This window comes from Salvelinus sp. IW2-2015, linkage group LG27, assembly GCF_002910315.2.
Source record: "Salvelinus sp. IW2-2015 linkage group LG27, ASM291031v2, whole genome shotgun sequence".
NCBI classification, from domain to species: Eukaryota; Metazoa; Chordata; class Actinopteri; order Salmoniformes; family Salmonidae; genus Salvelinus; species Salvelinus sp. IW2-2015.
Window position 1 is genome coordinate 36,970,176 of NC_036867.1, and position 71,579 is coordinate 37,041,754.

General features: G+C 43.9%; 3 protein-coding genes and 2 pseudogenes across 5 annotated transcripts in view; 1 reads left to right on the top strand and 4 right to left on the bottom strand.

The window, feature by feature from the left end:
- Positions 1-778: 778 nt before the first annotated feature.
- LOC112067865 (claudin-10-like) lies at positions 779-3,130 on the bottom strand (annotated as a pseudogene).
- Positions 3,131-5,265: 2,135 nt separating this feature from the next.
- LOC112067864 (claudin-10-like) lies at positions 5,266-7,908 on the bottom strand. The gene is made up of 5 exons (XM_024134652.2): positions 7,210-7,908; positions 6,737-6,898; positions 6,550-6,631; positions 6,347-6,457; positions 5,266-6,241 (listed from the first exon to the last, which is right to left on the bottom strand). Exons 1-5 carry the CDS (start codon positions 7,439-7,441, stop codon positions 5,842-5,844), a joined length of 987 nt encoding a protein of 328 aa, XP_023990420.1. The 5' UTR covers positions 7,442-7,908; the 3' UTR covers positions 5,266-5,841.
- A 2,495-nt stretch (positions 7,909-10,403) lies between these two features.
- On the bottom strand, positions 10,404-12,354 carry LOC111953371 (claudin-10-like; annotated as a pseudogene).
- Positions 12,355-31,130: 18,776 nt separating this feature from the next.
- Positions 31,131-60,309, top strand: abcc4 (ATP binding cassette subfamily C member 4 (PEL blood group)). 3 transcript variants are annotated; one of them, XM_070435558.1, is made up of 31 exons: positions 31,278-31,363; positions 32,592-32,644; positions 33,116-33,226; positions 34,783-34,903; positions 35,053-35,277; positions 35,889-35,978; positions 36,855-37,018; positions 41,536-41,661; positions 46,582-46,831; positions 47,610-47,717; positions 48,389-48,478; positions 48,868-49,059; positions 49,598-49,692; positions 49,796-49,882; positions 50,816-50,912; positions 51,155-51,364; positions 52,049-52,186; positions 52,317-52,354; positions 52,470-52,576; positions 52,733-52,879; positions 53,052-53,131; positions 53,245-53,395; positions 53,518-53,637; positions 53,793-53,903; positions 54,052-54,152; positions 55,069-55,416; positions 55,556-55,645; positions 55,769-55,941; positions 56,542-56,647; positions 58,316-58,450; positions 58,638-60,309. In XM_070435558.1, the coding sequence occupies exons 3-31, from the start codon at positions 33,171-33,173 to the stop codon at positions 58,722-58,724; spliced, it is 3,843 nt and encodes a 1,280-aa protein (XP_070291659.1). In that variant the 5' UTR covers positions 31,278-31,363; positions 32,592-32,644; positions 33,116-33,170; the 3' UTR covers positions 58,725-60,309. The 3 variants fall into 3 exon arrangements, 2 of the variants coding, with proteins under 2 accessions (XP_023828822.1, XP_070291659.1); XM_023973054.3 differs by lacking the exon at positions 32,592-32,644 and having other exon boundaries at positions 31,140-31,363; XR_011474277.1 differs by lacking the exons at positions 32,592-32,644; positions 58,638-60,309 and having other exon boundaries at positions 31,131-31,363; positions 55,069-55,429.
- Positions 60,310-61,711: 1,402 nt separating this feature from the next.
- Positions 61,712-71,579, bottom strand: part of LOC111953637 (ATP-binding cassette sub-family C member 4-like) — a 46,401-nt gene continuing 36,533 nt past the window's right edge. Inside the window, exons 23-29 of the mRNA XM_023973040.1 lie at positions 67,826-67,926; positions 67,095-67,442; positions 63,819-63,908; positions 63,525-63,697; positions 63,256-63,361; positions 62,599-62,733; positions 61,712-62,352 (exon numbers count right to left, since the gene is read on the bottom strand). Coding sequence (XP_023828808.1) covers positions 62,290-62,352; positions 62,599-62,733; positions 63,256-63,361; positions 63,525-63,697; positions 63,819-63,908; positions 67,095-67,442; positions 67,826-67,926 — 1,016 coding nt within the window. The 3' untranslated portion in view covers positions 61,712-62,289. The remainder of the gene's footprint in view (positions 62,353-62,598; positions 62,734-63,255; positions 63,362-63,524; positions 63,698-63,818; positions 63,909-67,094; positions 67,443-67,825; positions 67,927-71,579) is intronic.

Genomic DNA, 71,579 nt, shown 5'->3' on the forward strand with positions numbered 1-71,579 from the left:
TCACGAGCACATGAGCACATGTGACAGAGTGGAGACGCCGTGGAGAACGTTCTGCTGCCTGCAACACCCTCCAGCATGACCGGTTTGGCGGTGGGTCTGTGGTGTGGGGTGGCATTTCTTTGTGGGGCCGCACAGCCCTCCATGTGCTCGCCAGAGGTAGCCTGACTGCCATTAGGTACCGAGATGAGATCCTCAGACCCCTTGTGAGACCATATGCTGACACATGCACATTTGTGGCCTGCTGGAGGTCATTTTGCAGGGCTCTTGCAGTGCTCCTCCTGCACAAAGGCGGAGGTAGCGGTCCTGCTGCTGGTTGTTGCCCTCCTACGACCGCCTCCACATCTCCTGATGTACTGGCCTGTCTCCTGTAGCGCCCCATGCTCTGGACACTACGCTGACAGACACAGCAAACCTTCTTGCCACAGCTCGCATTGATGTGTCCATCCTGGATGAGCTGCACTACCTGAGCCACTTGTGTGGGTTGTAGACTCCGTCTCATGCTACCACTAGAGTGAAAGCACCGCCAGCATTCAAAAGTGACCAAAACATCAGCCAGGAAGCATAGGAACTGAGAAGTGGTCTGTGGGCACCACCTGCAGAACCACTCCTTTATTGGGTGTCTTGCCTAATTTGCCTTTAATGTCCACCTTTTGTCTATTCCATTTGCACAACATCATGTGAAATTTATTGTCAATCAGTGTTGCTTCCTAAGTGGACAGTTTGATTTCACAGAAGTGTGATTGACTTGGAGTTACATTGTGTTGTTTAAGTGTTCCCTTTATTTTTTTGAGCAGTGTATATTCATTTGATGTAATCTATTGTCTTTCGGGTGAAGCAGGAATATTGTGGAAAGTATTACGTCAAGCGTAGACCCTCCTTTCCAGAGAAGAAACTGAGTACGAAACCACCGGTAATGAGCAAGAGCGAGCCTCCCCAGCCAATGAAAAACGCTGCTCCGATTTCAAATCTGAAGAGAAAAAATTTGAACGCATATACTGTATACTTAACTACTTGAAACCAATGTTGTTCTAGTGTGTTCCAGCAGTCTCATTGGGGGAAAAATCCACTCACTTTTGTGCCTTGAAATTGGGATCCARAAACTGATCTTACTTTGTTACCCCACCAGGAGTACACGATCAGGCCAGCAAATTCTAGGAGGAAAACAGCTATTATCATATTTAACTAGGCAAGTCAGTTAAYAACAAATTCTTATTTATAATGATGGCCTACCCCGGCCAAGCCCTAACCCCGATGACACTGGGCCAATTGTGCACCGCCCTATAGTATTCCCAATCACAGCCAGCTGGAATCAAACCAGGGTCTGTAGTCACGCTTCTAGCACTGAGATGCAGTGCCTTTGACCGTTGTGCCACTCGGGACTGCTGCGCCACTTCGGTTACTAATCAGGTACTCCATAAACATATCTTACCAGACGCCAGATAGGTGATTCCCCCGGCGAAGGTGACCCGTGCGTTGGCGAGCTCTGACCCTCCAATCTTGGTGCACTTCATCCCTATCAGTGTGAGGACTCCAGCGAAGAACCCAAGGATGACAGAACAGATGGACAGAGGCCTTACTGAGTGAAGGAACGCTGATGCAGAGAGTAGAACACTCAGTTAAACAGGAAGCCAAAGTACAGGACTACAATTATGTATTATACACTGAGGATACAAAACATTAGGAACAACTTCCTAATATTGAGTTGTACCAACCCCCTTTTGCCCTCAGAACAGCTACAATTCATCAGAGTATGGACTCTACAATGTACAACAAGTCTCGTGTTGCTCACTTGTTAGAGCATGGCACTTGCAAAGTCAGGCTTGTGGGTTTGAATCCCATGGAGGACCAGTATGAAAATGTATGCACTCACTACTGTAAGTTGCTCTGGATAAGAGTGTCTGCTAAATGACTGAAATGTTTTTAAAAAATGTGTCAAAAGCGTTTCACAGGGATGCTGGCCCATGTTGGCTCCAATGCTTCCCACAATTGTGTGAAGTTGGCTAGATGTCCKAAAAAAAGCCAGCAGCGTTGCAGTTCTTGACACAAACCGGTGTGCCTGGCAGCTACTACCATACCCCTTTCAAAGGTACTTAAGGCTTTTGCCTTGCCCATTCACACTCTGAATGGCACACACACACAGTCCACAGTCCTTTAAGCTTTCTCCTTCCCTTTGCACCGATTGAAGTGGCAAGTGACGTCAAGAAGGGATCATAGCTATCACCTGGATTCACCTGGTCAGTCTATGTCATGGAAAGATCGGGTGTTTTTAATGTGTTGTATACCCCGTGTATATTGGAGTTTGTGGATTTCACTCTATGGTATCGCTACTTCCGTCTGCAAAATGTTGATCATGATATTTATATTCATACTTCTGCCCTGCCCCATTATCTGCCTGTAATGTAGTACTGTATAAGAGCATCTGCTGAATGACAATCAACTGCACCGAACTGCACTGAAGWTCTTGATTACAACCCTCCCAAGTTGTAAGTCAATAGCCCATCATGTATCATCAGATGTTAGGTGTCCATATTAAGAGAGAATCACACATCCATGGAAGTTGTGACAAGCTGACCAGAACATACCTGGTAGTACCACCATGGAGGGGTACTCTTTGCAGTCGGACACCCCCGTTGAGTTTGAGACACAGTACTTCCAGAGGTTAGAGAAGTAGTTGCCGGTGGTGAGCACCACGCTGCCCACTTCAGACCAGGTCCAGTACTCTATAGCCAGGGTGGAGCTCACCAGAATCCAGCCAGACACGACACAAAGCAGCCTATCTCCATGTACATCATCACCGTCCTATGCTTCATGATGATGGTGATAAGGAGGATGCTCTCCTCGAGCTTGGCAGTGGTTACAGGGAAAAAAGCTGTGTTTATGAAGAGGATTAACCAGAGAAATGGATGTAGTGAACGAAGCTGGAGTGAAGTTCCAGAGTTGCTCAGGGATCTTCGGTCTGTGGAAGTCAAGGTGCAGCCAGGCACTTGCATTGTTATGCCACTGATGCCTCCCAGTCAAACCAGCATTGTGGACGTTTGGCTTATCTCACAGGGTTTTGCTCCGTAAGCAAACGTCTCTTTTCCCACGATCCAGGGGGAGATAGCGTCAGGGATGGGGATTCATGAAACTGGTTTCCTCCCTCCACTCGTATGGTGGTTTGACTAGGTCTCTCTCTCATAGCCCTTTATCTCAAATCACAGTGGGTGAACTGCTCCCTCCCAGCTAAGGTCACAAGACACTGGTGCATGTAACTGATTCATGTCAATATTCTCTGAACAAACTGATAATGATCTATGTAAAATAACCTATAGAGTAGAGCTGAGGACAGTATCCCAAAGTAGATCTTAATTGGACAATTTGTTTTGCCACAATAATTAAAATAGCATTTTAAAATGAAAAAGAACATTCTAATACACATGGAACAGCTACATAACAAAACAAACTTCAATCCCAGTGCAACATGCCACACGATAACAACCAATCACTGTAGAGGTGGGACTTGTTGGATCCCTTTGGCTCCTGTGACTGTTTTGATTGGCTGTTTTCTCTAGTTCAAAATTCTCTGGTGAGGGGCACCATGGGAGATCTGGAGGAGGGGGCCAATTCCACCCTGCTAGCGAATTAAGATATATTCAGAAAACATGCACTCAAGCTTTATGCAAATCGCATTGTAGACTGAAAATACACCATTCATTTAGAGAAGCATGCTTATGTGGTGTTGTATGTAAATCAGGCATGTATGCTTATACTGTACTGTACATTTAACCTGTTTGAATGGGCTACTGTGAATATAGTGTCAGAGAACAGTATGGGTCCTAATATGATGAGGAAGCATCCCACTAGGCCAAGCCAAAGAGCAGATCCAATGTCATACCTGAGTAGGGAAAAATGTAGAAAAAAACAGCTTGATATTCCCATACGGTTTGTTATTCCAACATCTTCCCTCAGATTGTTCTATTTGCGACATTGCCTTAGTTTTGATAGGTCTGCTTAGGCATGTAAAAATGGCTGCTGCAACTGTGTTTATTAGCAATAACTGCTGATGTCTGAGACGCCTGCATGATGATGCGTCAGGGATTAGGAACCAATGACGAAGAAGAAAAACATATAGTCGCGATGAGGAAGTTTAAACCTCTTAAGTTAAAGTGATTTGTACGGTATGTGTCCTGAGAGAGGCAGCTGTTAATAGCAGTTTGTCATTGGTTCTCTGGTTTCCTCCAATGTAAGGGCACTCCATTCCAACAAAGGAAAACACAGTTCTCACCAGCCCCAGGGCTAGACCAATCATCAGAAGCCCTCTCACTCCCTGGATGTACGCTGTGTTACACAGACGGGTCTCATTGCTTTGGAGGCTAGTCAATTACTGTAAKATTATGTACAAAATGAATTGAACCTAGCTTAGCCAAATAAAATATATCGCAAATATCATGTATTGTTGTATTAGTCACTKTGTATCATAGCTGTGTTAGCCTGCCAATATGCTTTAATGAATTAAGTTCAATTCAGAGAAAGATTCATATTAACAGACACTGCACCCGTAAGACTCCTGATTATTCCACACAGAGATACCAGATACGAGATGAGAGATTCTAGTACTCCAACCACGGTTCACCGTCCTCAGTACCCCAAAGTCCACACAGTTGACCACAGCGGTAGAGTCCTCAGAGCAGTCCTTCCACAGGTTGGACCAGAACCAGGTCACACTGACGATTGAGGACCCACCCTGTCCCCGACCTGGGCCACCCTCCAGTAGTCGATAGCCAGGGTGCAGGCTACAAACACCCAGTCCAGCATGGACACCACGAGGCCCAGGATCTGAACCAACTTCCTCCACATTCCTCTGTCTGGACAGGTGGAGAGGATCGCTCACAGGGACTACCGAGGGTAAGTTAATGGAGCTATTACAAGGTTACTGGTTTTATCCAATCTAGTCACGGAATTCACAAAAATGCATCCATTAAAAAGGATTCCATATTAGTTTAGAAGAGCACAAGATAGGAGCATCGGTCTGTCAGCTGGGCGGCATATCACTCTTGGTTTAAATAGGAAACAGTGTCCGGGCAGAATTGAGTGGCAACACCAAAAACAGACTGTTTACAGGCAACCTCCCTGACTGCTTTGGCAGGTATGACTGCTGACAATATTAGGAAAGTAACATCTAAAAGAGTTGGTGATTATTTATAGACCTATAAAATATCTTGATTTTGATTGGACTACAGTTGAATCATTTGAAAAGGGAGAACAACAACAACACGGAGTCAGAGAGAGCTTGGTCGAAAGGCAGAAAAGTCCTGCTTTAATGACATTATCAATAGCAATACATGAAACAATGAATGTGATGAAGCAGTTTATTTGATGATAGTGAAACACTCCCAGGACAAAAGGCCGTTAGATACAGAGACTTTCCCCCACATACAGATTCACTATTGGATCATCGTTGGGCTGGCATACGATTCAAACATTTAATCGAGTTAATCAAAGGATTTGTTGTGATTCATCGCGATTCATCGCAAATTCAGTTTTTGCTCACATTGAGTTGTCCAAAGTAACGGTTAGCAAATCAGGTAAATTGATAAAGCACACTTAATTTAACATTGTTAACGTGTTTTGACATCGAATTGTTTTTTTTAGCTGTGTAAATGATGTATTTTGGATATTCTCACTGTATTTTGAAAGCTTTCAGACAATGCGATCAATCCCGATTTAAAAAAACAGTAGTTCACTAAAATTCCAAAAAGTTAACGGATTAACTCTGACAGCCCTAATCATCATATACAGTATAGACAATTGTTACTTCAGTTCGATCCAGTCAAAATCACACATACTATGGACAGAACCAGGTCATATGTAGGAGTTTTTGATAAACGGTTCTCTCTCGCTCCTCCTTGACCCACTGGATAAAGAGGACACTGTACTACTGCTGCCGCTGCTCACCTCAGAGTGCACTGACCCATGAGACCTCGACCTCGATGGACGACCAGACGTCAAAGACCCACCGCCAGATTTCAAGGACTGCCCGGAGTTTGAGGACCGCCCAGACCGCTCTGATTTGGACGCGCGACCAGACTGACCAGACTTTGAGGAGATGGCAGACACATCTGAGTGTGCAGCTTTGGAAGAAATCTTAGATGCAGATGAAACCTTGATCTTTGAGGTGATCTGGGATACTGGGGACTGTGCTGTGGTGGACTTGGCCTGGTCGCTCTCAACCTCGGGAAGTTCAGGGATGACTAGAGTTTTGCTGGGAGAGATAACATACAAAATGAGAAAGAACAAATCAATGACAAGTGTATTATGAGTAAATGAATAACTATTCCATGATGAGCATGGCTATGCTTGTACTCACCTCGCGTCCCCACAGAGCAGTTTGCACACAGAGACCAAGTAGAACCAACCCCCTGTCATATGGAAAGCTGATCCCACCCAGCCAAGAAACAGAGGAGTCCCCAGGTCAAACCTGTGTGTGTGTGTGTGAGAGAGAGAGAGAGAGAGAGAGAATTAATATTATCTTGTAACTGAATGGAAAAACCTGCATCCAAGTCAACTTACTTTAAACCTTCAAAATAGGGGTTGAAGTATTCCCCGGAGACGTATTTTGCGTAGACAGCATATCCCGACGCAGCCAGAAAGCCTGCATAAGACGAAGTGAGTCAGTCATCTACTCTCAATCTGCTACAGTGTGCATCTACCAGGTTGCTTTCACAGAGGGAAAAGTCAACTGAAAGAATATGTTTACCGCTGATGATGTGACAGACTCCTCCAGTGAAGAGCTTCCTGTACTTCGCCTTGTCCTTGCCCCCGAGGAAGGTGCACTCCATCCCAATGAGACTGAGTACGAACCCCAGCATCCCCACAGACAGAGCACCCATCAGCAGGCCCCTCACAATCTGGATGTGGTCTGGTTGATTAGAACACAACCGAACGCAAGGTCACATTTTACACTACAGTAGGCTTTATAACTTCAGTGGAATAACCAATGTCACTGTACTGAAACAGTCTAAACTCACAGAAGTTTGTCTGCATTGCTTAAAAGATAGAGCTCAGTAATACTCACATATTAACATAATTTGTTTTAAGCCCTATTTGTGGGGCTTAAATTAACTTAACAGGCTGTCTTCAGATGTGTCCCTCTTGTTAATATACAATTCATACCCACCATAGAAATAGAATTAGAACACAATATATTATGCATATCTCTATGGTACTTACTGTCCACGGACCAGAGCACAGGGAAGTCTTGGCAGTTGGTGACAGAAGTGGAGTCGGTGAAGCAGGCCTTCCACAGGTTAGACCAGTACCAGGCCACCTTGATGATAGCCGAGCCGCCCATGCCCCCGATAGACGTGACCTTCCAGCCCTCCATGGCCATGGTGCATGCCACAAAGATCCAGCCCAGCACTGTCATCAGGAAGCCCCAGATCTGCATCACGCGGATTTTCATCCTGATACTCCGGTGTGTGGAGTCAGTCTATGTGCTCTATATCTAGATAACCCTCAAGTTYTCTTATTATGACCGTCTCTGTTGRGTTTCTTTTCTCYAGATCTGACTTATTGGCGATTCCTTTTTCTCTCGTCTATACAATGGTGTGTCTCCTTGGTGGAGCCACCGTCCAGTGGAGCCTGAGTCTCCTGCTGTGCTGTGATGTAGAAGAAACCTGCTCATCCCAGTCATGCTTGGTAGCAGGGCTCAGTATGACTAAGGAGACAGTCATTTTGTGGCTCTAACTGGTTGTCACTTTTCCCATACTGCATGAGGGTGGATATGGGTCTGTTGCTGTTCAGGTTCCCAGGACCTTGTTTGGGTCCAAAAAAATTTGACCTAGGTGTTTATCTCACGTTTCAAAAACCTCCATCTCTATTTCCCAAGCTGATCCTTTTTGATTTACTTGACTAATTCTGATTCAAATGTATTCGAAGGACATTAACATGACCTAGTATGGCCCAAAGGCTATGGGAAAAACTTGACCTCATCTCAAGATTATCATTATTTAAATACAGTTGCTGTCTGACCTTAACTAGGTTCAATAGAACTCATTACCTGAGGAATTACAACTTCAGAGTCTGTTGAAGCGCTTCCATTGTCCGTTTGACATTGCCTCGGGCTGCGATAGTGTTATTAGCTGGTTGTGCTGCCTGCTTCACTTATATAATTAAAACATAACGTCTTTGACCTCATATAATTATGCTTAAACCACGGCTCTCTCGATGGTATTAGTTGCATGGGGAATGATGGATTTTCTTGTGGTGAGTGAAGATGAGAAGGCTTCTTTGTACCGATCCCTCGGCTTATTGGCAAAGTGATGGGACATTGGAATGGACCCACTGTTGTGATGCATGGACCTATATGGTGGTAATTCATGCTTTTCATTAATCAAGGGCTAATAAGAGAGAACGAACAAAAAGAGGTTGTGTTCGCTGCAGAGCCTCACGTAATCATGGTTATAAAGCACAAATAAACCTGCTGCATAATAACCTACCATGATAATTGAAGCAAATATTAAGTAAGATTCCATACAAAGATGCATGCACAGAACATTGTTTGAATTCCTATCTGTCAATTAGTTTGATCTATGGTCCTCCTAAATAAAAGTATAAGAGGTCGTGTGGTCTTGTTTGGAAAAGCAACCAAACTGTGGCTCAACCACAGTCACCGAAATCACGACTCAACTTGTGATTTTGTACGGAAAGTATTTGCAGTAAATTTGCGGCAGAAATAAAGCTTGTTGAGGGCAAGGATTCTGTTGGTGGCCTTCATGTTTGAATTAGAGATCTGATGTGAACAAAATAAACATGAATTATGGATCTTGCTGGAATCATGAATCTTGGCCATTCTGATGCCTTCAATCTATACAAATTAGGAATCATAGACTTATTGCAGACAATGAAAACTGTTTTTTAATGCGATTCATCTCTGATTCATTCTGAAAAATATGGACATCCAAATTGGGAAATCACTCACCATTATTGATTTTGTCTAGATGGTCTGGCTATCATCCAAACATAGTAGCGTAGTCAGAGGAGTGTCCCTCTGACCAACCAGAGCCTGCGGGACACCGACACTTTGTTACGGATACACAGGACTGGAGCAGGGAGCACGGCGGCTGCCAGCTGTAGCTCCATGCCAACTGGTGAGAGTCCCCCGGCTCGGAGGGCCAAGAGATTCGCGTAACAGGTTAAGGTTTCCATTGATCAGAAGGTGGAGATAGATGGCAGGCGGCGGGGGGAAACTTCCGATCCCATATCCGAGTCCGACAAAAGAATCAACTGGGGCAGGACTGCTGTTGATTGGTAACTCTGTGATTCAGTCGCAGGCAACGGAAGCCCCTTCTGTCTGTGGTGGTTGGTAGGGGCCATCTTTCCAGTGTGAGGTATATGCAAAATACAGGAACTGACAGTTCTTGAAAGCACACAATGCTCTCTATTGACTCTTCCTTCATCTAGGCTTCGCTTGTGGTCTGCTAAAGAGTGACGAGGCATATGCAGACAGGCACTGGCTCCACAGTTATGTCAGAGGTAGGTGTCAGTGAGACACTCATACAAGGTCCATGTCAAAGTTATAAAACCCCCAAATTAAAAAAGTCCACTTAATCAATCGCCCTTTCTTTATCCTTAATTCGTTAATTTCGATCCGATCATTCAGAGAAAATGACATCACTGAATTCCTCTTGTATGCAAAAAAAACCAACATTTATTGACATTGCCACTGTTTACACATATTGGGAGATGTAACAGGAATGAACCAATCGAGTAATGTCTTTTAGATGACCTCAAACGGACACATATCCTGATATTTGTTCTTGAGCATAATCTAATGAACAACAATGGATTTGGAAGAGCCACAGTTCGTTTGTCCCTTCAAGGTGACCCAGAGCTCATTAGTTGTGATCCTAGCCAAACCGAATTTCCTGCCCTGTGAAGAAAACAAGCTTATCTGATTTATTTGTTTATCGCCCGTTGACAGAAGAGACCTATTACCTAATGTGGTTTTAGAGAGGAGCCAACAATCTATTTCCTCTTGCTTATTTCAAGGCAAGTTGTTATTTCTCTCCCCGCCATTGTTTTGTGCCACAAGGTGACATCGTTCGAATCAGTTATTATACAGCAGAGGCACAGGGACAGTAAGGAGTCTCCTTTGCAGAGAAAGACATCAAAAACACATTTCTATGTACAGTGCATTGAAAGAAGTGCGCGTTAAGGAAAATAAAAGCAGTAGCATGCCTCACACCCTTAGGTAATGTAATCACACAGGAATCCTTCTCAATAAGGAATTGGGTTCGGGTTGAAGAGGTATGAAAAAGGTTGACCTCAAACAAGCTCTAGCCAAGGTCACCTCATATGCAATAGTCCACGGTCACCTCATATGACCATATGCCAATGCCAGTGGTCCGTCCCGTTGTCACACATTAGGCGTTCTTTCCAAACTTCTGAGTTGTTCTGCTGGGTCTCGGGGGTCTGTGGGAAACTGGCGATTTGTAGAAACCGTTGGCAGACTTGCCGGGTTTGTGACGCTTGGTTACATTGACGTAGCACCACTGTAGGATACTCTGCTCGACTAGAGGAAAACCACTAAGGGTTACTCCTTTGAGATATACAGTGTCCTCATTCCATTTCCATGTCAAAAAAAAGTCAGAGTTCAGAAGACAGAGAAGTCTCCGATCTAAGCCAATTGTAGTGACAGTTATTGAAGTAGCCTGGGTACCTCACCCACCCCGTACACTAGTTCCCTAACCCCCCACCCAAGGTGACTTTCACATAAATACGTTGATTACTATACACCACAAGAAAAACATTCAGTCATCAACAACAGTGCATGTCCTTATACTGTATCACTATGAACAAAGATGTTGACAGTGATCCCTGGATATGCCAGTACTTAAACAACTTAATTACAGTTCATAATTAAACTGCTTCATTGACTTACTGAATTACAAGCTTTACGATCCGTCTACTCTATTACAGATAACTTTCGATTTCTGTATCCAGTCAACATGATGTTGAGATACGTACAGTACTTACAGATTACATAACACATTGAGTAAATGAAGGGGGGAAAAAACATGTCTATCAAGAGTAATACTTTTCGTGAATTGAATCATCGTTAATTAATTGCACAAACTCTGCCTGAAGCCCTCTGACAAGGAGAGGCAATATGAGTCCTCCTGAAAGCAGAGCACAGAGCCAGCCCAGCCGATGAAGAGCGCTGCGCCCAGTTCAAACCTGGCCACGAGAGGACAGGCATAGCCAGTAAAGCCAGTGACCAGTTAGTAATACATGTGCTCGCTGCATTTTTCATTTGTCGACATGCAGTGCAGTAGGACATTAAGTAGCACAGTTAAGCTGAACACTTACTTGAGCAAAAAAGAGTGGTCAAAGAACTCTGATGTGATCCTGTGTGCGACAGGGAGCATGCAGTCAAGGAGCAAAGCCCTGCAGAGAAAACGGAGAGGACTCAGCTCTGTCTAAATAGCAAGGAGTAGTTCAAATAGCATACAATATAATGAATATTCACCATTGAGTATGAAGTGAAGGCCTGCGAGGCCTGCTAGTCTGGCCTGTGCTCTCTGAGCCTCCGATCCTGGTACACTTCATTCCCATCAGGCCAGGTGGCTCCAAAGAACCCCAGGCACACAGACGCAACATCAGCCCGACACACCTGGATATATGCTGTTGGGTGTGTGGGTGTGGAGGGAAGAGAGAGAAGAGAGAGAGATAAAGAGACAAACACTGAGTTCTCACACTTGTAAAAGTGCTCTGACTTTCTCAGTTTTCCTCTCATTGCACTTTAAAGCATTGTATCCTCAAATGGCAGCTTGAACACCCGGTTCAAATGCTGCTCTTGGCCTCTGGTAGTGTATCTTTTAGAGGCTCGGGCTTAGGCCAACAAACCGATAGGGTTATCAAATTCCAAATACCACTTTTTTCAAAGCCAGCACATTCATCCCAGGAACGGATGCTAAAATGTAACACATCTGTGATTAGGTCAAAGAAATCACACACACACCACCACACACACACACACACACACACACACACACACACACACACACACACACACACACAAAAAAAAAACTACACATAATCACATACAATTACAATGACAATACAACATCACAGCTAAAATACAACCAGCTAAGTTTGAACTGACCGTCCAGAGCCAGCATGGAGGGGAAATCTTTACAGTTGGACACTCCGTAGAATCCGTGACGCAGGTCTTCCACAGGTTGGACCAGAAGGTCGCCGTGGTGATGACCGTCCCATCCACGGAGGACACCTTCCAGTAGTCAGTAGGCAATGTGGAGCAGACCAGGATCCATCCAAATATGTCACGATGAAGGCAACGATCTCCGTGGCCATGTTGCTCATCCTCCTCAGATAGTCCCTGTCCTGTCTGTTGTAGAGCTGGGTCAGGTAAGCTGGTTAACGCAATGAGCAGAGAGACTGTATGCTGTGGAGAGATAGTGGATGAGAGAGCAGAGAGGCAGTCCAGGTGAATGGTTAGGAGGTGAAAGTGTTCAGTGGTTAAGATGTCGTAGCCTGGTTTATGCTCAACAGGGAGGGCTCTGTGTTCAAGCCTCTGCACATTACTACCTGTGCGACCAATCCCCAAGCACACACACACACACAGCACACACACACACACACACACACACACACACACACACACACACACACACACACACACACACACACACACACACCACTCCACAGTAGTCATTTGAGTGAGAGGAGGGGGGTGAGTGAGTGGATCAGTAGGAGATGAGGCTAATTGAAAGGATCTTAAATGTTTGTTGGTGGACAGGAAACAGCGCTAAGACACTGACATGTGAATGACAGAAAAATGGACAATAAGCAACTGTTCAGCATATAGATAGACAGAGGAAGACCGTTGTTCACTCGTTGCAAAGGTTAGTGTCACGTAGTTTCCTTACGATTATGCTGGTTGAAATTATACAATTCATTGATTTGATTATAAAATGTCCTGCAATAAATGTTTCATATAAGTGTTTAAATGTTGCACTGGGTGGGGCAATGTAGCCCCACCCAGTGGTGAGAAAATATATAATATTCATGCGACCACATGAGGGTGTTCTGAGTCATGATGCAAACACTTCAATAGGGGCGTTTCCTAGTCTGTTTTATCTGAAAATATCCAGKTCAAACAAACACAGGATTGGTGAAAGCCATGGGCAAGTATTCACTAGTTTATTTCCTTCACATCAGTGCAGATGGAAGGAAAGTAGAGGTTGTTTCTGTATGTTGAAAATGACGCGGAAGTTGATATTTCAGCAAAGGCCAACATGTCTTGTCATGTTTGTTTATTTTTGCTGCAGAAATGGTCTGCAGAAATGGGGGTGTTTGGCTGTTAGAAATGAAACGAGAGAGAGAGAGAGAGAGATTCCTGTTATTGTGGATGTGTCTTCCTGTGGCTAGTTACATATTGACCAGAAACTGTAAGTCCAGTTTTCCATCAAAGACCAAAGTATTTATTTTAGGGACCTGAAGGAATAGATACTGGGCAATTCCACGGTAACAGAATGACTCAGAATGAGAATGACTAATGCACAAGAACAACCAATCGGTCACATGTGCTGCCCCTCCGGCCTCTAGGTCACCAGGCTGCTCGTTATGGCGCACACCTGTCACCATCGTTACGCGCACCTGTGCGTCTTCAGACTCACCTAGACTCCATCACTTCCCTGATTACCTTCCCTATATATGTCATTCCCTTTGGTTCCTTCCCCAGGCGTTATTGTTTCTTTTCTAGTGTCATGTCTGTGCGTTGTTTGTGTTTTGTGTTACGTTTATTCATTAAAACACTCCCTCCCTGAACTTGCTTCCCGATTCTCAACGTTACACAATCATAGATGTCTATGATTTATTAATTTGGACATCACAGTAGAGCACAGTAAAGTACAGTGGAGTAGAATAGAGTTCAGTACAGTATAATTCTATATAAACTATATAAAAAAAGAAACGTCCTCTCACTGTCAACTGCGTTTATTTTMATTTTGTGTAAATATTTGTATGAATACAAGATTCAACAACTGAGACATAAACTGAACAAGTTCCACAGACATGTGACTAACAGAAATGGAATAATATGTCCCTGAACAAAGGGGGGGTCAAAATCAAAAGTAACAGTCAGTATCTGGTGTGGTCACCAGCTGCATTAAGTACTGCAGTGAATATGTATGAACTTTCCAATTTGTAAGTCGCTCTGGATAAGAGCGTCTGCTAAATGACTTAAATGTAAATGTAAATCTCCTCCTCATGGACTGCACCAGATTTGCCAGTTCTTTCTGTGAGATGTCACCCCCCTCTTCCACCAAGGCACCTGCAAGTTCCCAGACATTTCTGGGAGGAATGGCCCTAGCCCTCACCCTCCGATCCAACAGGTCCCAGACGTGCTCAATGGGATTGAGATCCGGGCTCTTCTCTAGCCATGGCAGAACACTGACATTCCTGTCTTGCAGGAAATCACGCTGGCTGGTGGCATTGTCATGCTGGGGGTTATGTCAGGATGAGCCTGCAGGAAGGGTACCACATGAGGGAGGAGGATGTCTTCCCTGTAACGCACAACGTTGAGATTGCCTGCAATGACAACAAGATCAGTCCGATGATGCTGTGACACACCGCCCCAGACCATGACGGACCCTGCACCTCCAAATCGATCCCGCTCCAGAGTACAGGCCTCGGTGTAAAGCTCATTCCTTCGATGATAAACGCAAATCCGACCATCACCCCTGGTGAGGCAAAACCGCGACTCGTCAGTGAAGAGCAGTTTTTGCCAGTCCTGTCTGTGTAACGGATGTGAAATGGCTAGCTAGTTAGCGGGTACGCGCTAGTAGCGTTTCAATCAGTTACGTCACTTGCTCTGAGACTTAAGTAGGGTTTCCCCTTGCTCTGCAAGGGCCGTGGCCTTTGTGGAGCGATGGGTAACGATGCTTCGTGGGTGACCGTTGTTGATGTGTGCAGAGGGTCCTTGTTCGCGCCCGTGTCGGGGCGAGGGACGCCATAAAGTTATACTGTTACATTGGTGCCGTGAACCCGATCACTGGTTGCTGCGGAAAAGGAGGAGGTTGAAAGGGGTGAGTGTAACGGATGTGAAATGGCTAGCTAGTTAGCGGGTACGCGCTAGTAGCGTTTCAATCAGTTACGTCACTTGCTCTGAAGTTAAGTAGGGTTTCCCCTTGCTCTGCAAGGGCCGCGGCTTTTGTGGAGCGATGGTAACGATGCTTCGTGGTGACTGTTGTTGATGTGTGCAGAGGGTCCTTGTTCGCGCCGCCTGTTGGGGCGAGGGACGCCATAAAGTTATACTGTTACATCTGGTCCAGCGACGGTGGGTTTGTGCCCATAGGCGACGTTGTTGCCGGTGATGTCTGGTGAGAACCTGCCTTACAACAGGCCTACAAGCCCTCAGTCCAGCCTCTCTCAACCTATTGCAGACAGTCTGAGCACTGATGGAGGATTGTGTGTTCCTGGTGTAACTCGGGCAGTTGTTGTTGCCATCCTGTACCTGTCCGCAATTGTGATGTTCGGATGTACGCGGTCCTGTGCAGGTGTTGTTACATGTGGTCTGCCACTGCGAGGACGATCAGCTGTCCATCTTGTCTCCCTGTAGCGCTGTCTTAGGCATCTCACAGTACGGGACATTGCAATTTGTTGCCCTGGCAACATCTGCAGTCCTCATGCCTCCTTGCATCATGCTTAAGGCACGTTCAGCGCGTGACAGATGACAGGCCGCTGGGCGTCTTTCTTTTGGTGTTTTTCAGAGTCAGTAGAAAGGCCTCTTTAGTGTCCTAAGTTTTCATAACTGTGACCTTAATTGCCTACCATCTGTAAGCTGTTAGTGTCTTAACGACCGTTCCACAGGTGCATGTTCATGAATTGTTTATGGTTCATTGAACAAGCATGGGAAACAGTGTTTAAACCCTTTACAATGAAGATCTGTGAAGTTATTTGGATTTTTACTAATTATCTTTGAAAGACAGGGTCCTGAAAAAGGGACGTTTCTTTTTTTGCTGAGTTTAGTAGGCCTACAGTAAAGTACAGTAGAGTAGATTATACTGTACTCTACTGCAGTGTGCGCTACTGTACTGTACTGTATTAAACTCTACTTTAATCCACTGTACTGCACTGTCCAAACTTGTGAAACTGACATATATGATTGGTTCAGATTTGGACTGTCCAAATTTCAACTATTTTCAACGTCCATGGACGTCCGGTGTCAGTCGGTGATCAGTTGGTGAAAGGGCTGGTTATAGTAAATGGAAAGAGAGGGGCCTCATGGGTAGGTGTGCGCTGAACATAACAGTATGCCAATGGAAAGGAGGACAGTAGCAGGTCACCCACCTGTGGTTTGTGACTACTATGAATTCCCATTGTAGACAATTCAGTTGCAGTCATTCTGTAACAGAATGTTGGGGCATTCTGTTACCAATTTGGTAATAGATCACTTAATAAATCACTTAATAAATCATTATTAGTAAAAACATAACTAATTGGAACGTCTACCTTTCCTTGTTACTACTGTGAACTTTCATTTTCCTCCCTCCTCATGAGGGACAGAAATTTGAAAAGATATGTGGGTTTTTGGTAACAGAATGACAAGATACTAGACAATATTTATTAGACTTACAGAAGGCAAATAATCTCTGCAAAACTAAATATAAATGTTGATATTAGTTTTCTACGACCCCTTTTCCATCTATATGTTTGGCCAGAAATCAAAGCCTTTGCTTATTCCTAAATTATAGGATGGAAAATGTTTGAAAAAATATATGCCTTAATTTAATTTGATACCAACTTTGATGTGCTCCTGTGAACTTCACATGTTAGTGCTCATGGTGCTTTTTACATGGAAATGCCCTACTGTAAAAAAATGCCGTATCATACCACACAAAGATATGTACATTGTTACGTCATGCCAATAAAGCAAATTGAATTGAATTGAGTGAGAGATAGATACGTGTTCTGTTATTGTGGATGTGTCTTCCTGTGGCTGGTTACATATTGACCAGAAGCTGTAAATCCAGTTTTACATCAAAATGAACATCACAGAACAAAGTTATTTATTCTAGGACCTGATGGAATAGCTACTGTAGAAATTGCCATGTCATACCACTTTCAGCAACCTGTTTGAATGACTCATCCCACTGCTATTGCACTCTTGAACGGCAATTGTTATGTTGACTCAGTAAATAGGAGAAATGTTATTGGGGCAAATCAATTAAAGGCACTGCATTTTCCTCTGAACAGTCACTATTGTGGGCTAATTTCCCTCTTTGTGTCAGTAACTAGAGCCAGTCAAATAGAATAACGAATTAAAGCTGACATTTAGATGTGAGTAGAACCTGTGAAGAGTGAGTCCGTCTCTCAAGAAAACCATTTACAATAAACTATTACATTGACCATGTGCAGCTCTATTAACAAGGTGAGGTGAGAATGTGGTGTGCAGCTCATTAAAAAACCCTGATACTAGTATTTAGGCTAAACAAGGCGAACATAATCTGTTTTTTAATAGTGTGATCCTACGGTTGACAGAATGCCACTTCACTTTCCTACCATTAGTATACTGTGTTGTAGACATTACAAAGGTCAGTGAGGTCACACTGTCTGACCCCTAAATAGTGGGTCCAAAGGAACAGGTTATGGGTAGATTATCTTTGTGTGTGTGTGTGTGTGTGTGTGTGTGTGTGTGTGTGTGTGTGTGTGTGTGTGAGTGAGTGAGTGAGTGAGTGAGAGTATACCTCACCCAGAGTATGTGAGCAGAGTTGAGCAGTCAGAAAATCGCAAAAAATATATATAGAATCCAAATTCATTCCATTAATTAAAATCACAATTTAACCAGCACCTACCATTTAGGCTACATGTCATATTACACAGCATATAAACACTCTAATTAGGTCAGGAGACAGACAAGACAGAAGAAGGAACAAAAATGAATTATTTTTGTTACTACGTGGACCTACCATTAGGTTTTGAAGTATTGAAACCAAACCATATGATTTGAATGAAAAGTATTATAATAAACATGTAAAGGTGAATGTAAGAAGTTCTCATCATTTCAAATAGACTTCATGTCATATTAAACAGCATATAAACACTCTAAATAGGTCAGGAGACAGACAGGGAGTCTAAGATGGAACGGAAATGAATTATTTAGGCTAGATTATTTCAATTATTTCAAGTCTATAGCCTACAAAGAAACACATTGTGAAGCATTTGTGAGGGGGACACACTATTAGACTCAGTCTAAAGTGCCTTTGAATTGATATTTAGATACACCAGTTTGGCCAGAGTCTGTTGCTCATGCAATGGTGCCTAGAGAGCAGGCTAGCAGCAGAGAATATCTTCTCACCATGCTTGCAGAGCCACTGGGGATGCTAAACACCCTTTTGGCCACTCTTGCCACTCTTGAGTTTTTTTATTCTATAGGTAGGCCTAAAGGTTTTTAGGCAAAATAACACAATCAAACGGAGCCAAAATCAACRATGGCCTATTGTATAGATAATAGAAGAAACATTTAGGAAACTTTTAAGAGATCAGATTTTTTGTTTATAAATACTTCGCTAAAATGATACACTTAATTAGCTGTGTTGTTAAACCGTGACGGCTTTCTATCAGAAATTGCCACGTGACCCCACACCACTGTTCAGAGATGAGATTCACTGCAAGCTGAAGTCTCTTGTGGAAAGTGGAGACATTCTGCAAAAAGAATGTGAGTTCATGAAAGTAGACTATCTAATCAGGAGCGTTATTCGTTCCTACCCAAAAATCCACAAACGATTGGATAAGCCGCCAGGGAGACCTATTGTGGCCTCCATTGGTTCATTGACTGAAAATATTTCTGCTTTTGTAGATTCCTTTCTAAATCCCAGTGTTGTGTCACTCTGCATATGTACGCAATTCTATGGACATGATTAACACCCTTAAGACAATGCACAATATCAATGGGGAGACGCTTATGGCTTGCTTTGATGTTGAATCCCTGTATACTATTATCCCCCATCAGGGAGGCCTAGAATCCATGGCACACTGTCTTAGTCAACGACCCACTGGCACACTCCCTAGCACTGACCGTATTATTGAATTTGCTCGGTTGTAGGACTAAGAACTTTTTCATGTTTGACAATGACATGCTCATTCAACAGAAGGGAACTGCTATGGTTAGTAAAATGGCACCGAAATATTCCAATCTACATGTGGGGTTGTTTGAGAAGAATGTGATTTTCAGCCCCAACAATTCATTCTTGCGCCATATCAGACTCTGGAAACACTTAATTGATGACGTATTCCTTTAATTCCAGGGCACAGCAGAGGAACTTCATCGATTCCACTCCTTCATCAATACAAGCAGTCAACATTTGAAATTCACTCTAGCCTTTGATGCGCATGAAACAAGTTTTCTTGCCATTTTGTTTAAGAGGGAGGGGGTGGATTTAGCACGGGATCTATACAGGAAGCCGACGGACAGGAATTCACTGTTACGTGGAGACAGCTTCCACACCACACCCCTAAAAAAGAGCCTCCTCATTAGCCAATACAGTCGCACACACAGGATTGGTAGTACACAGAGTGACTACGAGAAACAAGCCGTCTATCTGGATGAGCGTTTCAGACTGCGGGGCTACCCAGAAGAATGGCTGCATGACGCAAGGGAACGTTATAAAAAAATATGACCCTTGATGACACCCTCACGCCCAAACCTCCCCGCGCACCTGACCAACGCGTTCAATGCTTCCTTCAATACTCCCCACTTGGTAAACAGTTCGACCACATCATTAAAAAACACTGGTACATCTTGAGCACTGATCCACAACTGGAAAATACGTTTAAAGAACCCCAAGCGGGTAGTCTTCAGACACGCCCCCAACATCAGTCACATGGTGGGGAGGTCTGATCTTCCACCAGTGCCATGTAGTACTTTTCTAGATAGACAATGTGCCGGACGGTAACTATAGATGTGGCGGATGTACCCAGTGTAATTTTACGAAAAAATGCACTATGTTCAATCACCCTATTACGGGCAAGGTCATTAATATTAAGGGCATCATTACATGTTCCACAAAAAAATTGATATACCTGATCAAGTGTATTTGGGGTCTATGCTATGTAGGAAAAATGAAACGAGCTCTGAAAACAAGGATAGCAGAACACATGAGTAATATCAGGACCCTTGACCAGAGAAACCCTGTGGCTACTCATTTCATGGAGGCTCGTCACAACATTAGCTCTTTGAAATACATTGGCATCGAACATGTTAAGACTCCTAGGTGGGAGGGATACTGATAAGCTGTTATTGAGAAGAGAATTGGATTCGATTCACCGTTTGTGCACCATGTCTCCTAGAGGTCTGAATCAACAGTTTGATATCAGACCATTTCTTACATAAATATGTCACTTTGATTTGTCTTGRCTTCTGTCATGGTTCCACCTGTCACCAGAGAGTGGCAGAGACCGTCSTAGAGGCATTAACGACACTCAGGTGTGTCCAATTTACTCATTATGATTTCCCTGTTAAAAGAGATGTGTTTTTTTGTTGTCCTTTGCAGAAGCTTGAATTGTTTACCATATGCGTTCGTTTCCTGAGTGAGTTTGAGATGTTTGTTGAGGTTTTTTTTTTTTTTTCAAGTGTACTGTTATCCTGTGGCAACCGTTTCTCAATAAAGTATTAAGTTCTTCCTTAAACACTGATTCCTCGTCTGTTCTCTTCTCTTCACCTGGGTCCAACCTTACCACGTCACAGCAAGCTTCTGCCCAAACATGGACCCAGCAGAGATCACCCAGATCAAGAAAGTTGTAACCCACCAAGGAGCACTGCTGTGGCAGCAGCAAGAAAAACTCTCCAAAATTTCAGAGACCCTCCGGGCACTTTCCAACTCCCTCCAACCACAGTCCAACCTCAACCCAGGAGGAGCCAATGTCCAAGTCTCATCGCCCAGTGCTACAGATGTCGCCGTAGTTCCTCCAGGGAACCTGCACCGGGAACCCAAGATCCCAGCCCCCGAGCGGTATGACGGCCACCTGGGAGGATGCAATGGGTCCTTCACTCAATGTGTTCTCTGGTGTTCTAGCTACAGTCCTCCTCATTCCACACCGATCGGGCCATGATCGCCTACATCATCTTTCTACTCTCGGGCAAGGCCCTGGCATGGGCAACGGCAGTGTGGGAACAGCAGCCACCATCCTGCAGCTCCATATTAGCCTTCATTGCCAAGCTACGATGAGTCTTCGACCACCCAGTTGGTGGACGAAAAAAGACAGTGCCTTTTTGACACCACCCCAGTATCCCGGTTTCCTGAGCACCCCAAGCCTCCCGAATCCAGCATTGAGGAGCCCATGCAGCTGGGACGCACACATTTCTTTAGCTCACAGGTGCGTGACAGGCGCATGCGCTAAGGCTGCTGCCTTTACTGCGGAGGTCTCTGCCTTCTCCATGCTACATGCCCAGAGCTGATGGGAAATGCTAGGACTCGCCAGGATAAGGGGGAGACCCTGATGAGCTGTGCAGTTACCTCCCGGCTACCCAGTCACCGTCTGTCACTACCCGTAACCCTCCACTGGGACAACCGTCAGCACCAGATTCAAGCCTTCGTGGACTCCGGGGCCGCAGATAATTTAATTGATCAGGACTTCACCAGAGAATTACAAATCCCCTGCGTGAAGTGTCCCATCCCTCTGCAGATTCAAACCCTCCATGAACGGCCTATCAGCTCCGGTCAAGTGGAATATCAGACCAAGCCCATTCTACTGGAGGTTGTGGTGAACCACTCAGAGACTCTTAGTTTTCTTTTGATCACTGTTCCCGAGAACCCCCTTATCCTAGGGTACCCCTGGCTAGCACTACTTAACCCACCATTCTCCTGGTCCACAAGACACCTACTAGACTGGGGTAAGGACTGCCAGACTAAATGTCTAAGACCCCCACCAAGAGCTTTGCCGTGTCCTCCTGCATCCATTGAAGACCAAGACTTCTCCTCTCTCCCTCCCGAATACTTCGACCTCCAGGTGGCCTTCAGTAAGAGGCAAGCCACCACCCTTCCACCCCATCGTCCATACAACTGCGCCATAGAACTCCTCCACGGCTCCACACCTCCCCGGGTCTGTACTCCCTCTCGACTCCTGAAGCAGCAGTCATGGACAATTACATCCGGGAGTCGCTGGAGGCAGGTTTCAATCGCCTCCAGCAATCTGGTGAGAATCAGGGAGGGAGATGAGTGGAAAACTGCCTTTAACAGCCCTAGTGGTCACTATGAGTATTTAGTCATGCCCTTCGGATTATCGAACTCACCGACAGTCTTTCAAGCATTGGTCAATGACACTCTTAGGGATATGTTGATATGTTGAACCTGGTTCCTCGGGTTTGGCAATTTTTACAGGCGTTTTATACGCAACTTTGGTGCGTTTGCAGCGCCTCCCACGGTCATAACGCACAAGCCCCAGATCCGTTTTTGCTTGACTCCTGAGTCTGACAYGCATTGCTCAAGGGACGTTTCACCTCTGTATGGATTTTTGTTCATCCTGATCCTACTTGTCCCTTTGTGGTAGAGGTGGACGACCCTGTACGCTCCAGCTCCACTCTGCTCACATACTCTGACCTCACCGAAGGAGAGCAGGAACCAAGAGAAACACACAAGGAATCTGATTCCCTTTTATAACCATCTGACCTATTTGAGTTGTTGGACAATAGKATACTCTAAAAGTGAACGTCCAATCAGATGACCAGACCTACAAAACGTGAACACAACACCTCTACTTCACAGAGGTGTGTGGGTGGATAAGAACAATACAGATAAGGCAGAATTCTTGAGAAAGACCATTAAGATAAGATTTTATCCCAACCCCTCTTGAAGAGATTGGAGCAAGGGGCTGCCACACTGGAGCAGTTGATTTTTCAGGGTTAAGTGCCTTGCTCAAGGGCACAACAGGAGGCAATGGCATTGATACAAGTAACCTTCTGGTTGCCAGCTCACTTCCCACCAGATTTTTACTGTCAGACCCAGGACTCAAACTTGCAACTTTCCAGTTGCTGGCTCACCTCTCTAGTCTAATCGCTTGGCCGCATGCCTCCCTAAAATAAATAAAAGCTCTTGAGTACAGTTGTTAAGAGTCATTTTGAGGGCTGGGCCAGCCTGCAGTTTCTGTTTTGAGAGTTACTAGCTCCTCTGAACAGTCACTATTGTGGGCTAATTTCCCTCTTTGTGTCAGTGACTAGAGCCAGTCAAATGGAATAATAAATGACATCTGAAATCTCAAGAAAACCATTTACACTAAACTATTACAGACGGCTATGCGTTGACCATGTGACCCTCTATAAACAAGGTGAGGTGAGGATGTGGTGTGCGGCCCATTAAAAACCCCTGACAATAGTATTTATGTCATCTGGATGTGTTGCCAGAGCAGCTGTTGCCAAAGAGATTTGATCTAGGGCTGCTCCAATGATAAAGCGGAATATGTGCTGTCATGACAATGGCACAGCATCATAGGATACTTAGACAAGACAACAATATGTCACCCTTCTCGTATGAACACAGTATGGCATCACAAAGGCATGGTTCTTCGCCTGGTGATTGACTTTCATGTAAAGGTCATATAGGGTTAGATTAAGCTACGTTCAGGACTAAAAATACATTCTTAAAGAGATTTCCCTTTTTTTGTGGCTGGGAAACCAGCACATAAGGTTCAGCTTCATTCAGAAAAGTGTCAAATAAAAACTAAGGTGAACATAATCTGTTTTTTAATAGTGTGATCCTACGGTTGAGAGAATGCCACTTCACTTTCCTACCATTAGTATACTGTGTTGTAGACATTAGCAATGTCAGTGGATTTCCATTGAGGTCACACTGTCTGACCCCTAAATAGTGGGTCCAAATTCTGGGGTCATGGGTAGGTTATCCAAGTGTTTCTGTTAGGAAGAAATTGTAACAACAAATGACAGAATGACTGAATGTGTAACTAGGCAGACAACGTGATTGAGCTGTGAAGCAAAGTCCATCCATGACTCCAAGAGTTCAAATGTGACAACCTCAGATAAATATATATTTTCCTTTACCATGTCATAACACAATGTATGTACAAGCTTGTATATGAGAGTTTGCTTATTCCATTCAAAATTCAATGGAATTTTTWAAGGTTCTTTGGGAAAGGTGATGGTTCTATGAGGAACCATAATAACCCAAAGAACCTTTTGAGCTATTCAATGGCCCTTTACAGTTCACAAAAGGGTTATTCGCTTTTTTTAGTGGTCATTAAAATGTAGGTTGCGAAAAAAAATTGGGGCGTGGTTTGCTCACAGCTCTTTTTGTGCAACCGTGAGTGAGAGTGTCATTCCAGTCTATGTAATCTGCTGTGTTACGCCATTACATTTTATACATGACCAATGCTGTGTCTTGTGAAAGACTCATGTAAGGCCTTATGTCAACTGAGAACTGTTGGCTAACTCAGTGGTTCTCAATTCTCTCCTCAGGGACCCCAGCCTTTCCAGAGAGAGCACACCTGATTCAACTTGTCAATTAACTCAACAATAAAGCCTATGGCAGAGATCATCAGCTGATTCAGCCATGGGGGCTGATTTGTTCTTGAGCGGATGGCTAGGGGTCCGGAACATAATTACAAATCATTTGGAGACTGCAAATTGACCAAAAGAAGCACAAACAGATATAATATTTGACGGCAGGTAGCCTAGCAGTTAAGAACGTTGGGCCACAGGTCACTGGTTCAAATACCCGAGCTGACTAGGTGATAAATCTGTTGGTGTGCTCTTGAGCAAGGAACTTTACCCTAGTCGCTCTGGATAAGAGCATTTGTTAAAACATCACACCTATTCTTTCCATGACATAGACTGACCAGGTGAAAGCTATGATCCCTTATTGATATCCACCTCAATCAGTGTAGATGAAGGGGAGGAGACAGGTTAAAGAAGGATTTTTAAGCCTTGAGACAATTGAGGRATGGATTGTGTGGGTGCCATTCAGAGGGTGAATGGGCAAGACAAAATATTTAAGTGCCTTTGAATGGGGTATGGTAGTAGGTGCCAGACGCACCCGTATGTGTCAAGAACTGTAACGCTGCTGGGTTTTTCATGCTCAACAGTTTCCTGTACGTACCAAAAATGGTTCACCACCCAAAGGACATCCAGCCAACTTGACACAACATAATTGAGGCTGTTCTAAGGGCACATGTCTCTCTATTATGCGTGGGAATACTTTGGAACATAAAAAAAGAACCATTAAAAAAGGTTCTATATAGCCCCAAAAAGGGTTGTAACCATAGAATAACCTTTTTTTGGTGCTATATAGAACCTTTTTTAATGGTTCTTTATAGAACTGTAGGAAAGGGTTCTTTATAGCACCATTCAGGTTCCATTTAGAACCATATGAGCATGGTTCTTTATAGAACCTTCAAACCAAAAAGGGGTCCACAATGGTTACAAGCCAAATAACTCTTATTTGGCACTATATAGAACCATTTGGTTTTAGTGTGTATTGCATCATGTTTTCTAGTCTTTTCCGTTTACATAATCCCAAGATTACCACACTTCGCACAGATCAATTTATGGTGACATACATTTCCTTTTTCCAGTCCTTTGACTATGGCCACTTGCCTTACAAGTAGGGAAAGAGAAAACGAAGAGGGGGAGAAAGGATAAGGAAAAACGCTGATGTAGAAGATTAATCGTATCACAAGGTTTCAATAAGGGAATAGCCTTGATCCTTTCTTGATGAATTTTACTGAGTTGGTTGAGCAGGGCAACAGTGTAATCCCTTGTTGGCTGTTCTCCCTGAGCTTTTGCCCCAGAGAGGAGCTAAAAAGCTACAGCAAGATAGCATGACTCTGCTGTTTTTAGTTTCAGCCAATGCACCACARCCAGAGGGTGTTATCTCTGTTATTTGCTGTAATGAAGATAATGAGAAAGAGAGAGTTAGAGAGATAGAGAAAGGCCGTAAGCAGAGCAACAGGCCCAACCCCCACTAATACACCCGCCCAAGCCCCATCCTGCAGCCTAAGAGGCATGCACCAGATACTCAGCTTACACCTAATGGTTCGAGCCTAAACCACACAAATAACAACACTGGACACTATGTAACACAAAGCTTTGACTATTTCATCCTGGATTATACAAGATCTGCATTTGGACTAAAGAGCAGGAACCCAGACTTTGTCATCCTACAAGAAACATGATATAGAGGAGATGGACCCACTGGTTTCCATCTAGGTTACAGAGAGCTGGTAGTCCCATCTGTCACGRCCTGACCATAGAGAGCTGTTTATTCTCTGTTGGTTGGGGCGTGATAGTGACTATGGTGAGTCATCTAGGGGATTAATGGTTTATGTTGGCCTGGTATGGTTTCCAATCAGAGACAGCTGTTTATCGTTGTCTCTGATTGGGGATCATATTTAGGCAGCCATTTCCCCTTTGTGTTTCGTGGGATCTTGTCTACATTTAGTTGCCTGAGTGCACAACAGTAGCCTCACGTGTCGGTCGGTCGGTCGGTCGGTCGGTCGGTCGGTCGGTTGGTTGTTTGTTTGTTGTTTTTGTTCAGTGAGTTTCGGTTTATTAAAATTATGTGGAACTCTACGCACGCTGCGCCTTGGTCTAATCATTTCAACGATCGTGACACCATCCACCAAATGACCTGGTGTGAAACAGGGAAGAGACTCAGGGGGTATGCTAATTTGGTATAGAGCAGACCTAACCCACTCAATTAAATAATAAAAACAGGAACATTTTACATCTGGTTAGAAATAAATAAGGAAATAATCTCAACAGAGAAAAATGTCCTATTGTGTGCTACTTACAGTGCCTTGAGTAAGTTTTCACACCCCTTGACTTTTTCCACATTTTGTACAACCCCAAGAACACCATCCCAACCGTGAAGCATGGAGGTGGAAACATCATTCTTTGGGGATGCTTTTCTGCAAAGGGGACAGGACGACTGCACCGTATTGAGGGGAGGATGGATGGGGCCATGTATCGCGAGATCTTGGCCAACAACCTCCTTCCCTCAGTAAGAGCATTGAAGATGGTTCGTGGCTGGGTCTTCCAGCATGACAACGACCCGAAACACACAGCCAGGGCAACTAAGGAGTGGCTCCGTAAGAAGCATCTCAAGGTCCTGGAGTGGCCTAGCCAGTCTCCAGACCTGAATCCAATAGAAAATCTTTGGAGGGAGCTGAGTCCGTATTGCCCAGCGACAGCCCCAAAACCTGAAGGATCTGGAGAAGGTCTGTATGGAGGAGAGGGCCAAAATCCCTGCTGCAGTGTGTGCAAACCTGGTCAAGAACTACAGGAAACATATGATCTCTGTAATTGCAWACAAAGGTTTCTGTACCAAATATTAAGTTCTGCTTTTCTGATGTATCAAATACTTATGTCATGCAATAAAATGCAAATGAATTACTTAAAAATCATACAATGTGATTTTCTGGATTTCTGTTTTAGATTCCGTCTCTCACAGTTGAAGTGTACCTATGATAAAAATTACAGACCTCTACATGCTTTGTAAGTAGGAAAACCTGCAAAATCGGCAGTGTATCAAATACTTGTTCTCCCCACTGTAACTTTTATTTCTTATCCGTATTTTTTTTTTAACTGCATTGTTGGTTAGGGGCTCGTAAGTAAGCATACCTGTTGTATTCGGCGCATGTGACTAATAAAAATTGATTTGATGAAACGCTAAAACAGTACAGAAATACATGAAGAAAAAATAACGAACAGCACGTCAGAGATCAGCTCAATGTAATTGAAGAATCCATAGAATCTAACCACTTCTGGGAAAATTGGAACACACTAAACAAACAACAACATGAAGAGTTATCTTTCCAAAATGGAGATGTATGGATAAACCACTTCTACAATCTTTTTGGCCCTATAACAAAGAACAAAGAGTGAAAACATATAGATGATCATTTAAAAATCTTAGACTCAGCTATTAAAGACTACCAGAGCCCACTAGATTGTACAATTAAGTTTAATGAAATGCAGAAAAAAAAKKWKKWAATAATGCATGCAGAGCAGAATTAGAACGATTCCCACTAATTATTAAAATCCAGAAAAAATATTATTAAATTGTACAATCACCTACAAAGAAGCAATTGTCAAATCTTCCTTAACAAATCCCTCACCCACAGAGAGGGGAACCTGGAGAAAAGTCCCCTCAGCCAGCTGGTACAGGGACTCTCTTCACAAACACAAACTGACCCCACATAGCCCCAAGACAGKAACACAATTAGGCCCAACCAAATTATTAGAAAACAAAAAGAGAATTATTTAAAACCTAGAACAGACTCAACAAAAAAACTGAGCAAACTGGAATGTTATTTGGCCCTAAACAGAGAGTACACAGTAGCAGAAGACCTGACCACTGTGACTGACCCAAAATTAAAGCTTTGATTATGTACAGACTCAGTGAGCATAGCCTTGCTATTGAGAAAGGCCGCCAAAGGCAGACCTGGCTCTCAGGAGATGACAGACTATGTGCCCACTGGCCACAAAATGAGCTGGAAACCGAACTGCACTTCCTAACCTCCTGACAGATGTATGACCATATTAGAGACACACATTTCACCTCAGATTACACAGAAACACAAATAATTTTTAAACAAATCCAATATTGATAAACTCCCATATCTATTATGTGAAATTCCATAGTATGCCACCATAGCAGCAAGATATGTGACCTGTTGCCACAAGAAAAGGGCAACCAGTGGAACACAAACACCACTGTAAATACAAACAATATTTATCTGTTTATTTATTTCCCCTTTCATACTTCAACTACTTTCYCATTATTACAACATAGCCTAAAACTTTTGTGAGTGTAATGTTTACTGATAATTTGTGATTGTTTATTTCCCTTCTTTATTTCCCTTTTGTTTATTTTCTATTCCACTTGCTTTGGCAATGTAAACACGTTTCCCCTCTTTGAATTTCATTGAAATTACGTAGAAACAACATTGATTCAACCAGTGTGTGCCCAATGGGACCATTGACTTATGGCATCAATATGTGTCTTAAATGTCAAATCATTTGCATACAGGGAGGGACCAGGAAATCTGGTCACAATGCGGACACAGTGGAAAGATATGAGCCACATTTGAATACAATGTGTAGACACATTTCTGAAAATGTGGGCACAATCAGAATGTGGACAAGATCAGGAAAAAGGATGCATGTTAGCGCCAGGTATATATGTGGCTATACAGAGAGAGGCGAGAGAGAAAAGAGAGAGCGATGCTTTAGTGAGCCTTACAGCAGGTCTACAGTAGCTTTTACTGTTGAAAATTACATTCAGAAATGCTTTGTGTCAAGAATAGTGTATGTGCATGCTGAAAAGTTGTTGCTCTCTGTGTGGTTACATGTGGTTCAAATGAATTGCTTGAAGGTTAGCTCCTCACTGAGTACATATTTGCCACAGCACTAATATATAACAGATGGTTGTTATGGTGTCACTGTTTACTACCCATTCTGCTAGAGAGAGAAACCAGATCACATCCCTGGAACCTGATAGGCTACGTATGTTCTAAGGATACGTTTTTGTTAGCCGGGATTCAGGAACATGAACACACAGTCAGGTTTACAGTTAGTTTTGTGTCACACCTATTTAGAGTTCTTAGCGCCGAAGATGCAGGATCCCTATTGTTTTTATTATTTGTTTGTAACCAAATAACAAATAGGTATGGTACATAACTGTTATAGGTGGCTTCACACACTTACACAGTGATATGTTTGATGTTGATGTGCTTAAACTCTCAAGACTGTAGGTCTCATTTATATTTGTTAGAGGGTCGTTCCACAAAAATATGACCTTTTCTTTGATATTTTAAGTAGAAATTATGCACCAATATTGAATTTTAAAAGCCTGTTATATTAAATGAAGTGCCCTTTAATATAGAACACATGGAGAATTCAATAAACCAGATTTCTTTCTATGAATACAGGCTTGCTAAAGTGCCAATATTTTAACCCACATAATCCCAAAATGTCTCCAAGTTTCACCATCATTGTAAAGCCCAAGTTATTTTGTTGCTTTGACAAAGTAATTTCTGAAGATTATTATTTATTTCATGTGATTAGTGATTGATGCCTGTCCCTCATTTTAAGGTCAACCCTGTTACTGGAACTGAACTCTCGTTTTAATATGGTGAAACTATTTATTTTTTTATTCAAAAGAATCATTGAACATCTAATTGTCAAATCGTAGAGTAAAAGCAGGTGAGCTGGTTCTACTGTTTTTGGCCATTTTCTGGTGTTTTGTGGTAGAAAACTGAGCAGGTCGAAACAATGAACACAAATTTGTGAAGCTTGCATTCAATTGCCACTCCCTGTTTCACACAAGGACCTTCCATTTCCCCTGTCACAAAGGGATTTATAGCTGATTGAAAAATAATTCGTCATCCCTGTTAAGGTCAACCWTGTTATTTTWTTTGGCACTAAATAGGCACTAAATAAGTGCCAAATATTTGTCCTTTTGAGATGGGAAAACTTGTTTTTTATTGAGTTGATGACAGAATGTTAAAATGAGGTGAAATCTAAAGTTTTTGGGGACTAAGTTACACTTCTCAAAAGGCACTGAATTTGTGGAATGACCTTACTAGTTTGCAGCAGTATCTTCGTAGAGTTCATGTTGTCAACAAACCAATGCCTTCAAGTGAACCAGGAGGTTCATGAACTCGAAGTTAGCTCCAGGTAGAACGAAGTTGCCCTTAGAGTCAACTTGGCTCTACCCCTAGAAAGGATGTAGCATGCAGTACTATGCATTTACATTTTGGACATTAATGAATGAGACCTCAGTCTCGGCTATTGATTGCCACCAATTACTATATTTCCACGGCTCTCTGGTTTCCCACTAGTTACCACAGCCACAAAGTCAAAATGGGCTTTTTCGTAAAAATTTATGAAAACCAAAATGTGCTTTTTGATCTTAATTTAAGGTTATACATAAGTTTAGCAGTGTGGTTAAGGTTAGGTGAAAACAAATGTTTTTAAGAAGATACATTTTAGAAATAGGCGGGGATTATGATTTTGGTAACTAGGGACGACCCAGTTTGGCGCTAGSTAGCGCGTGGCGTGCCACAGCACAATTCTGACTCGAGATCGGTGATTGGCTTGACATAATTCTCACATTTTCTATTGGCTGTCTGTCTTGTAATTTACTACCATGTGCGTGCAACCAAGTTACACAACAGGAAATAAAGTAACAGTTTTGAAGAGTGGAGGTAGCAGACTTTGTCGTACCGCACACATGGAAGTTGGCCAAGCCTTTGAATAGTGCCAGCAGGGAAATATGGAACCGGTAAAAAAAGATGCGAAGACGAATCCATCGGCAACAGCTAATCTTTTCTCCCAGGTYTTCTTCTGGTAAGTCAACAACCTTCGCCGCCGGGTTATTGAAAGGAAGCTGAGCTAGGCTCTACAGAAAGTCGTTATAGTTTTTACTGAAAGTGTTACTGTTAGGCTATTCGAAAAATCTTTGGTCAATTTTAATTTGAGAGGTTGAACGATTTGCTGTTTAATTAAATGAGGTATAACGTCATAATGAACACTTATAACTTAAAGCACTAGTCTGGTTTATAACACAAAGTGCGTTTTACCCATGTAATTCCATGGTTTCCCCCACTGTGAAATCACAATTTCCGGTTGATTCATACAGTCTTGGATTATGTATGGTGCCAAATAAGATTCCAGTAATTTATGAACCAAGAATATTGTTTGCGCAAACTAGGCTATTAATCCCCATCTCGTTTGTTTCGGATACACTCAGAGGTAAACCTCTGCGAGAAGGGAAAGGATGGATGCCTCGTTTTGAATTGAATGAGACCATCTGTGCCTTATATTTACATTAAAGACGCGCTCCAGCAATTTTTGTTGTTGACTTTTCCAGTTGAAAAACAGTACCCCACCCCACGTATAAATACAGTAATGTACAAACGGGTAAAACAATGTTATGAGCAAAATCGTAATTTTTTTTCAGTGCAAATGAGCTCAAAAGGAGACGAGTAGGTATTTAAAACAACGTRTGCTAAGGCATTTGCTGACAATTTGTACATTTTACATGCACAGTGCACACAGTTGGGTACTCAAGCATTTGCAATAAATGCTTTTTACAAAGACATGCTACCAGTAGGCCTATGTCACAAATAGAGTAGATCGTCTACTGCAGTGGTTCCCAAACTGGGGGCTGCGAGGGGTCTGCAGTGGGGGCTTGGAGAGGTAGTGGGAGATGAGGAATAACCAAAACTTAAAAAAAAAAAAAAAAAAAGTTGTAGTAGTATAATGCACAAGGTGCAATTTCGAAATTGGGTAGTGCATCATCAGTTTTCCCTCTTGTAGTTGCAGACCTTAGAGCTATGTATAACTTGTATAAAATGTCAGGTGATTATGAAAGTAGTGATCGGGGAAAACGATAGATCAAAAATAATATCCCGATTATGTAGCTATCGTTTTGACTATCCCAATATTATTTTTGTGCTAGTTTGCTGTAGCTGTACCAAATCTCCAGTATTTTTTTCCCCATCATAGCATGTTCTCTATCTTCTTTTTAAATAGGGAGCCAATTAATTTCACCACTTTTTTATTTCCATGACAGATCATAACTCGTTTTCTCATAGCTCTCTCTTGTCCCTCTGCAGCAGACATATGGTGAGCAATATGTTTGGAACATTGAATCACAATAAACTCACAGTATTGAATCACAATGCATATCATATCGGCACCTAAGAATCAGGATAATATCATATTGTGAGGTCCCTGGTAATTCCCAGCCCTAGATGAAATGAGTGAGTGAAAAAGTTTAGGACGCACTGGTCTACTGCAGCGTTTCCCAAACTCGGTCCTGGAGCCTCTCGGAGTGCACATTTAGTTTTTTTTCCCCTATCATTACACAGTGATTCAAATAACTAACTCATCATCAAGATTTTTTTATTTGAATCAGCTGTGTYGTGCTAGGAAGAAAAAAAACGTGCCCCGGGAACGAGTTTGGGAACCTCTGGTCTAGTGCATGCATTGCCCTGCTCGTCCTGAATGTAACACTACATGTATTAAACACTTCTCTTCATCTCTACCTCTGTTCTCTTCCCCTTTTCCATATATTCTCTCTTCCCTTTTCATTAGCTGGCTAAATCCTTTGTTCCGCATTGGATACAAACGAAGGCTAGAGGAAGATGACATGTACAAAGTGCTTCCGGAGGATGGATCTGAGAGTCTGGGAGAGGAACTACAGAGGTATGGCAAATGTATCATTTTGAACCAAGACAGAAGTGGCCTGTTGAATTGTGGTTAATTAAGCCCAAACATCACCTTAAATAAAACGTAATAGCGGAATCGCCTTCAAACCAGTTGCTTATCGCCCACCTGAGGATGTTTATCCTACCACTACTATACACCAAGCATATCATGAAAGCCATATCCTGTTGGCTGTTTACCCTTTGATAAATGAATGGAAAGGAGTTGCTGCATTTAACCTGTCCTTGTTAATATTTTACATGCTGCCTGTCCTGTCTGCTTTCAAGGACAGTTATAAAAGGAAGCATGCATACCCTCCTGTAAATGATGAGGGGAAAAAATAAACAGTCTTTCAGCATTTCACCAAGACATTGTCAATATTCACCTATCCAACCTGGCCTCAGGGAGATTTGGAATGTACATTTGTATCCCTCCATTTAGTATGATATGTTACCTTACAAATGGAATAACGGTCGTACCACATCATACAAATTGGATGACTGAATGTATCAAGCATCTTGGAGGACATATAGTATTATACATCTTTCTTTGAGACCAGGCTTCTTGTTGCGTTGTTAGCATTTGTGGCTAACGTTAGCGGCTAAAGCAGCAGGTTAGGAGTATTAACTTAAATTCTCCATACCTGCAAAGTAGAGGTTAGGGGAACGGTTAGCTAAAATGCTACAGTTGTCCCCGACATGACTAAAACATGTAACCTTTGCGTTGCTGGATGGACCCATGCTCCCCGACCTACTTTTGTTTCTGTCTTTAGTAACCGGACCATTATTCTATTCGCAACGTAGCGTATCATACTAAATGGAGGTACACACATTTAAATAACATATCCTATGTCTGTTTAAATGTGGTCATACTGACCAATCCATTGTCTTTATCTAAACAGGGGTGTCAAATATTGCAGTGGGTCCATTTCGGCCCGCAAGTGGTAGAGTAATATGAACTATTTTAAAATATTGTTTTTGCAGGGAAAACGACATCGATATATTTTAAAATGACAAATCAATGTAGTTACTTCAGAACTATTTAAAGGTGTTCCATGTGTGATCTGGTGACACATTGGTGTGTAATTAGGGCGTCATTCAAGACTGATCTGATGTTTATATTATGAACCTTCAGTGAGTTTATCTTTGAGTTACACATTAATACTCTAAAATTCAGACGGAGCAATGGATGCAAACACTGACCATCCATGAGGTCAGAATTATAGTTTTAACCATGTTTTGAAGATGTATAGTGTTTGCTTACAATAACATTGTTTAGACACAGTGGCGTATTTTGTGTTGTGATGGAGTAAGACAGTTCAACTAAGCTCACAAATCAATGGCTATATATCATTAATTGAAATGGATGTACCAATTGTAGATTGCCCCTTTAAGTACAATTGTATCACCACATGATGCAACGCAGAATTGAACGTCCAGGTACCTATAGGGATTCCTTGCGTCGTCGGTCCTCAAAAGTCATTGGAGAGGACGTAAGAAATCAAATCATTGCAATTGAGATTCTCCCAAAGTAAAATGAAGGCCATCTTTCCTCAGGCACTGGGACCATGAGGTGCAGAAGGCTGCCAAAGATCTCAGGCCTCCCAAACTCACCAAAGTCCTCATCAAGTGCTACTGGAAACCCTACGCAGTGCTGGGGATCTTTACTCTTGTTGAGGTACGTAGAAGAAGAGAAACACAGCCTGTGTAAGACTTACCGGTACCCTGCTAGGGAATTAATGATATCTTAGCCATATGTTTTATATATCAAGCTGTGGATTCACCTCATATCCTCTGTATTCTCTACCTCTCTTGTTCCCCCAATAGGAGGTGATTAAGGTGATCCAGCCAGTGTTCTTGGGAAAGCTGATCCAATACTTTGAGAAGTACGATCCTGATAATATGGACACACTGTATGAGGCCTTTGGCTACGCTGCTGGTGTCTGTCTGTCCACCCTGATCCTGGCCGTCACGCATCACCTCTACTTCTTCCACGTCCAGAGGACCGGCATGAAGATGCGCGTAGCCATGTGTCACATGATCTACAAGAAGGTCAGTATAAGAGACACATGTCTACAGACCTTTTTTTAAACAGTTTTTTTCAAGGTRGTATCTGATGTCCTGAACTTGAACTTGGCAGACTAAAGGATTGAGATTGCCCTCTAGGGCACATGTCAAACTCATTCCACAGAGGGCAGAGTATCTGTGGGTTTTTGCTCCACCCTTGTACTTGATTGATGAATTAAGGTCACTAAGTAGTAAGGAGCTCCCCTCAGCTGGTTGTCTAGGTCTTAATTGAAAGGAAAAACCAAAAACCCGCAGACACTTGGCCCTCCTTGGATTGAGTTTGACACCCCTGCTCTAGGGCAGTATTTCCCAACCCATACGTTTCACATTTTTAAACCTAAACTTGCACACCTGATTCAGTTAGTCAAGGGGTTGATGATTTATAGAGTAATTGAATCCGGTGTGCCAGTTTAGGGCTACAACAAAAATGTGAAGCGACTAGTGGTCCCTGAGGAGAGGGCTGGGAAACCCTGCTCTAGGGTATGACTGCCTTTCCAAACTGACATGTAGGTATTTTCTTCTTCGTATTGTGACAAATTACCTGGTTATTTATTGAGTTTTCAATAATTAACTTGGTAATGTATGTGTCKCCCCAGGCCCTGTGTCTCAGCAGCGCAGCGATGGGAAAAACAACCACAGGCCAAATAGTGAACCTGCTATCCAARGATGTCAACAAGTTTGATGAGGTATGAACCCTGTAATGCATTTATTTTTTTGTCACTTTGCATATTGCTGACTTAGCGCTTTCTACTGTTGCTAATACACTGTTGAAAATGAACCTATACTTTTAAGACCTTTTGATCCACTGTGCAGACACAGACCCAATCCAATATCAGCTCTGTTACTTCAACCCTGGAAGATTGCCTAAATCCCACAAGGCTGACTGAGTTGTTAACCTGCATGGTGCCAGGCAAAGTAACACTTGAGTTTTTAAAGTACAGTACTGTGCATTTTGATAAAGGTCAGAGTCACAGGCTTCTCCGGGCACCTGGCAGACAAATTAACATTTTGAGTTGTTACTCCAGTGTTTCCCAATCCTGGTCCTCCAGTACCCCCCAACAGTACACATTTTTATTGTAACCCTGCACAAGTGCACCTGATTAAACTTGTCAACTAATCATGAAGCCCTCAATGAGTTGAATGAGGTGCGTTTGTCAAGGGCTACAATGAAACTGTGTACTGTTAGGGGTACTCAAGGACCACAGTTGGGAAACACTGCCCTACTCCACCCTCCTGTTTTGTTGCATATTGTGGTCAATGATTCAAAGTCAAGGAAAGATGCTGCTACATATTACTGTTTAGAACATGGCTGAATGGAACGTGCACAGTTGAATTCAGTGACTGTAGCATCAAACTACAGTGTCGATGAAGCAGCCATGTTATAGATGTAACACACGGGTCTACAACTCATGGCTTGTGGGCCACATCAGGCCCATAAGTCACTGTGGTGGCACGCTGGAGGGAATTTGAGACAACTGATGTACCATAACCTCCCAAAATCCTGTTCTTGTTTAGAAACACTCCCCCTATGAGTTCCAACACGTGATCCCTCTTGGTTACAGGTGACCATTTTCCTGCACTTCCTGTGGGTAGGGCCTCTCCAGGCGGCGGCCGTCCTGGGGCTGCTGTGGGTGGAGATTGGACCATCATGCCTCGCAGGCATGGCCGTCCTCGTCATCCTTATGCCAACGCAGACCATGTTCGGAAGGCTCTTCTCCAAGTTCAGGTAACACACAATGTAGATAGGAGTCTGAGCTTAAGATTTTTCAAAACAAGCAGGGAGGTCAGTGAGTGCCTTTTCTTGCCCAATATGAAACCCAATGACCAGACCAATTGCTTTATAAACTGATCTTTGGCCTGCTTTTATGATGTGTAATGATTATCCCTAGCATAGACCATATGAGAACATAATCCTAACCCTAGCGTGGACCATAAKATTTTTTCCCCCCACCTTTATTTAACCAGGTAAGCGAGTTGAGAACAAGTTCTCATTTACAACTGCGACCTGGCCAAGATAAAGCAAAGCAGTGCGACAGAAACAACAACAGAGTTACACATGGAATAAACAAGCGTACAGTCAATAACACAATATTTAAAAAAAGAAAGTCTATATACAGTGTGTGCAAATGGCATGAGGAGGTAAGGCAATAAATAGGCCATAGTAGCAAAGTAATTACAATTTAGCAGATTAACACGAGTGGTAGATGAGCAGATGATGATGGTGTGTAAGTAGTGATACTGGTGTGCAAAAGAGCAGCAAAGTAAATAAAAATAATATGGGGGATGAGGTAGGTAGATTGGGTGGGCTATTTACAGATGAACTATGTATAGCTGCAGCGATCGGTTAGCTGCTCAGATAGCTGATGTTTAAAGTTAGTGAGGGAAATGTAAGTCTCCAGCTTCAGTGATTTTTTGCAATTTGTTTTAGTCACTGGCAGCAGAGAACTGGAAGGAAAGGCGGCCAAAGGGGGTGTTTGCTTTGGGGATGACCAGTGAGATATACCTGCTGGCGCGCGTGCTAGGTGGGTGTTGTTATCGTGACCGGTGAGCTGAGATAAGGCGGAGATTTACCTAGCCTAGACTTATAGATGACCTGGAGCCAGTGGGTCTGGCAACGAATATGTAGCGAGTGCCAGGCGACTAGAGCATACAAGTCACAGTGGTGGGTGGTATAAGGGGCTTTGGTGACAAAACGGATGGCACTGTGATAGACTACATCCAATTTGCTGAGTAGAGTATTGGAAGCTATTTTGTAGATGACATCGTCGAGGATCGGTAGGATAGTCAGTTTTACTAGGGTAAGTTTGGCGGCGTGAGTGTAGGAGGCTTTGTTGTGAAATAGAAAGCCGATTTCTAGATTTGATTTTGGATTGGAGATGTCTGGAAGGAGAGTTTACAGTCTAGCCAGACACCTAGGTATTCGTAGTTGTCCACGTATTCTAGGTCAGAACCGTCCAGAGTAGTGATGCTAGGCGGGCGGGCGGGTGCGGGCAGCGAACGGTTGAAAAGCATGCATTTGGTTTCACTAGCGTTTAAGAGCAGTTGGAGGCCACGGAAGGAGTGTTGTATGGCATTGAAGCTCGTTTGGAGGTTAATTAACACAGTGTCCAAAGAAGGGCCAGATGTATACAGAATGGTGTCGTCTGCGTAGAGGTGGATCAGGAAATCACCCGCAGCAAGAGCAACATCGTTGATATATACAGAGAAAAGAGTTGTCCTGAGAATTCAACCCTGTGGTACCCCCATAGACTGCCAGAGGTCCGGACAACAGGCCCTCCGATTTGACACACTGAACTCTGTCTGCGAAGTAGTTGGTGAACCAGGCGAGGCAGTCATTTGAGAAACCAAGGCTATTGAGTCTGCCGATAAGAATACGGTGATTGACAGAGTCGAAAGCCTTGGCCAGGTCGATGAAGATGGCTGCACAGTACTGTCTTTTATCGATGGTGGTTATGATATCGTTTAGTACCTTGAGTGTGGCTGAGGTGCACCCATGACCAGCTCGGAAAACAGATTGCACAGCGGAGAAGGTACGGTGGGATTCGAAATGGTCAGTGATCTGTTTTATTAACTTGGCTTTCGAAGACTTTAGAAAGGCAGGGCAGGATGGATATAGGTCTATAACAGTTTGGGTCTACAGTTTCACCCCCTTTGAAGAGGGGGATGACCGTGGCAGCTTTCCAATCTTTAGGGATCTCGGACGATACGAAAGAGCGGTTGAACAGACTGGTAATAGGGGTTGCAACAATGGCGGCGGATAATTTTAGAAAGAGAGGGTCCAGATTGTCTAGCCCAGCTGATTTGTACAGGTCCAGGTTTTGCAGCTCTTTCAGAACATCTGCTATCTGGATTTGGGTGAAGGAGAAGCTGGGGAGGCTCGGGCAAGCAGCTGCGGGGGGTGCGGAGCTGTTGGCCGAGGTTGGGGTAGCCAGGAGGAAAGCATGGCCAACCGTAGAGAAATGCTTATTGAAATTTTCGATTATCGTGGATTTATCGGTGGTGACCGTGTTACCTAGCCTCAGTGCAGTGGGCAGCTGGGAGGAGGTGCTCTTGTTCTCCATGGACTTTACAGTGTCCCAAAACTTTTGAGTCGGAGCTACAGGATGCAAATTTCTGTTTGAAAAAGCTAGCCTTTGCTTTCCTGACTGACTGTGTGTATTGGTTCCTGACTTCCCTGAACAGTTGCATATCGCGGGGACTATTCGACGCTACTGCAGTCCGCCACAGGATGTTTTGTGCTGGTCAAGGGCAGTCAGGTCTGTAGTGAACCAAGGGCTATATCTGTTCTTAGTTCTACATTTTTTTGAAAGGGGCATGCTTATTTAAGATGGTGAGGAAATTACTTTTAAAGAACGACCAGGCATCCTCAACTGACGGGATGAGGTCAATATCCTTCCAGGATACCCGGGCCAGGTCGATTAGAAAGGCCTGCTCGCAGAAGTGTTTTAGGGAGCGTTTGACAGTGATGAGGGGTGGTCATTTGACCGCGGACCCATAGCAGAAGCAGGCAATGAGGCAGTGATCGCTGAGATCCTGATTTAAAACAGCAGAGGTGTATTTGTAGGGCAAGTTGGTCAGGATAATATTTATAAGGGTGCCCATGTTTACGGATTTAGGGTTGTACCTGGTGTTTTCCTTGATAATGTGTGTGAGATTGAGGGCATCTAGCTTAGATTGTAGGACTGCTGGGGTGTTAAGCATATCCCAGTTTAGGTCGCCTAACAGAACGAACTCTGAAGATAGATGGGAGGCAATCAATTCACACATGGTGTCCAGGGCACAGCTGGGAGTTGAGGGGGGTCTATAACAGATGGCAACAGTGAGAGACTTATTTCTGGAGAGATTCATTTTTTAAATGAAATGCTTGAACTGTTTGGGCATAGACCTGGAAAGTATGACAGAACTTTGCAAGCTATCTCTGCAGTAGATTGCAACTCCTCCCCCTTTGGCAGTTCTAGCTTGACGGAAAATGTTGTAGTTTGGTATGGAAATTCATAGGCCAGGATTCAGACACGGCAAGGACATCAGGGTTGGCGGAGTGTGCTAAAGCCGTGAGTAAAACAAACTTCGGGAGGAGGCTTCTGATGTTAACATGCATGAAACCAAGGCTTTTTTGATTACAGAAGTCAACAAATGAGAGTGCCTGGGGACACGCAGGGCCTGGGTTGGCCTCCACATCACCCGAGGAACAAAGGAGGAGTAGGATGGTTAAAGGCTAGCAAAACTGGTCGTCTAGTGCGTTGGGGACAGAATAAAAGGAGCAGATTTCTGGGTGTGGTAGAATAGATTCAGGGCATAATGTGCAGATGGGTATTGTGGGGTGCGGGTACAGTGGAGGTAAGCCCAGGCACTGAGGGATGATAAGAGAGGTTGCATCTCTGGACATGCTGGTTATACTGGGTGAGGTCACCGCATGTGTGGGAGGTGGGACAAAGGAGGTATCTGAGGCATGTACAGTGGGACTAGGGGCTCCGCAGTAAACTAAAACAATAACTATCCTAAACAACAGTATCCAAGGCATATTGAAATCTTGAGAGAGACATAAAGCGAGGSATAAAGCAATCACAGGTGTTGATTGGGAGAGCTAGCTAAGACAACAGGTAAGACAACAGCTAATCAGCTAAGACAACAACAGAGAAAATGGCGATGAATGAGCAGAGAGGGTTGGTTAACTACACACAGGGCCTGAGTTCGGGGCTAGGGCCGACAGATAAACAAAGGTAAACAAAGTGGAGTACCGTGATAAATGAACATTCCAGCAGGCATCCGCTATGTAGCCATGTGATCATAGTGTACAGCAATAGACGGAACAGGGAAGCCGCGTAGTAGTTGTTGCTACGCTAGCACGCGGGACGCCTAACCCTAGCGTGGACCATGTGAGGGCACAATTGGCTGTCTTGTCAATAAACAAGGATTGTCTAAGAAATATATATATGTGGTCTTTTTTAACCTAATGCAGGGATCATCAACTAGATTCAGCTGCGGGATGATTTTTTATTTTTCTTGAGCAGATGTTCAGGGGGCTGGAAAACAATTACATTTGTAGACTGCAAATTGGCTGCAAGAAGCCGAAACAGATATATTTGACTAAATCATAGTAATTTCAAACCTTACTTACATTTGTATACAATCATATGTATCTCTCTATTATGCATGGGAATACTTTGGAACAGATTTCCAAAAATAAAATAGCTGGGGGGTTGAGGAACCCAGACCTAATATATGACTGTCCTTTCCTTGCAGGAGTAAAACAGCTGCCTTGACTGACAATAGGATACGCACAATGAATGAAGTGGTGTCTGGAATCAGGATCATCAAAATGTATGCCTGGGAGAAGCCCTTCTCAGCACTCGTCAATGAAGTCAGAAGGTAAAAAAAAAGTGTAACATTGAAGCTTTTGAACTGATCCCACTGCACAGAACAAACTCAATATTGAGATAGTGTTAGATTTGTAGATATTGTTACTGTAATAAGGCATAACAAGCACTATTGTCCAAAGCCCATTACAGATTGTGAAATGTTATTTCAAGAATTCTCTGTTATCATCCATGATTCATTTCAGCTGGTTGTTCTGTTAGGATTGCTGACGTGAGTGAAAGTCCCATGGTGTGTTTTAACCAAAGACCTTCCTCTTCTTGTAATTTTTCTGTGATGAGGAATCYACACCAACAATAGCTTCTTGTGATGATGTAACAATGTTTATTAAGGAAACTGTCAAACACACTAACTACATTGTCTCTCCTGAGGGTTTGTCCAGACATTTTAGATAGACTCAATGCATTGTCTAGATAATCTTATCTAGTACTTTGTGCCAAAGTAACACTGACACAAATGTATAAGTTATACAAACATACAGTTGTCAGTCAAATCGACTGAAATCCTAGTGATTGCCACCCAAGCCTAATAAAGGGTTATACTGGGGTATTTTGAAAAAATCATACCGCGGGTATTTCAAAATACCCCGGTATAACCCTTTTATTAGGCTTGGGTGGTAATCACTAGGATTTCAGTCGATTTGACTGACAACTGTATGTTTGTATAACTTATACATTTGTGTGTATATATACAGTGGGGAGAAGAAGTATTTGATACACTGCCTATTTTGCAGGTTTTCCTACTTACAAAGCATGTAGAGGTCTGTAATTTATCATAGGTACACTTCAACTGTGAGAGACGGAATCTAAAACAAAAATCCAGAAAATCACATTGTATGATTTTTAAGTAATTAATTTGCATTTTATTGCAATGAAATAAGTATTTGATCACCTACCAACCAGTAAGAATTCCGGCTCTCACAGACCTGTTAGTTTTTCTTTAAAGCCCTCCTGTTCTCCACTCATTACCTGTATTAACTGCACCTTTTGAACTGTCACCTGTATAAAAGACACCTGTCCACACACTCAATCAAACAGACTCCAACCTCTCCACAATGGCCAAGACCAGAGTGCTGTGTAAGCACATCAGGGATATAATTGTAGACCTGCACAAGGCTGGAATGGGCTACAGGACAAATAGGCAAGCAGCTTGGTGAGAAGGCAACAACTGTTAGCGCAATTATTAGAAAATGGAAGAAGTTCAAGATGACGGTCAATCAATCAATCCATATTGGGTTTACAATCATTTACAAAAAGACTTAGAAATCTATTTCAAATTAAAAAAAAATGACAGTAAGGATCTTTAAAAGAACGTGCAGTGTTTTGTGTTGGGGTTGTCCTATCTGTCACCTGCAAGATCTCACCTAGTGGGCATCAATGATCATGAGGAAGGTGAGGCCCAGAACTACACGGCAGGACCTGGTCAATGACCTGAAGAGAGCTGGGACCACAGTCTCAAAGAAAACCATTAGTAACACACTACGCCGTCATGGATTAAAATCCTGCAGCGCACGCAAGGTCCCCTGCTCAAGCCAGCGCATGTCCAGACCCGTCTGAAGTTTGCCAATGACCATCTGGATGATCCAGAGGAGGAATGGGAGAAGGTCATGTGGTCTGATGAGACAAAAATAGAGCTTTTTGGTCTAAACTCCACTCGCCGTGTTTGGAGGAAGAAGGATGAGTACAACCCCAAGAAACATCATCCAACCGTGAAGCATGGAGGTGGAAACATCATTCTTTGGGGATGCTTTTCTGCAAAGGGGACAGGACGACTGCACCGTATTGAGGGGAGGATGGATGGGACCATGTATCGCGAGATCTTGGCCAACAACCTCCTTCCCTCAGTAAGAGCATTGAAGATGGGTCGTGGCTGGGTCTTCCAGCATGACAACGACCCGAAACGCACAGCCAGGGCAACTAAGTGGCTCCGTAAGAAGCATCTCAAGGTCCTGGAGTGGCCTAGCCAGTCTCCAGACCTGAACCCAATAGAAAATATTTGGAGGGAGCTGAAAGTCCGTATTGCCCAGCGACAGCCCCGAAACCTGAAGGTCTGTATGGAGGAGTGGGCCAAAATCCCTGCTGTAGTGTGTGCAAACCTGGTCAAGAACTACAGGAAACGTATGATCTCTGTAATTGCAAACAAAGGTTTCTGTACCAAATATTAAGTTCTCTGCTTATTCTGAATGTTCAAATACTTATGTCATGCAATAAAATGCAAATTAATTACTTAAAAATCATACAATGTGATTTTCTGGATTTTTGTTTTCGATTCCGTCTCTCACAGTTGAAGTGTACCTATGATAAAAATTACAGACCTCTACATGCTTTGTAAGTAGGAAAACCTGCAAAATAGGCAGTGTATCAAATACTTGTTCTCCCCACTGTGTATGTGTATATATATTTATTTCACTCGGAGGCTAATTATTAGGTACACCCGTCTAGTACCGGGTCGGACCCCGCTTTTCCAGAACAGTCTGAATTCTTCTGAGATTGGAAACTTTGCTCAATTAGTATCAGAAGACTTAACGTGTGCCAGGAAAACATTCCCCACACCATTACAACACCGCCACCAGCCTGTACCGTTGACACCAGGCAGGATGGGGCCATGGGCGCATGCTGCTTATGCCAAATCCTGACTCTACCGTTGGACCAGGCAATGTTTTTCCACTCCTCAATTATCCAGTGTTGGTGATAGTGTGCCCATTGGAGCCACTTCTTGTTTTTAGCTGATAGAAGTGGAACCCCAGTGTGGTTGTCTGCTGCAATAACCCATCCGTGTCAAGGACTGACGAGTTGTGTGTTCCGAGATGCCGTTCTGCACACCACTGTTGTACTGCGCCGTTATTTGGCTGTTTGTGGCCCCCTGTTAGCTTGCATGATTCTTACCATTCTCATTCGGCCTCATCAACTAGCTGTTTTCGCTCACAGGACTGCCACTGACTGGATGTTTTTTTTTGACAGTCGCACCATTCTCGGTAACCCTAGTCACTGCCGTTTCTGAGATACTGGAATCGGCCCGCCTGGCACCGACGATCATACCACGCTCAGAGTCTCTTAGGTCACTCGCTTTGCCCATTCTAACGTTCAATCGAACAGTAACTGAATGCCTCGATGCCTGTCTGCCTGCTTTATATAGCAAGCCACGGCCATGTGAGTTACTGTTTGTAGAAGCTAACCATTTTTGTGAACGGGGTGAATGAATATAATTTTTAAATAAATACCTGCAGTTATCTTGTGCACTAGGTTAATAGATAAAGCAGATGGTGTTGTTCATTTTGCCTGTTTGTTTTTCTCATTGTGAAGCCCTTCCCCAAAGCAGCTGATTGAGCCAATCATGGTATGTTTGTTTACAAAGAGCACACACAGTTAACGGAAGCTTTCTCGACGACTGTTGTCCAGCTCAAGAGAGGTGAAGTTCAAGTTACGCTTGAAATTCACAACTGTTTGCCAGCTAAATATCTTATAGCTATACGTTTAACTTTTAGTTCTCTCCAACTCAGGGATCCAGCTATGTATTTGGTTTGCTAGCTTAAGTGGCTAGCCTGCAAGATCAAGCTTCTTGGTTACAGCAGAGACAATAAATCCCCTCCTGGATCAAGAACCCTGCTGTCAAATATTTGTTTTGTGCGTGCACCAAACCATTTAAGYTGGTTGTCCAGCTTTATGAGCTGGGGTGTCTGTCCTTGCAATTTGTTTATGTTGACTTGCACTTGTTGACAATTAGCAAGCGTCCACTATGGGAATACATTTTTAGTTTTTTTTACTGTTTGAAAATAAATGGTGCCGGTAACCCCATACCCCGGTATGGTACGGAAGCGGCATGAAAATCTGGATGCCGCCCAACCCTACTTTTCAAACCACCACTATTGCCTGGTGTGGTATTGCTAGTGGGACTCTGACACACAACCACCATGTACACTGAGTGTACAAAACATTAAGGACACCTGCTCTTTCCACGACAGACTGACCAGGTGAAAGCTATGATCCCTTYTTGATGTCACTTGTTATATCCACTCCTATCAGTGTTGATGAAAGGGAGGAGACAGCTTAATTGAGACATGGATTGTGTATGCATGTCATTCAGAGGGTGACTGGGCAAGACAAAATATTTAAGTGTCTTTTGAACGGGGTATGGTAGTAGGTGCTATGCACACCGGTTTGTGTCAAGAACTGCAACGCTGCTGAGTTTCACGCTGAACAGTTTCCTGTGTGTATCAAGAATGGTCTACCACCCAATGAATTGAGGCTCTTCTGAGGGCAAAAGGGGGGTGCAACTCAATATTAAGGTGACCTTCATGTTTTGTACACTCCGTGGATACTACGATGATGTCCTAAAAAGGACAACGGATCACAGAGCTGGCACAAAYCCACTGGCATGTTAACAGGTGTCGACAAGCTCTGTCACAGCTTCTCCACCTCAGAGCTGTGACATGGACATGCTACTACTATCCAGTCATAAGGCTGTCTAAATCTCTGTCACCTGCCTGTTAGTATAAGGAGAACAGGGTTCTTCCCAGTGATCTAAATTGCTCAGATTGAGTATTTTTATAAAGGGCTACGTAGGGATTCCTTATGCAGTGGTTCATAATGTCACCGAGTGACTCTGTGGTGCACATCGGCCCTGTTTTTGAAGTCTGGACAGCAACAACCTCTCCCCACGCAACAGGACAACCCCTGCTCCTCTCCCTCTGAATATCCATGCATGTTTACACATACTCACAGGGCTAAGATAAGGGGCCAGCCGCCAGATGAACCAACGCAGTCATCAAAGCCATGTTATCAGTGTGTCTTCTTCCTGGTTTTCATGTAGCATCCCCAGCCATTCTCTGTGGTCTTCATTCGAGCGTGTGTGTTGAAATGCTTCCTGGGTTTGTTTTTGTTACGGAATGCTTCTCTCTCACCCCACCCCCCCCAGGAAAGAGATCTCCAAGATCATGTCTAGCTCCTACCTGCGAGGCCTCAACATGGCCTCCTTCTTTGCGGCCAGTAAGATCATAGTCTTCATCACCTTCACCGTCTACGTCCTCCTGGGGAACACCATCTCAGCCAGCCGGGTGTTTGTGACCGTGTCTTTGTACAGTGCCGTCCGCCTCACCGTCACCCTCTTCTTCCCCTCGGCTGTAGAGAAACTGGCTGAGACGCGCATCAGCGTCCGCAGGATCAAGGTATTTAAATACATGTGAGCTTCTTAAATGGTTGCATTCTCCGAAGGAGTTTTAGTGGAGTTTTTGTGCTATCATATGGTAATGTTTTCCTGGGAAGCACACAGTATCTGTAGTTAATCCAAGGTAGAGATGCTATGACACATTGTCCCTTGTTAAAAAGAATCCATGTGAACTGCAGATCTAAGCGCTGATATGAATCACATTCTTTCTTGGGTGGTTTTTATCCAACAAGTTGTTCTGGTTATTGTGCATTACTTCATGCATTATCTCTGTTGACATATGTATTATCTCTTGACGTGTGAACCATGCAATACCAGAGCTCTCTTGAAGTTGAGCAAGGCTCGTCTTCTGCACGTGTTGGCTTCTGACAGTGCAGGTGTCGTCTCTGCGCTGGGTTCCTTTTTAGATGTGCTGTCCTGACAGTTGCCTGGATGCCAATGTGAAACACAAGGCCCAGCTCTGGCTGATCCCCTAAGACTCATTATGCAATCATGTCACATTATCATGCTTTATGATCAGTGACTGTAAAATCATCATGGGACTTATCTGAGCCACAGCCAGGCTTTACATTACTGTATGTCATCTGATTGTTCAAAGCCAGGGACGTAACAGGCATCATTGCAATCAAGATCCTCAAGTTGTTGAATGTGTCATCTCGATCCAACACGATTGTAAACAAAGTCTCGGGTCCATCTCGATGTGGCAGTTTTGTTAACATAAGGAGACATGGCTGTATATCACTATTGAACTCTTGGTGAACTATTGTTTCCAATCTCAGACTTTTCTCCTGTTGGATGAGATTGTGAAAAGCAACCATGGATTTCTCCAGGAGGAGAAGCAAGAGCCCTCTGTGGAGATCCAGGACCTGATTTGCTACTGGGACAAGGTGAATGTTCAACTACTGCCACCCAGACTCCTAGATACACCTACAGTACCGTTTACTGCTATCACAAACACCTTTTATTACAGCTTGATGCTACGTGTGTGTGTACAGTGAGCTCAAAGTATTGAGACAGAGAAATGTTTTATTGTTTTGGCTCTCTAATCCAGCACTTTGGATTTGAAATGATACACTGACTGAGGTTAAAGTGCAGACTGTCAGCTTTAATTTCAGGGTATTTTCATCCATATCGGGTGAACCGCTTAGAAATTACAGCACTTTTTGTTCATAGTCCTCCCATTTTAGGGGACCAAAAGTATTTATAAACAAATTCACTTGTGTATTAAACTTGTGAGTCTACAAACATTTTGGATGCATTTGCTGTTTTGGTTGTTTCAGATTATTTTGTGCCCAATAGAAATTAATGGTAAATAATGTCACTTATTGTAAATAAGAATAGAATATGTTTATAAACACTTCTACATTCATGTGGATGCTACCATGATTATGGATAGTCCTGAATGATTTGTGATAGTTAGCTCATACCCCCCCCAACACATGCTAACCTCTCACCATTACAATAACAAGGCAGGTTAGCATTTGTATATTTATGCATTTTGGAGCTCACTCTTATAATAAAGTGTAACCTGAAATGACCCCTCTCTCGCTCTGTACAGAGTCAGGACGCCCCATCTCTCCAGAACCTGTCACTCACAGTAAAGTCAGAGCAGCTCGTCGCTGTCATTGGACCTGTGGGGGCTGGAAAGGTCAGAGGTCATGTTTCTTAGCTTGGTGTGCCAGCCTATTACATCACTGTATGAGGACCGCCAACGTAGCGAGAGGGAAGTAAGCCAACTGGAATATATATTTAGCTACAGTGTGAATCAGAAAACGGTTTTGCAGGATGTGTAAACATTGATGTTCTCTCCTCTTACTGTGACATAATGCCTGCCTTTGTGTACACTGAGTGTACAAAACATTATGAATACCTGCTCTATCCATGACAGATTGGCCAGGTGAATCCAGGTCAATGCTGATGCCTTATTGATGTCACTTGTTAAATCCAACTCAATATTGGGAAGGTGTTCCTAATGTTTTGTACACTCAATGTATGTTCTTATCAAGCTCACCTGTTCCCCCTTCACATTTCCCACAGTCCTCTCTGCTCAGCGCCATCCTGGGGGAGCTGCCTCACGACAAGGGGGTGTTGAAGGTCAAAGGTCAGCTGACCTACGCCTCCCAGCAGCCCTGGGTGTTCCCCGGAACCATCCGCAGCAACATCCTGTTTGGCAAAGAGCTCCATCCTCAGAAGTATGAGAAGGTCCTGAGAGCCTGCGCCCTCAAGAGGGTAAGACACACTGAATGGAGCTCTCATTGTATTTAACGCTGGGAGATTGCTAAATGCAAGGATTGGTGAAGCTCCATTGTGAACGTTGGATCTCTTGAACTTTGACTGCAAAGAGCACCAACACCTTGGGCTCTAGGTGGTACGCCTTTCATCAGAGCTGTCAACACTCGTACATGAACACATACAAGCTCTGTCCCCTCTGCCCTATTGAACACAATGTGAGACTAGATTCACGCTCTCACAACCACATCCCATGAAACGGACATCTGCTCTACAAACACACTTCCTCTTTGATCGGAGGACTGGACTTTCAGCCACACATTCACTTGCCATGGAGAACACTTCAAACACACAGAAATCTGTAATGTCACTTCCCCAGCCATGCACTCTGTAACACTGTCCTCTTTCACTGTGTACAAACTGCATTCCCTCTGTGTGTGGAAGATCATGTCCTACACATAGTCATTATGGTCCTCCTGTTTGAGGGATTGTGATGGTTGTGGGTCCTATTAACCCCTGTTGTCCCTTCTGTGTTCAGGACATGGAGCTGCTGCCAGACGGGGACCTGACATTGATAGGGGACAGAGGAGCCACCCTRAGTGGGGGACAGAAAGCTAGAGTGAACCTGGCCCGGTAAGACCACAACTCCACTTCATACTAGAGTAGACATGAGTTGAGGTACTTTCTATAGATGAATATCCTCCAGTCTCTATCTGAAAGCCTTGTTGTGTCTCAGGGCTGTGTACCAGGATGCTGATATCTACCTGCTGGACGACCCTCTAAGTGCTGTGGATGCTGAGGTCGGGAGACACCTGTTTGAACAGTGAGTGAACCACAGTTTCAGCTAAACACGTTTTTTTATTTTTACAACTGAATAGAGTGATGCAATYCACTGATAGGACTTTGCTCTCAGTACACCGTCTCAACATGACTGTAAAAGAGCAAAACAATAGAGAACACAACCGACTGGGCACACACTGGTTGTTTCCACGTCATGAAATGATGAACTACTGACTTACTGAAGCATAAACTGGAATATGTACAGTACTTCCACTATTGTTCTGGGGCGTTATGAAGGATTCTGTTCCTGCTCCTGTCCCCCAGTCGTTTGTTGGTGGCTAGTGATTTATCTGGCAGAGTAGCAGAAAGTCTGGAGTGCTCTGTTCCTACCTCCCTGAGGTCTCCATCAAAGCAGCCCTAGCCTCTGGAAGGCAGGAAAAGGAGTGGTGCTGCTGTCAGGCACACAATGGCAACAGAGCCCTACTCTACCTTATCCTGTCACATGACATGGTCCCCTGAAAGTGTTCATAATGGAACCAGCAGGGCAGTGATGAGCAGTGGGCTGCACTTCTACTGTGCAGGGCTCACTTTTACAAAAAGCTATAACGCTATTGAAAGGTGTTCTAACCATTGTAAGACTAAATCTGTGTGTTTGGTGTGGCCTCTTCTAGCGAACAGCGTTCAGATTCCCTTTGCGGTAGCATACTTAAGCTTTGTGTAGCCAGTTTGAGGTCTGTGTCGATGTGTTCATTTTGTTAAAAAAAATGTTTTTGCTTTTAGTGTTGATTAGGAACTGTGTCTAAAATGCCAATACTTGTGAGCTGGCCCTAGTGATTGGCCCTGTTTGATAGGTGACAATCTCCAATTTGCCCACATGAGTCTGGTACTCTGAAAAGTTGGACAGGGTTGGCAGGTCTGCTGTCATCTGACTGTCTCCATGTGTCTGTATCCTGTCTGTCTCTCCATGTGTGTCCAGGTGTATCTGTGGTATTCTGAAGAATAAGCCCCGCATCCTGGTCACCCACCAGTTGCAGTACCTCCAAGCAGCCGACCAGATCCTCGTCCTCAAGGAGGTGTGTTCCTGGCAGGGTTTAACATTCTACATATGCTTTAAGACCACATAGGAGCATGCATGCACTACCCTGTGCTTAAGTTTAATGCAGGACCTGTGACTGCAAGCACGGGGGAGATGTGTTACCATGGGTTACACTGTAACACACATAGGAACACCTGTATAATTGCACACAGACAAGACTTATACATTACATACAAACTCCAGATGTTGTGGGGTGTGACTTTCGTGTGTCTATTTCAGGGTCACATGGTGGCAAGGGGGACGTACAGCGAACTCCAGCGCTCTGGGGTCGACTTCACCTCCCTCCTGAAGAGGGAAGAGGAGGGGCCACAAGCCCCAGGGGCGGAGACTGAAAGCCGCTCGCCATGCAGACGCACCCTCTCGCAGAATGCAGAGGTCTCCCATACCTCCTCCATACGCCCTGTTAAAGATGGAACTGAACAGCTTCCGGTGGGTCCCGCCCACTTCCGGTCCTTTGATACAGTCGCCAGGAGCATTTTCACTGTGTCCCTGATGATATTTTGTAGCAAAGCAGTGAGTGAAGAAAAAGTTACCTGTGCTTGCTCTTTTTGTCCACAAGAAGGCAGTGCGTACAAACTTTTAGTAGAAGTTTGCCAGACACAGCAAAGTCCGTCACACGCAATATCTCAGACAGCACTGACCCGATTTTGACAACACTTGGGTGAATGACGTCTTGCCATAGAGATCCGGCATTTACACAATTACACTGATTTGGCCCAAGGCAGTAGCTATAATAAGACTGAAGTTCTTTAGTCACAAGCTATATCTCAATTGGCCCGAGAGAGAGGAGGGGGGCACTGCATTATTCGTGGGGGTCAGTGTTTACTGTTGCCTTGTAATTTTAGTAGAAGCTATGCAAGCCACAGCAAAGTACATGTCGTACTTTCCTTAAAAAAACAAGTWAATTTGTATCTTGTTGACATGTTCAGATTCCCCAACACAGGGATTGTGTAAGTTCTCAACTTCCCTCGTGCTTGAACCTCTACAGAGTTGATCCTACACAGAGTGCACAGAATGACTCACTTAACATCATGTTGCACAGATGTCATTTTATTTGCAGTGGCTTTAATGAATAACCCCCAATAAATCCTATGATGTTTGTGTGTAATGCAGGCAGAGCCTGTCCAGACAGTAGTCGAGGAGAGCCGCTCGGAGGGGACCATCGGCGTCAGCCTCTATGTCAAGTACCTGAAGGCAGGCGCCAACATCCTGGTGTTGATAGGAGTTGTATTACTCCAGTTCCTAGCTCAGGTAATGACATCATAACCCCAGTACAACTACATGGTCAAAAACAGCACTAGTAGTGCTGAAGAAACTCAATCTGATGACGACTTCATTAAATGATAAAGGTCTACTAACATACTTATGTTTTTGTGTGCAGYRAGCATATATTCTGCAGGACTGGTGGTTGGCCTATTGGTAAGACATCATTTCACTGTCCATTTCCAGTCATGCAACTGTCATGTTACCCTTTTTAATATGCTGTGTTGGGACTGGCTCTCTGCTTTAGCTCTGTCTCCTCTGTGATTGACAGGGCAGGAGAGCAGGAGAAGCTCAACGTTAATGGCACTGTGACCGTCCAAAATGGTGTCAACGTCACTGAAGYGRTGAACKTGGATTTCTACCTCYGCATTTACGCAGGTGAGACACAGTGGAAACCCTACTCTGGAAATTGTTTTGCTACTCCTAGAATAGTGTCATGCAGGCTCTTTCTTRRTCCATAACCTTTGTGTGTCTGTGTTACAAAATGTGTGCTTCAAAATGTAACATCCTAAAATGGGAATTCTGTGTTTTCAGGTTTGACTGGAGCAACTCTCATCTTTGGCTTTGCCAGGAGTCTGATTATGTTCAATGTGCTGGTGAAAGCTGCTCAGTCTCTGCACAACCGCATGTTCAACTCTATCCTCCGGACGCCTGTACGCTTCTTTGACATTAACCCAATTGGTGAGCCATAAGCCATGCACAAACTGGAACATATAAGGAAAGCAATTTTCTGTTGCCACAGTTTTGTGTTGAGAGATGCTGCATTTGTGTTTACTTAAGGTCAGACATAACATATCTGTAGACAAAAAGAAAAGTTTTTAAATTCCTGGTGTTTTCTCCTCTTGTGTCCCAGGAAGAGTCCTCAACCGCTTCTCTAAGGACATCGGCCAACTGGACGCGGCCTTACCTTGGACCTTTGTGGACTTCATTCAGGTGATCCACGACACATTTTGGTCCTGCATCTTCACAAGGTATTTACTATTCGATCACCAGTTAACCTGTTCCCTCTCCTCTGGTTATGTCTTTGGGGCTGTTTTCCTGAGAAGATATTCCTGCAGATCATCGGCGTGATCGCTGTAGCGGCCTCCGTCATCCCCTGGATCCTCATCCCGTTGGTTCCTCTTGTCATCGTCTTCCTGTTCCTGAGACGCTACTTCCTGCAGACTTCACGAGATGTCAAGCGCCTGGAATCCACCAGTGAGTGCCAGTGGCCTTTTTTGCTTTATAGTGTGTGTGCGCGCGCGCACATGGATAGTAATCAGTAACCATGTGCGCGCGCGCACATGGATAGTAATCAGTAACCATGTGTCTCTCTGCAGCTCGGAGTCCAGTCTTCTCCCACCTGTCCTCGTCCCTCCAAGGTCTGTGGACGATCCGAGCCTTCAGAGCCGAGGAGAGATTCCAGAACACCTTTGACGCTTATCAGGATCTGCACTCAGGTGGTTCTCCTTTCAATGCTGCCTTCCATTTTGTTTGTCTCCAATGGTTCTAAGTACATTGGGTAGAATGTATACGTGTTATTAAATATAATTCTCAAACAGTATCTGCTCTGTTCTATAGGAATAAAACTGAATCAGTGTCTCTCGTTTCTCAGAATCCTGGTTCCTGTTCCTGGTCACCTCTCGCTGGTTTGCCATCCGCCTGGATGGCATGTGCGCCGTCTTCGTCACCATCACCGCCTTTGGCTGCCTTCTGCTCCGAGACCGTAAGAGACAACGGCACACAGAGCCAACACAATTACAGTTAGCTGAAGGAGGCTATGAAAACTACAGCTTGTTGCCAGACCTAGAATAGAAATGATTTAACATTGGGTCTAACTAGTGTCCTGTTTGTTTCTCTTCTGGCCTTGTTAGAGGTGGAGGCTGGATCTGTCGGCTTGGCGTTGTCCTACGCTGTGACTCTCATGGGGATGTTCCAGTGGGGGGTACGGCAGAGTGCTGAGGTGGAGAACATGGTGAGACAACCCAGATATGTAGAGGAACACCTGTAATTACAATCAACCCCTTCTTCAGAGATGCTACATGCTTTACAAACCCACCAGACAACTTAGTCTGGAAATGTTGATTGAGATGTGTAACCCAGACCTCAGAACTATTAGTGGTGACTCTGAAACTGCCTCCTGGTCTATTTGGCCTTTCATCTTGTTCATGCTGGTATTCATGCCAGGATGGAATGTTCGTCCATAACAGCTCTTTCAAGAATCCAGCCTGAGGGTTCTCTGAAGCTTCTTAATGCCGCTCTCTATAGTGCTTTTAGTTTCACGTTTTAACGTACTGCACAAGTACAGTGGAATGCCTTTTCTTGCTAGCTCTAAACCCAACAATGCAGTAGTCATTGCAGTACTAAAAATAACAGAACAAAAACACATGAGAAATAAGAAGAACATGAGAAGTCGGTAAGCTATATTCGGGGTCAGTCAGTTCCAGTACCATATTTACAATGTGCAGGGATACTGGAGTGATAGGGGTGGGGTAACTAGGCATCAGGATGTATGATAAACAGGGTAGCAGCAGCTAATATGACGATTGTGTGTGCAGAGTCCTGTGAGTGAGCATAGAGACAATTAAATACAAGGGTAACTCAAATAGTCCATGTAGACATTTTGTTAGSTATTTAGAAGTATTATGGCTTGGGGATAGAAGCTGTTCAGGAGCCTGTTGCTGTCAGACTTGATGCACCAGTACTGCTTACTGTGTAGAAGCAGAGAGAACAGTCTATGGCTTGGGTGGCTGGAGTCTAATGATTTTCTGGGCCTTCCGTCCTGGATGGTAGGGAGCTCGCCCCCAATGATGTACTGGGCTGCTTAGAGAAGCCATGCTAGTACAAAAGCCAGGGCTGTTTGACTGACGTAGTTAATTCACTGTCCTCAGATGACGTCAGTGGAGAGGGTGGTGGAGTACACAGAGCTGGAGAGTGAAGCACCCTGGGAAACGCAGAAGCGTCCTCCTCCTGAGTGGCCAAGCCAAGGCCTCATCACCTTTGACCGGGTCAGCTTCTCCTACAGCTCAGACGGACCTGTGGTCCTGAAGGACATGAAGGCCATGTTCAGGCCCAAAGAGAAGGTTGGCATCGTGGGCAGGACGGGTGCGGGGAAAAGCTCCCTGGTATCGGCGCTCTTCCGCCTGGCAGAGCCAGAGGGCAGGATCTACATCGATGGAGTTCTGACCTCTGAGATCGGCCTTCATGACCTGCGCCAGAAGATGTCCATCATACCTCAGGTAGCTACTGTTGGTGYGTCTTCTGTGGCTGCTCTGTCCCGTAGTCCTTCTGAATGTAGCAAAGGAAAGGCTTCTTGTTCAGATATGGGTCTGTTGGAGCTTAATACATGTTTCTGTTTGTGGTCCCTCTGTTCTGCAGGACCCAGTGCTTTTCACRGGCACCATGAGGAAGAACCTGGAACCTTTCAACCAGCACCCAGACGAGGACCTGTGGAACGCTCTCCAAGAGGTACTGCGCCTCAGACTCCTATTGATACAGTAACGAGATATACTCACACACACATTTACATACAGGTTAATGTGTGTTTTTGGTGGCATCGGGGTCTTATTCCAGTAACTGTTTCCTCTCCAGGTCCAGCTGAAGTCTGCGGTGGAGGAGCTGCCCAATAAGATGGAGACGGTTCTGGCCGAGTCGGGCTCCAACTTCAGTGTYGGTCAGAGGCAGCTGGTCTGTCTGGCCCGAGCTGTCCTGAGGAAGAACCGCATCCTCATCATCGACGAGGCCACGGCCAACGTGGACCCCAGGTAAAGAGCTTCCTCTCTCTCACACACACACACACACACACACACACGTTGCCATGTAGGACCTCCCGTCTGTCCTTTAGAACTGGGCAGCAGAGGCAGCTGACATGCTTTAATGCTGCGTTCATAGCCAAGTGGGAAGGTGGTATTTATCACTTATGACTGGGAAAAATCCACTTGAAGGCCCCTCCAACTGGTAATTACTAGTGGGGAAACTCGTCTATCATCCCTGAGCTCTGACCTTTCTCACATGCTGACCTCTGACATCCCCTACTAAGGAAATTCTCGATAACAGCATTTTTGGCAGTTAAATGAAACAGTAAAACCATACTTAAAAAATAAATAAAAAGCAACTTATGGTTTTCGAACATTAATTTGTTTACAGGCACGGTGGCTGTAATTTTTGTTTGATGCAGCCTATGGTCAATTAGCCACTCGTCTTTTCTCAATTAGTTGAATGCATCCAGCTGGTAATTAKCAACTTCCCACTTGGTTATGAATGCAACATAAGACTGGGAGGCATCTAGTAGTAGACAAYWGTGWGWGTGTTTCTTCCTCCCAGCTTTGTGTGTCCTCACCTGTCTGTTRGTCTTGGCTCTGTAGAACAGACGAGCTGATCCAGAAGACAATACGAGACAAATTCAGGGAATGCACCGTGCTCACCATCGCCCACCGCCTCAACACCATCATAGACAGCGACCGCATCCTGGTGAGAGCGCTCCACAGTTACACAATGATCACCCAACTGGTTACCTGTCTACTCTACAGTATTCTTTTTATATACACTACTGTTCAAAAGTTTGGGGTTATTTAAATTGTTGAAAGAAAAGCCTCTTTTTTTTGTCCATTTWAAAWMYKKWRKAAWTMYWRKYYAAWMSKYMMMWYYKKWTMMTWAWMMTMMWAAWMMRRMMTMYAYSRWYYAAKCSSKYYWTTTTTTTAATGGAAAATCTACGTAGGCTTACAGTTGTCCATTATCGCAAACATCACTCTTGTGTTCCAATGGCACGTTGTTAGCTAATCCAAGTTTATCATTTGAAAAGGCTAATTGATCATTAGAAAACCCCTTTGCAAGTATGTTAGCACAGCTGAAAACTGTTGTCCTGACTAAAGAAGCAATAAAACTGGCCTTTTTTAGACTTGTTGAGTATCTGGAGCTTCAGCATTTGTGGGTTCGATTTACAGGATCAAAATGGCCAGAAACAAACACTTTCTTCTGAAACTCGTCAGTCTATTCTTGTTCTGAGAAATTAAGGCTATTRCATGCGAGAAATTGAAGATCTCGTACAACACCGTGTATTACTCCGTCACAGAACAGCGCAAACTGGCTCTAACCAGAATAGCAAGAGGACAAGTACATTAGTAGTGTCTAGTTTGAGAAACAGACCCCTCACAAGGCCTCAACTGGCAGCTTCTTTAAATAGTACCCACAAAACACCCGTCTCAATGTCAACAGTGAAGAGGTGACTCCGGCATGTTGCAAAGAAAAATACATATCTCAGACTGGCCAATAAAAAGAAAAGATTAAAATGGGCAAAAGAACACACACTGGACAGAGGAACTCTGCCTAGAAGGCAAGCATCTCGGAGTCAACTCTTTACTGTTGACGTTGAAACTGGTGTTTTGGGGGTACTATTTAATGAAGTTGAGGACTTGTGAGTGGGTCTGTTTCTAAAACTAGACAATACTAATGTACTTGTCCTCTTGCTCAGTTGTGCACTGGGGCCTCCCACTCTTTCTATTCTGGTTAGAGCCAGTATGTGCTGTTCTGTGAAGGGAGTAGTACACAGCGTTGTATGAGATCTTCAGTTTTTTTGGCAATTTCTCACATGGAATAGCCTTCATTTCTCAGAACAAGAATAGACTGACGAGTTTCAGAAGAAAGTGTTTGTTTCTGGCCATTTGGCCTGTAATCGAACCCACACATGCTGATYCTCCAGATACTCAACTAGTCTAAAGAAGGCCAGTTTTATTGCTTCTTTAATCAGAAAAGCTTTCAGCTGTGCTAACATAATTGCAAAATGTTTTTTTTAATGATCAATTAGCCTTTTAAAAATGATAAACTTGGATTAGCTAACACAACGTGCCATTGGAACACAGGAGTGATGGTTGCTGAAAATGGGCCTCTGTACGCCTACGTAGATATTCCATTAAATATCAGCCGTTTCCAGCTACAATGGTCATTTACAACACTAAATGTCTGATCAAATTGATGTTATTTTAATGAACAAAAAATGTGCTTTTTCAAAAACAAGGACATTTCTAATAGACCCCAAATTTTTGAACGGTTTTGTGTGTGTGTCCCAAGGGCTTGTCAGGTCCTTTTTGTATCCCTAATGATACACCAATTACCTACTATATAACTTGACTCTGTTCCCAGGTTCTAGACGCGGGTCAGATCCACGCATACGATGAGCCCTACACCCTACTTCAGAACCACGATGGTATCTTCTTCAAGATGGTCCAGCAGACAGGCAGGCAGGAGGCCGTTGCCCTCCTGCAGTCAGCTAAACAGGTACGTAGCACACTGACTCAACAGAGCGTGTCTACTTCACTCTGTTCTCTGGCAGTGAAATAGCTTAATGTTCAAAGTGACATGCTACCACACAGATGTGTGGGAGTTGTGTTCTTGTGCGTCCACCACATACCTCTGGAATTTCGGGTTGGCAWACACTAACACCGGTTGTCTCATCTTGATTCAGGCATACAATAGCCGGAGTCGTCCCAGTACGACCAACGGCGGGGTCGGCGCAGAAGGCAATTTGGTCATCTTTGAGACGGCCCTGTAACAACCTGGAGGAGGCTTTGACTATTGTTTTAAAGCCTGAAGTACTGCTCCTCAGTCGGCTGGCACTGCAGTCCCATGGCATTCTCCAGTCTACAGAGATCAACAGTGCCTTATCACCCAGCAAAAACTCCATGTTGGAAACTCCAGTTGGACAGGAATCGCAACGGTTTGGTCCAGTGTGCCACAGGCCGAGTTGAGTTAAATCCACTTATGCAGTTGTAGGGATTTTTTTCCCCCCAAGCTAAAAAAAAGTTGGGAAAGTACGTGGTGGGATAACACTAAATGTTAACTGTCCCTTATTTATTTTTTTTATCATTATACGAACATGCAGTAACCAATCGATTTTAAAGTAATAACCATCGAGACCCATGACAATTGATTGTATAATCGTGACTTGACTGATTTGAGACAGACTTGCGTATACAATTTACAAGAGCCAACATTTGAGGACTCTTTCCTTAGATTCATTTGTGGCCAATTTATTATCCGATTTGTAAGTAAATACTACGTAATGTAGTTTAGTGCTTTCATTTTTTTGCAGCAGTTTTAGATGAATCATCTCTGTATAAATCATATTTACTATAAATGTAATTTGTATTCAAAGTAAAAACGTAAGTTATTTAGCCATACCAAATCAATCTCATGTAAAGTGTAACTTTTTTTTGTATACCAGTGATTTGTCTTTATTTTTAACAACTTATTTGCYCCAGCAGCTCCAAATGCATTATTTACTGTAGTTACTGTACCAAATAGGGTTTGCGAATGTCTTCTGAAACTCAATACTCAGGTAGTTTGAATATGAATCTTACTAAATATTTAGTCAAAAGGGCAATTTCTCAGGCAAAAATGTTGCAAATACTGTCTGGGAGTGGCCTGAGTGGGAGGGGAAAATTGGCTTATTGGCAGAGGTTTGGAACGCTCATTCTTATTGGTCTAACTCATTTACCGCATGGTGATGTCACCATGGAAGGCCAAAACTCTATCCCAAAATAGGCTGAAATTTCAGGCAGTCTTTTCAAACAGCTCTTACACTACAGGGGCATCATCATTTTCATAATTTCATAGTATTTCTCCAACAGTGTGGAAAGGTATATGAAACACAGGAAAATCATGTTTGACTGCACTGGGTTAAGAAATGGTTAGTCATGTAGATTAGAAATGCGATTAGTGAGGAATGTTGGGTAAGGTTGATAAACAAGTCGTGCGCCGGATTCGAACTGGCAACCTACCCTAGGAAAATCACGTTTGGCTGCACTGGGACTTGAAATGGCGTATACGGGCGCTTTTCTAGCTTGTAATTGACTGTATGTGCCTTTTTATATTCAGCATTGATCCTCATCGTCAGGTCTTGTCAGATGAGTTTACATGAATGAATATCACTTCTATTTCTGAGAGTGATTTAAAGGCTAGATTCAATCTGTAGTGCAGAAGATCCCCATTATAGCATGATTGAAATGTAAAGGTCCTTTCTGATTAAGCTGACGAGGTGTTTACTTTGAATACAGTCCCTGTGCACGCGGGAACATAGGAAATCGCGCTATAGCGTGGAACTAATGCCATACGGATTAAATAAAGCTCCTAATCGACTTGTTTTATACAATTTTTAAATCAGCTCGTTTCACTATTGCAACTGTTGACGTGGTGATATGTTTGTGAGGAAAGTCACAGGACTGATGAATGTGGTTTTCCTTATTAGATATTTTTCTGTCGGTCGGAAAGTTCAGGAATAAGGGTTGGGTTAGAAAACAAAAAACACACAGATTTGAACCTCTGACCTTCTGATCCCTGTACCGAGTCCACGGTGCCATCGGGGAGACCACCACACTGGTTGTTTCACATATTTAAAGCTGTTCAGTCCGTTAGTCATGTAGATGAGGAATGTTGGGGAAGGTATAAAAACAAAGGCACATGCCGGATTCAAACTGGCCTGTCACAACCCGTGTTTAACACCCCCCATCCCCCTCCAACCCTAAAAGGCTGTTCTTTATTTGACTCTCACCTCTTGCAAGCTCTGCCCACTGACCATTGAGCTTTCATCCAACCATTCACATTTGTCCTCAGAACAAGATTGGATAAGGAAAACTCTACTGCTGTGTTTAGACAGGCAGCCCAATTTGGATATTTTTTTCAGGTCTGAAAAAAATCTGATGCYATTGTTCAAAAGACGAATTAGTGGAGAAAAATATCAGAATTAGGCTGCCTGTCTAAACGCAGCCTACTTGGCCTTTTATATAACGCATCCTCCTACTCACATTGCGCAAGGTTCTCCTTAGATAATCATGATTAGGAATTTCACAAACTATTCAATGCAAAATGTCACGGATGATGCATTWAAATACTTGATATACTTGTCAAACCTGTGTATATTTGGTTTATCTAAAGGTGYATAGTGTAACACTGTTTAACTGTGTGTTWGAAGAGGGTAAAGGGAAATAATTGTGGGATGAGGCTTACAAAACCAGCTTGTGAAAAGGAAAAGATGGTGTGAAATTGAGGCGTTATCACTTTGGTCCATTTTCTTTAGTCAATACTGATTAGTATTAACAAACTCCAAAAGAAAAGCAACTACATGTTTGCTTTGAAGACGTGACATGAGACAAGACAATTAAGTTTGTTTGAAATGTAACCTTCATTTTAATACAAACTTCACTGTGGAAAGAACATCCATATCTGAAACTTGAAAAAGAGGTACTATATTGCTATAGGTACATATAACAATACCTTTGGGAAAACAATTTAATTTTACATCCACTACAAAACATTTTTTTAAAGCAAAACCAATGGAATCAAAATTATACATTTTCTAAATCTAAAGTCAAGGTCTCTATACTGCTGCATTAGGGAATAAGTCAAAGWMCAATGCATTTTCACATTGACGGGTAGGTATTCCTGCTTTTAAATGATCTAGATTGTCCATCACACAGCTTTCACTCATGCAAACAATGTGAGACATACATGGGTTACTCACTTTGGTCATGAAAATCCCTGAATCCCTTATAGCATAATGACAGCATGTCTTTTCATGTGCGTACAATGGTGAAGTGTAATTTTCTATTGCACGTATATGAATACACACGCCAATTAGTTCCATTGCCCAGTAAAGTGATTGCATAAACAGTGCAGCATGATGTCAGGATACTGTGCAGTAGAATAAATCAATAGGAGTAGCAGCAGTTCAAAGAGTCAAAGATTGAGGCACAAAGTATGAAAATGCAATGCTACTTCCATTGTTGTAACACTCTTCTTATGATTGTCAATGGAAGTACTATTAAAGATGCAACACACATCAGCAAAGTGTCAATAAGGAAATACATTTTGCTTCCTTATTTAAATAAAAAAAACTGATAAAGCACTGCATATTAAAGTCAGTTCCAGAAATCTTTCCTGATTTTGCATGAAAACAAGTAATCAACAACTTACCATTAAAATTACTCTGCCTGCGTTTACACAGCCAGAGTGATGTGAAAAGATCTGATATGATTGGTTAAAAGACCAATTAYTGGGAAAAAATATATAAATTGGGCAGATATCACATATCTCTTTCTGCTCGTCAAGTCCCTGCACCGTCACACAACCGTCTCAAAGAAGGCCATTTTTGGACCATGGCTGTTGCCGTTGTTCATATACGCCTGAATGAAAATATTGTGAACTGTGTCAGTGACTTGGTAGACATTTTCAGTTGGGCTATCAGAATTCACCATAAGTCTAATATACCAGTCAAGTCATTAGCCATGGCAATGATGGAATAAATGATTAACAAATTATACAGATTTTCTGGCCAAACTCTTGAATAAATTGTTAGTGCATTGATTAAACTAAAGACATTAAGTTGAGAGAATGTGTGCGCTGGGTTGGGATGCAGTGTTAGTGCTCACCTGTTTGGCTGATTCAAGCAGGGCAGCTGCCTCAGCCTTGCCCGTCTGCTGGACTGTCCTGTAGAGGGCACTTTCCTGGTTCTGAAGCAGGACGTACGGCTCGTCAAACTCCTGGATCATACCAGCTCCTAGCACCTGAAGGCAGGGTCAAAGGTCAGTAAGTCAACCTGGCTGGACTGAAATTCTATGGGGTTCCCAAGCAGTTTCACTCAGGCCCCTTTCCAGCATTGGGAAACATCTGGTGCCCCCTGTCTGTTTCTGTGGGCACAAGCACTGTTCATGACACAAACTGTTCACACCCCTCTTGGCAGAGAGAACATGTTGCAGGTTTAAAGCTTATTTCCTGCAATTCTATACATTTTGCCATGGAATGGAGATTTTTTTTTGCCATTTTAAAACTCAAACATTACAACAAAATCAATAGGCAAAAGAATGTTAGCTGACATGGCCTAGTTGAATTGGACATTTCTGACACGTTATAAATAGCTCTCTAAGGTCTGCAATGACTGACACAACAAGGATAACTGCTGATGCCCTACCCAATTTCAAAATTGCATTCTACTATTACAACTTTCAGGAGTAAGTTTAAAGCCCCCCCTCTCATTTTTATCTTGTGTGTGAGACAGATTTGATCTACTTGAAGGTAAGAGCTCTCACCAGGATGCGGTCACTGTCTATGATGGTGTTGAGGCGGTGGGCGATGGTGAGCACGGTGCATTCCCTGAATTTGTCTCGTATTGTCTTCTGGATCAGCTCGTCTGTTCTACAGAGCCAAGACACAGTTCAGGAAAGAGACTCAACCAAGATAAAGAAACTCCATCACGCTTTGCTTGACTACTAGATGCCTCCCAGTCGTAAAGCATTTCAGCTGCCTCTGCTGATCAGCTCTAAAGGACAGACAGTGTGTGTGTGAGGCAGCTCTGTACCTGGGGTCCACGTTGGCCGTAGCCTCGTCGATGATGAGGATGCGGTTCTTCCTCAGGACAGCTCGGGCCAGACAGACCAGCTGCCTCTGACCCACACTGAAGTTGGAGCCCGACTCGGCCAGAACCGTCTCCATCTTATTGGGCAGCTCCTCCACAACAGACTTCAGCTGGACCTGGAGAGGAAACAGTTACTGGAGTAAGACCCCGATGCCACCAAAAGCACACATACTCACACACATTTACATACAGGTTAATATCTCGTTACTGTATCAATAGGAGTCTGAGGCGCAGTACCTCTTGGAGAGCGTTCCACAGGTCCTCGTCTGTGTGCTGGCTGAAAGGGTCCAGGTTCTTCCTCATGGTGCCGGTGAAAAGCACTGGGTCCTGCAGAACAGAGGGGCCACAAACAGAAAAATGTAATAAGCTCTAACAGAGCCATATCTGAAAAGAGAAGGACTGAGGGACAGAGCAGCCACAGAAGATCCTCCCACTGTAGCTACAGTACATTTGGAAAGTATTCAGACCCCTTGAATTTTTRCACATTTTGTTGCGTTACAGCCTTAATCTAAAATGGATTAAATTGTTTTCCTCATCCATCTGCACACAATACCCATAATGACAAAGCGAAAACAAGTTTAGACATTTTTGCAAACAAAAAAAATGATATACTGTACCAGTCAAAAGTTTGGACACACCTACTTATGCAAGGGTTTTCTTTATTTTTACTATTTTCTATAGTGAAAACAAACTATGAAATAACACATTTGGAATCATGTAGTAACCCAAAAAGTGTTAAACAAATGAAAATATTTGAGATTTTTTGAAGTAGCCATCCTTTGCCTTTGATCGATTTGGACACTCTTGGCATTCTCTCAACTAGGTTCATGTGGAATTCTTTTCCAACAGTCTTGAAGGAGTTCCCACATATGCTGAGCACTTGTTGGCTGCTTTTCCTTCACTCTGCGGTTCAACTCATCCAAAACCATCTAAATTGGTTTGAGGTCGGGTGATTGTGGAGGCCAGGTCATCTGATGCAGCACTCCATCACTCTCCTTGGTCAAATAGCCCTTACACAGCCTGGAGGTGTATGTTGTGCCATTGTCCTGTTGAAAAACAATTGATAGTCCCACTAAGCGCAAACCAGATGGGATGGCGTATCACTGCAGAATGCTGTGGTAGACGTACTGGTTAAGTGTGCCTTCAATTCTAAGTAAATCCCTGACAGTGTCACCAGCAAAGCACCCCCACACCACCACCTCCATGCTTCACGGTGGGAACCACGCATGCGGAGATCATCCGTTCAACTACTCTGCGTCTCCCAAGGACACGCCGGTTGAAACCAAAAATCTCACATTTGGACTCATCAGATCAAAGGACTGATTTCCACCGGTCTAATGTCTATTGCTCGTGTTTCTTGGCCCAAGCAAGTCTCTTCTTCGTATTGGTGTCCTTTTAGTAGTGGTTTCTTTGCAGCAATTTGACCACGAAGTCCTAATTCACGCAGTCTCCTCTGAACAGTTGATGTTGATGTGTCTTACTTGAACTCTGAAGCATTTATTTGGGCTGCAATCTGAAGTGTAGTTAACTCTAGTGAACTTATCTTCTGCAGAAGAGGTAACTCTGGGTCTTCCTTTCCTGTGGCGATCCTCATGAGAGCCAGTTTATTCATAGCGCTTGATGGTTTTTGCGACTGCACTTGAAGAAACTTTCAAAATTCTTCACATTTTCTGGATTGACTGACCTTCATGTCTTAAAGTAATGATGGACTGTCGTTTCTCTTTGCTTATTTGAGCTGTTCTTGCCATAATATGGACTTGGTCTTTTACCAAATAGGGCTACCTTCTGTTTACTACTCAAACGCATTAAGAAGGAAAGGAATTCCAAAAATGAACTGTTAAGGCACACCTGTTATGTTAGATCCGGTTCCAGGTGACTACCTCATGAAGCTGGTTGAGAGAATGCCAAGACTGTGCAAAGCTGTCATCAAGGCAAAAGGTGGCTTCTTTAGAAGAATAACATATTTTGATTTGTTTAACACGTTTTTGGTTACTACATGAATCCAAATGTGTTATTTCAAAGTTTCTCTTCACTATTATTCTACAATGTAGAAAATACTACKAATAAAGAAAAACACTGGAATGAGTAGGTCTGTCCAAACTTTTGACTGGTACTGTACCTTATTCAGACCCTTTGCTATGAGACTCGAAATTGAGCTCGGGTGCATCCTGTTTCCATTTACCATCCTTGACATGTTTCTACAACTTGATTGGAGTCCATCTGTGGTAAATTCCAATGATTGGACATGATTTGGAAAGGCAAACACCTGTCTGTATAAGGTCCCACAGTTAACGGTGCATGTCAGAGCTAAAACCAAGCTATGAGGTCGAAGGAATTGTCCATTAGGATTGTCGAGGCACAGAGCTGGGGAAGGGGACCAAAACATTTATGCAGCTTTGAAGGTCCCCAAGAATACAGTGGCCTCTATCATTCTGAAATGGAAGAAGTTTGGAACCACCAAGACTCTTCCTAGAACTGGCCGTCTGGCCAAATTGAGCAATCGGGACAATGGCCTTGGTCAGGGAGGTGACCAAGAACCAGATGGTCAGTCTGACAGAGCTCCAGAGTTCCTCTGTGGAGATGGGAGAACCTTCCAGAAGGACAACCATCTCTGCAGCACTCCACCAACAAGGGCTTTATTTTAAGAGTGGCCAGATGGAAGCCACTCCTCAGTAAAAGACACATGAAAGCCGACTTGGAGTTTGCCAAGAGACACCTAAAGGACTCTCAGACCATGGGGCACAAGATTCTCTGGTCTTATGAAACCAAGATTAGACTCTTTGGCCTGAATGCCAAGTGTCACGTCTGGACGAAACCTGGCACCATCCCTACAGTGAAGCATGTTGGTGGCAGCATGCTGTGGGGATGTTTTTCGAGTGGCAGGGACTGGGAGACTAGTCAGGATCAAGGGAAAGATGAATGGAGCAAAGCACAGAGAGATCCTTGATGAAAACCTGTTCCAGAGCGCTCAGGACCTCAGACTAGGGCGAAGGTTCACCTTCCAACACAACAACGACCCTAAGCACACAGCCAAGACAGTGCAGGAGTGTTTTCAGGACAAGTCTCAATGTCCTTGAGTGGCCCAGCCAGACCCCGAACTTGAACCGGATCTAACATCTCTGGAGAGAACTGGAAATAGCTGTGCAGCGACGCTTCCCATCCAACCTGACAGCTTGAGAGCGTCTGCAGAGAAGAATGGGAGAAACTCCCAAAATACAGTTGTGCCAAGCTTGTAGCATCATACCCAATTAGACTTGCGGCTGTAATCGCTGCCAAAGGTGCTTCAACAAAGTACTGAGTAGAGGGTCTGAATACTTATGCAAATGTCATATTTCAGTTTTTTTTTTTTTTTATATAAATTTGCAAAAATGTCTGACAGTTTTTGCTTCATTATAGGGTATTGTGTGTAGATGGAGGGGGGGAAATGATTTAATCCATTTTAGAATAAGGCTGTAACGTACCAAAATGTGGAAAAAGTGAAGGGGTCTGAATTCTTTCCCGAATGCACCGTACCTGAGGTATGATGGACATCTTCTGGCGCAGGTCATGAAGGCCGATCTCGGAAGTCAAAACTCCATCGATGTAGATCCTGCCCTCTGGCTCTGCCAGGCGGAAGAGCGCCGATACCAGGGAGCTTTTCCCCGCACCRGTCCTGCCCACGATGCCAACCTTCTCTTTGGGCCTGAACATGGCCTTCATGTCCTTCAGGACCACAGGTCCGTCTGAGCTGTAGGAGAAGCTGACCCGGTCAAAGGTGATGAGGCCTTGGCTTGGCCACTCAGGAGGAGGATGTTTCTGGGTTTCCCAGGGTGCTTCACTCTCCAGCTCTGTGTATTCCACCACCCTCTCTACTGATGTCATCTGAGGACGGTGAATACATTACCATATCAATTAAACAAACTTGGTTCTAATCTCGTCTACCAGCCCACTCTGAGACTGGGAACGTGGTTAACCTTGGTCTTATGATAGTATTCTAAATTATAAAACTTTACAGAACTTCAATAATCCTCACCCTGTTTTCTTAAGTCAGCTGTTTCAGCGGAACATTCCTGAATTACAGGATGCAATTAAAACCCTTTGATTACAATTAATCTTATTTCTACAGGTCACTGGCGCAGATCTCTGGGTTTGATTATTTTCTCTGTGGATATTCATTCCCAGGTAAAATCCTTCACATATTGTAAAAGGGCCTGGGGAGCAGAGGGATGGACAATACCAGAGTTAGGACTTTGATGTGATCTTACCATGTTCTCCATCTCTGCACTCTGACGAATGGTCCATTGGAAGTTCCCAAGAAGGGTGACAGCGTAGGACAACACCAAACCCACAGCTCCRGCCTCCAGCCCTGATTAGAACAGATAAGAACATTTACTCAATTAATTGGCTACATAGCAAGTCATCAACCAGAAGCCATGGATTACAGGCAACATCCGCACTGAGATAAAGGCTAGAGCTGCCGCTTTCAAGGAGACGGACACAAATCCGGACGCTTATAAGAAATTCCGCTATGACCTCAGATGAGCCATAAAACAGGCAAAGCGTCAATACAGCACTAAGATCGAATCCTCTGGCACCCGTCGGATGTGGCAGGGCTTGCAAACGATCACGGATTACAAAGGGAAACCCAGCTGCGAGCTGCCCAGTGACGTAAGCCTACCAGATGAGCTAAATGCCTTCAATGCTCGCTTCGAGGCTAGCAACACTGAATCATGCATGAGAGCACTAGTTGTTCCAGACAACTGTATGATCACGCACTCCGTAGCCGACGTGAGTAAGAACTTTAAACAGGTTAATATTCACAAGGCCGCAGGACCAGATGGATTACCATGTGTACTCAAGAGTTTATGCTGGCAAGTGTCTTAACTGATATTTTCAACCCCTCCCTGACCTAGTCTGTAATACTTACATTTCAAATCAGACCAGCATAGTCCCTGTACCAAAGAACGCCATGGTAACCTGTCTGAATGACTATTTCCCCGTAGCACTCACATCTGTAGCCTTAAATGCTTTAAAAAGCTGGTAATGGCTCACATCAACACCATCATCCCAGACACCCTGTACCCATCCAATTCGCATACCACCCCAACAGATCCACAGATGACGCAATCTCTATTGCACTTCAGACTGCCCTCTCCCACCTGGACAAGAGGAACACCTATGTGAGAATGATTTAAATTAACTAGAGCTCAGTGCTCAACACTATAATGCCCTCCAAGCTCATCACTAAGCTAAGGACCCTGGGACTGAACACCTCACTCTGCAACTGGACTCCCTGACAGGCCGCCCCCAGGTGATGAGGGTAGGCAACAACCCATCCAACCCACTGCCCCTCAGCATGGGGGCTTCTCAGGGGTGCGTGCTTAGTCCCCTCCTGTACGCCCTGTTCACCAATGACTGTGTGGCCGCTCATGACTTCAACACCATCATTAAGTTTGCTGAAAACACAACGGTGGTAGGCCTGATCACAGACAAAGATGAGACAGCCTATAGGGAGGAGGTTAGAGACCTGGCAGTGTGGTGCCAGGACAACAGCCTCTCCCTAAACATCAGCAAGACAAAGGACTTGATCGTAGACTTCAGGAAACGGAGGGCCGAGCATGCCCCCATCGACAGAGCTGTAGTGGAGCGGGTCGAGAGTTAAGTTCCTTGTTGTCCACATCACTAAGGATCTATCATGGTCCAAACACCGACACAGTTGTGAAGAGGGCACAACCATGCCTCTCCCTTAGGAGGCTGAAATGATTTAGCATGGGTCCTCAGATCCTCAAGTTCTACAGCTGCACCATTGAGAGCATCTTGACTGACTGCATCACTGCTTGGTAAGGCAGCTGCATTGGCTTCCAATTGCAAGGTGCTACAGAGGGTAGTGTGTACGGCCAAGTACATCACTGGGGCCGAACTCCCTGCCCCCCAGGACCTCTATACTAGGCGGTGTTAGAGGAAGGCCCTAAAAATTGTCAAAGACACTGTCATAGACTGTTCTTTCTGCTATCGCACGACAAGCACTAACGATGCTGGGACTAACAGACCATTGAACAGCTTCTACCTCAAGCCATGACTGCTAAATAGTTAGTCCGGGTAGCTATTTGGTTAACTATTTAACTATCTGCATTGACCCTTTTTGCACAAGTTCTTTGACTCATCACATACGTTGCTGCTACTGTTTATCTATCCTGTTGCCTAGTCACTTTATTCCTAGTTATTTGTACATATCTACCTCAATTACCTCGTACCCCTGCACATCGACTCGGTACTGGTACCGCGTGTATATAGCCAAGTTATCAATCAATCAATTTTATTTTATATAGCCCTTCGTACATCAGCTAATATCTCGAAGTGCTGTACAGACACCCAGCCTAAAACCCCAAACAGCTAGTAATGCAGGTGTAGAAGCACGGTGGCTAGGAAAAACTCCCTAGAAAGGCCAAAACCTAGGAAGAAACCTAGAGAGGAACCAGGCTATGAGGGGTGGCCAGTCCTCTTCTGGCTGTGCCGGATGGAGATTATAACAGAACTATGCAAGATGTTCAAAAATGTTCATAAGTGACAAGCATGTCAAATAATAATCATGAATAATTTCAGTTGGCTTTTCATAGCCGATCATCAAGATGTGAAAACAACAGGTCTGGGACAGGTGGCGGTTCCATAACCGCAGCAGAACAGCTGAAACTGGAATAGCAGCAAGGCCAGGCGGACGGGGACAGCAAGGAGTACCACGGGCGGCAGTCCCGACGCATGGTCCTAGGGCCCAGGTCCTCCGAGAGAAGAAAGAGAGAAGGAGAAAATTAGAGAGAGCCAAGATTTTCAAAATGTTCATAATGACAAGCATGGTCAAATAATAATCAGGAATAAATCTCAGTTGCTTTTCATAGCCGATCATTAAGAGTTGAAAACAGCAGGTCTGGGACAGGTAGGGTTCCGTAACCGCAGCAGAACAGTTGAAACTGGAATAGCAGCAAGGCCAGCGGACTGGGGACAGCAAGGTGTCATCATGCCGGTAGTCCTGACGTAGGTCTAGGCTCAGGTTCTCAGAAGAAAAAGAGAACGAGAAGTAAAGAGAGAGCATACTTAAATTCACACAGGACACTGGATAAGACAGGAAGTCTCCAGGTAACCAACTGACCCTAGCCCCCGACACATAAACTACTGCAGCATAAATACTGGAGGCTGAGACAGGAGCGGTCAGGAGACACTGTGGCCCATCCGAAGAAACCCCCGGACAGGCCAAACAGGAAGGATATAACCCCACCCACTTCCAAAGCACAGCCCCCGCACCACTAGAGGGAAATCCTCAACCACCAACTTACAATCCTGAGACAAGGCGAGTATAGCCCACAAAGTCCCACCACAGCACAAACCAAGGGGGCGCCAACCCAGACAGGAAGATCACGTCAGTAACTCAACCACCAAGTGACGCACCCCCTAGGACGGCATGAAAGACACCAGCAAGCCAGTGACTCAGCCCCTGTAACAGGTTAGAGGCAGAGAATCCCAGTGGAGAGAGGGAACCGGCCTGGCAGAGACAGCAGCGCGGTTCGTTGCTCCAGACCTTTCCGTTCACCTTCACACTCCTGGGCCAGACTACACTCAATCATATGACCTACTGAAGAGATAAGTCTTCAGTAAAGACTTAAAGGTTGAGAACGAGTCTGCGTCTCTCACATGGGTAGGCAGACTTTCCATAAAAAAATTGAGATCTATAGGAGAAAGCCCTGCCTCCCGCTGTTTGCTGTCCCGCTGTTTGACTGTTTCATCCTAACATCGTTGGTGCCGACGTGGATAACAATATCTCTATACTCTCTACACTCGCCAGATTTAGCTTTAGCCAGCACCATCTTTAGATTAGCCTTAACGTCGGTAGCCCTGCCCCCTGGTAAACAGTGTATGATCGCTGGGTGATTCGCTTTAAGTCTAATACTGCGGGTAATGGAGTCGCCAATGACTAGGGTTTTCAATTTGTCAGAGCTAATGGTGGGAGCCTTCGGCGTCTCAGACCCC

What these genes read in the sequence shown, in the direction of transcription:
- LOC112067864 (XM_024134652.2), bottom strand. Translation starts at nt 7,441, where the DNA reads ATGAAAATCCGCGTGATGCAGATCTGGGGCTTCCTGATGACAGTGCTG. An exon ending in CCCTATTTTGAAGGTTTAAA is followed by an intron (nt 6,458 to 6,549) that starts GTAAGTTGACTT and finishes ACACACACACAG; the next exon opens with GTTTGACCTGGGGACTCCTC. An exon ending in CTGCTCTGTGGGGACGCGAG is followed by an intron (nt 6,242 to 6,346) that starts GTGAGTACAAGC and finishes TATCTCTCCCAG; the next exon opens with CAAAACTCTAGTCATCCCTG.